Source organism: Tiliqua scincoides, chromosome 3 (genome assembly GCF_035046505.1).
Source record: "Tiliqua scincoides isolate rTilSci1 chromosome 3, rTilSci1.hap2, whole genome shotgun sequence".
Classification (NCBI taxonomy): Eukaryota; Metazoa; Chordata; class Lepidosauria; order Squamata; family Scincidae; genus Tiliqua; species Tiliqua scincoides.
In genome coordinates, this window is record NC_089823.1 from 195,760,005 (window position 1) to 195,832,093 (window position 72,089).

At 44.3% G+C, this 72,089-nt stretch overlaps 1 protein-coding gene across 3 annotated transcripts; it reads right to left on the minus strand.

Annotated features, from left to right (window-relative positions):
* Positions 1-12,495: 12,495 nt before the first annotated feature.
* Positions 12,496-55,327, minus strand: ETV5 (ETS variant transcription factor 5). Of its 3 annotated transcripts, none has more exons than XM_066621139.1 (13): positions 55,253-55,327; positions 52,180-52,323; positions 51,953-52,040; positions 51,782-51,829; positions 51,646-51,696; positions 38,234-38,363; positions 36,443-36,733; positions 32,286-32,542; positions 28,794-28,856; positions 25,516-25,584; positions 24,417-24,586; positions 16,178-16,279; positions 12,496-14,505 (listed from the first exon to the last, which is right to left on the minus strand). In XM_066621139.1, the coding sequence occupies exons 2-13, from the start codon at positions 52,222-52,224 to the stop codon at positions 14,284-14,286; spliced, it is 1,536 nt and encodes a 511-aa protein (XP_066477236.1). In that variant the 5' UTR covers positions 52,225-52,323; positions 55,253-55,327; the 3' UTR covers positions 12,496-14,283. The 3 variants fall into 3 exon arrangements, with proteins under 3 accessions (XP_066477236.1, XP_066477237.1, XP_066477238.1); XM_066621140.1 differs by lacking the exon at positions 55,253-55,327 and adding an exon at positions 54,130-54,211; XM_066621141.1 differs by lacking the exons at positions 51,646-51,696; positions 51,782-51,829; positions 51,953-52,040; positions 52,180-52,323; positions 55,253-55,327 and adding an exon at positions 42,973-43,064.
* Between the last annotated feature and the right edge of the window lie 16,762 nt (positions 55,328-72,089).

Genomic DNA, 72,089 nt, shown 5'->3' on the forward strand with positions numbered 1-72,089 from the left:
ACCTTGAAATGAGGAAACAGATCAGGGAGGTGACAAGGAGGGACAGGGTTGTAATCATGGGGGACTTCAATTATCCTCATATTGACTGGGTCAATTTGTGTTCTGGTCACGATAAAGAAACCGAATTTCTTGACGTGCTAAATGACTGTGGCTTAGATCAGCTAGTCACGGAGCCCACCAGAGGACAGGTGACTCTGGATTTAATTTTGTGCGGTACGCAGGACCTGGTTAGAGATGTAAACGTTACTGAGCCATTGGGGGACAGTGATCATGCTGCGATCCGTTTTGACGTGCACGTTGGGGGAAGAATACCAGGCAAATCTCTAACAAAAACCCTTGACTTCCGACGGGCGCACTTCCCTCAAATGAGGAGGCTGGTTAGAAGGAGGTTGAAAGGGAGGGTAAAAAGAGTCCAATCTCTCCAGAGTGCATGGAGGCTGCTTAAAACAACAGTAATAGAGGCCCAGCAGAGGTGTATACTGCAAAGAAAGAAGGGTTCCACTAAATCCAGGAGGGTGCCCGCATGGCTAACCAGCCAAGTTAGAGAGGCTGTGAAGGGCAAGGAAGCTTCCTTCCGTAAATGGAAGTCTTGCCCTAATGAGGAGAATAAAAAGGAACATAAACTGTGGCAAAAGAAATGTAAGAAGGTGATATGGGAGGCCAAGAGAGACTATGAGGAACGCATGGCCAGCAACATTAAGGGGAATAATAAAAGCTTCTTCAAATATGTTAGAAGCAGGAAACCCACCAGAGAAGCGGTTGGCCCTCTGGATGGTGAGGGAGGGAAAGGGGAGATAAAAGGAGACTTAGAGATGGCAGAGAAATTAAATGAGTTCTTTGCATCTGTCTTCACGGCAGAAGACCTCGGGCAGATACCGCTGCCCGAACGGCCCCTCCTGACTGAGGAGTTAAGTCAGATAGAGGTTAAAAGAGAAGATGTTTCAGACCTCATTGATAAATTAAAGATCAGTAAGTCACCGGGCCCTGATGGCATCCACCCAAGGGTTATTAAGGAATTGAAGAATGAAGTTGCAGATCTCTTGACTAAGGTATGCAACTTGTCCCTCAAAACGGCCACGGTGCCAGAAGATTGGAGGATAGCAAATGTCACACCTATTTTTAAAAAGGGAAAGAGGGGGGACCCGGGAAACTATAGGCCGGTCAGCCTAACATCCATACCGGGTAAGATGGTGGAATGCCTCATCAAAGATAGGATCTCAAAACACATAGACGAACAGGCCTTGCTGAGGTTGAGTCAGCATGGCTTCTGTAAGGGTAAGTCTTGCCTCATGAACCTTATAGAATTCTTTGAAAAGGTCAACAGGCATGTGGATGCGGGAGAACCCGTGGACATTATATATCTGGACTTTCAGAAGGCGTTTGACATGGTCCCTCACCAAAGGCTACTGAAAAAACTCCACAATCAGGGAATTAGAGGACAGGTCCTCTCGTGGATTGAGAACTGGTTGGAGGCCAGGAAGCAGAGAGTGGGTGTCAATGGGCAATTTTCACAATGGAGAGAGGTGAAAAGCGGTGTGCCCCAAGGATCTGTCCTGGGACCGGTGCTTTTCAACCTCTTCATAAATGACCTGGAGACAGGGTTGAGCAGTGAAGTGGCTAAGTTTGCAGACGACACCAAACTTTTCCGAGTGGTAAAGACCAGAAGTGATTGTGAGGAGCTCCAGAAGGATCTCTCCAGACTGGCAGAATGGGCAGCAAAATGGCAGATGCGCTTCAATGTCAGTAAGTGTAAAGTCATGCACATTGGGGCAAAAAATCAAAACTTTAGATATAGGCTGATGGGTTCTGAGCTGTCTGTGACAGATCAGGAGAGAGATCTTGGGGTGGCGGTGGACAGGTGGATGAAAGTGTCGACCCAATGTGCGGCGGCAGTGAAGAAGGCCAATTCTATGCTTGGGATCATTAGGAAGGGTATTGAGAACAAAACGGCTAGTATTATAATGCCGTTGTACAAATCTATGGTAAGGCCACACCTGGAGTATTGTGTCCAGTTCTGGTCGCCGCATCTCAAAAAAGACATAGTGGCAATGGAAAAGGTGCAAAAGAGAGCGACTAAGATGATTACAGGGCTGGGGCACCTTCCTTATGAGGAAAGGCTACGGCGTTTGGGCCTCTTCAGCCTAGAAAAGAGACGCTTGAGGGGGGACATGATTGAGACATACAAAATTATGCAGGGAATGGACAGAGTGGATAGGGAGATGCTCTTTACATTCTCACATAATACCAGAACCAGGGGACATCCACTAAAATTGAGTGTTGGGCGGGTTAGGACAGACAAAAGAAAATATTTCTTTACTCAGTGTGTGGTCGTTCTGTGGAACTCCTTGCCACAGGATGTGGTGCTGGCGTCTAGCCTAGACGCCTTTAAAAGGGGATTGGACAAGTTTCTGGAGGAAAAATCCATTATGGGGTACAAGCCATGATGTGTATGCGCAACCTCCTGATTTTAGGAATGGGTTAAGTCAGAATGCCAGATGTAGGGGAGGGCACCAGGATGAGGTCTCTTGTTATCTGGTGTGCTCCCTGGGGCATTTGGTGGGCCGCTGTGAGATACAGGAAGCTGGACTAGATGGGCCTATGGCCTGATCCAGTGGGGCTGTTCTTATGTTCTCTTGGCTTGCCTGTTCCAACACAGGGTAGGATTGTGTCCATTGTGTGCTACATTCTTGTTAATGATGACAAGTATTTATTATAGTAATATTAAATGATCAGGCTAAGAGCCAGCAGTTGTAGAAAATCTGTGGGCACACACCATCTCTGCATGCTTACTTCCTTGCATTGGACCAGGGCAACTATGTGGAAAGGCACTCATAAATACTTCTCAGGCAAAAGCTATGCTTCCTGCCACAACTGAAAGCAAGAGAAGTCTGTCTGTCTATGTTTGCTTTGGGATTAGAAGCAAAAGCATTTGTTGGAATGCTGTTGTCTCTGCTTGAGCGATGGATTGTATTCCCCTCCTATATGCATTCAAAAAAAATTCTCTTGAACTGTTCCTAGCATTTGTTTATATCCAGCTGAGTATCATTAGGAATAAAATTAATGAGCAGGTAAGACAAAGTTTTAACAACATGCACAGGATATAATGACTCATGAGAGCAGAAGAAAATTAGCCTCAAAAAGAAACATTGTGCTTCCAGTTATTCCAGTAGATTAAATATCCAAGGCTGTCTCACACTCGTGAGACAGCCTCATCAAGGTGCTTGCTGGCTTGTCAAAAAATGGCACGCAGCGGTACAATTACAGTGTGCTCTGACTTTTGACTTTTTGGACATGTGAATGCTTTCCTGTGCACTGCTATGTTATTTACTCCCTCCTTCACTGAGTAGACTAGAGGAATGCACTAGGTGAAAGTTATTGCTTGATCCTCCTTTTTGGTCATCAGGTTCACTACAGGTCCACAGGCTCAGCTACTTCACAGCTAGCAGCCACCACAATGATCCACTTACTTAGTAAGGGATTACCTCAGAAGTCCATCTCCCACATATTTTTTTTAATGTATGTTTTAATGAGAACACTGGCTCATTTCAGGATTTTTGGAATCCCAAATTGCAAGTCTACATAAGCCCAACCATGACATTCTGTTCTGCCACTGATGAACCAACTTAAGCCATTTCTGCCCAATGTTGCATATTTGCAACAGGGTCAAATGTGGGCCAGGCAAAAATGGGTTTTAAACTTAGCCCAGACTGAAGTAAATGTTGATAAGCCAGAGATAACTGGAATGTGCTCCTGTTCTCCATCATGAGAGAGATGGGGTTTATTACAGGTTGAACTTTTGTGCCCCTGTATTTCATTATTCATTCATTCATTAAATTTTGACCTTTCACATTCATAACATCCATGAGAACCAGGGTGGTGTAGTGACTAGAGTGTCAGATTAGACCTGGAAAGACCTGAGATCAACCTCTCTCACTCAGCCATGTATCTCACTAGGTGACCCTTGGACCTTCATGATTTATCAGTCTACACTACCCCTTAGGGTCTGTAGCAAGGAAAAAAGGGGGAACTGAAAAACTATGTATTGTTGGAAACCTTCAGTCTTGGAAGACTATGGTATCGTGCTCTGAATGGTTGTTCTGGAACAGCGTCTAGTGTGGCTGAAGCGGCCGATTCGGGAGTGACAATCCCTTCCACACTGGGAGCAAGTGCAGTCTGTCCCTGGTCTGTCTCCCTGGCTATGGGCCTTCCTTCTTTGCCTCCTTGCCTCGGTCTGTTGGCCAAGTGCCTCTTCAAACTGGGAGAGGCCATGCTGCACAGCCTGCCTCCAAGCAGAACACTCAGAAGCCAAGGTTTCCCATCTGTTGAGGTCCAATCCTAAGGCCTTCAGATCCCTCTTGCAGATGTCCTTGTATCGCAGCTGTGATCTACCTGTAGGGCGCTTTCCCTGCACGAGTTCTCCATAGAGGAGATCTTTTAGCATCTGGCCATCGTCCATTCTCACGACATGACCAAGCCAACACAGGCTTCTCTGTTTCAGTAGTGTATACATGCTAGGGATTCCAGCTTGTTCCAGGGCTTTGGAACTTTCTCCTGCCAGGTGATACCAAGGATGTGTTATGTGTCATCACACCAATTAAGTGGAATACAATACAATTCCATGACGTGCAATACATATTCTCTCAGCAGATGCAAATCATTTATTTGGATGATACTGGTGCACACTGCATGAGGAGGAGCATGTGCTTGCTTGTCTTCCCTAATCTAGCAGGTTGCTCCATCTCTGCACAGTTATGTGGGGGAGGGTTAAATGTGCATCCAAACTGCACATTTAAGTTGAAATAAATAAGACGGACATTTCCAGTGCAGTAGTATACTAGAACAGAATGATGCACTGGGTATGGGAGGAACATATATGCATATGTGGTATACACTCCTAATCATGCAGTAGATGGGCATTGATATAATCTGAACTGGTCCAATGACTTGAATCTCCCTAAGAATATATGTGGAAACCTTAAGCATTTTGGGGAAAGTAACGCTTATAATCAAAATAATTTGGATGAATGGGATTATGTTTTGCACTGGCTAAATGAATTCTCTAGTGCCTCACTGTATTCTTGCAAGTCCACAAAGCTTTCAAAAACAGTATTTATTTCATAATTGATATTTAGAGCCAGATGTATAAAGCCACCAGATGATTTCTTTCATCACCTATTCACAGGTACAAACTTGCCTGCTAGATGTTTTTAAAGTTTCAGACTAAACATCCAGGAATCTTGGCTTGTACAAAAATAACTCATTTAGTAATCCAATCTAAGAGGCACCTTAGATGCCTGGTGTCCGTATATCTGCCCCTTAATTGTGAATTTCCTGCTTTAATTCATTAACACTTTCAGCTTCAGCATAAGACTAGTCTTAACCTTTTGGTCTGTGTCTTAGCTGGGAACAGTGTTAAGTTTAACTTAAGCTATTTTGATTTCAAAATAAGAGAGTCCAGCCAAGCATGATATGGGTTAAGTGACCTGTATTAACCCAAACAGACTGATTAACTCAGACAAGCCTTCTCTTTACATTTGAAAGATTTCTTTGCTTCCAGAAAGGCTAGGAATGTATTTTTAACAGGAAAGCCCTCAATATGGAAAGTCCAAATAATAGTACACATAGTGGGTGCATTGGAAGCTTGTCCTGTCTCTAAGTAGTGTTGCATAAGAATCTTTCCTATTTCTCTTACCTTCTTAAGTGATATACTTGACTGCATCTATAGGTTGCACCATAGAGGTGTGTCAAGCACCCTTCAGACAAGTTACTCCTTCCCACAGCCTTGGTTACTTGGAGGAAATGCACTCTGCACATGCTCAGAATGCTTTGAAAAATGGTATTCAATCAATATAATAAGAGCAGCTCTTTGTGGGCTCATTTGCAGGGTTCAAATGTGCATTACATTACATTCAGAAAATCACTATAGTAAACATTTAGTATAACCAGACATTGAGACTTTGGAACTGATTCAACTATATTTTATAGAGAAAGTGACCCTTTTCCAATCTAAGGTTTTTTTGGTGTGTTTTGACTTGGAATTGATGTCTTTTACAAAGTCATTAGGACTAAGTTTGTGCATTAGAATGAATGGCAAGAGATGTTTCATGCCTTCCCCTCTCCTCTTGGCCATCTGTATTAATTGGGAAATCCACGGAGTGTCAAAAATAGTTTCATACATTGGCTGGAGTATTGGGTGAAGTAGGGAGACCTGAGTTCAAATGTCTTCCGAGTGGGAAGACCAGAAGTGATTGTGAGGAGCTCCAGAAGGATCTCTCCAGACTGGCAGAATGGGCAGCAAAATGGCAGATGCACTTCAATGTCAGTAAGTGTAAAGTCATGCACATTGGGGCAAAAAATCAAAACTTTAGATATAGGCTGATGGGTTCTGAGCTGTCTGTGACAGATCAGGAGAGAGATCTTGGGGTGGTGGTGGACAGGTCGAGGAAAGTGTCGACCCAATGTTAAGAAGGCCAATTCTATGCTTGGGATCATTAGGAAAGGTATTGAGAACAAAATGGCTAATATTATAATGCCGTTGTACAAATCTATGGTAAGGCCACACCTGGAGTATTGTGTCCTGTTCTGGTCACCACATCTCAAAAAATACATAGTGGAAATGGAAAAGGTGCAAAAGAGAGAGACTAAGATGATTACTGGGCTGGGGCACCTTCCTTACGAGGAAAGGCTATGGCATTTGGGCCTCTTCAGCCTAGAAAAGAGGCGCCTGAGGGGGGACATGATTGAGACATACAAAATTATGCAGGGGATGGACAGAGTGGATAGGGAGATGCTCTTTACACTCTCATATAACACCAGAACCAGGGGACATCCACTAAAATTGAGTGTTGGGAGAGTTAGAACAGACAAGAGAAAATATTTCTTTACTCAGTGTGTGGTTGGTCTGTGGAACTCCTTGCCACAGGATGTGGTGACGGCATCTGGCCTGGATGCCTTTAAAAGGGGATTGGACAAGTTTCTGGAGGAAAAATCCATTATGGGGTACAAGCCATGATGTGTATGTGCGACCTCCTGATTTTAGAAATGGGCTATGTCAGAATGCCAGATGTAGGGGAGGGCACCAGGATGAGGTCTCTTGTTATCTGGTGTGCTCCCTGGGGCATTTGGTGGGCCGCTGTGAGATACAGGAAGCTGGACTAGATGGGCCTATGGCCTGATCCAGTGGGGCTGTTCTTATGTTCTTATGTTCATGGAATTTACTCTGTCACCTTGAGCAAATTGTTGTGAGTCAATTTAACCTATCCATCTTTTACAGTTGTTAGCGAATGAATTGTGATAAACTCGTGGATCTTAAGGGCTACCTTCTCGTATAACTTATCTCCATGTTCCCTTGCCATCTAATGTGTAGTAGTTAGTTATGCAAGGCAGGCCCTCCTCTCTGGTGGCACCTAGACCATGAAACTTCCTTCTGGGCAGGTCTTGCTTGGCTTCTTCGCAAAGTGGTTTAGGACAGCAAGAAAACTTCACTGTTTTGGTTTATAGATGACAGTTAACTACTGTATTACCTCTCTGTGTCAACTCTGTTGTATTTTATTGTGGCAATAAAAGTCTTAAAAATACGGACATCCCCAGTTTTCTTATGGTTTTTAAAATGATATACTAAGAAATTGCCAAACTTTTTAATATTTATTTGCAACCCCACCCAAAGTGTTTGAGGCAGAAAACAATGTGCATTAAAGACTGTTGTTCAGTAGGTTTTCCTCATAAGTCCTGGGTGGGTGGTAGATCATTGTACTTCGTGCATGGAGATGGATCAGTTAATGAAAAATGTGGTTATTTTACAAAATGTACATTTATATCATTCATATAATAACTTTATATAACAATTTCCAGTGACTCATTTGGCCTGGAACATTCACAGAAGACATGTTTTGTAATGTAGGCAAAAAGTCCTGGAGTAGATCAAGGTTGGTGAACAAAAAAGAATATCCAGCTGTTTCCATGGCAATGACGAATATACCTTTTAGTTGCCTTTGCAAAAATCCAGAGCCCTGGTGTGCATTTCAGTTTCATTGGATGACCTCCTCAAGTCATTCTTGATGTTGACACTCCAGGTGACTTTTAAACAATGGACATTTTCATACTAAGAAGAAAAAGCCCACCGCCTCCTTAGTGCATGAGACAAGAGCCTGGTTTCTGGTGGGGGGGCATAGTGAAGGGGGCCCATTGTGGTAGAGCCCAGAGGTGTTGCCTTCTTCTATAGCATATGCATCTTTTGCGTAACCACCATGCAGTGTCTTTCATCACTGCATCTTTCCTGCTCTTCCTCAGTTGCCTGTTTAGTTGTGATGAAGTTAAAAATGATACTGAAATGGTCACCATTACTCTCTAATATCATCTGCTTCTGTATCAACTATGATTCTGGCTCTTATTTCCAAAGGAGTTATTAGCTTAACTATTCAAGGAAGGTTATCAAATATATTAATCTATTTTCTTCCACAGTGCGTGTATGTGTTTTTTTAAAAAAAGCATCTTTACTTCATACTTTGTCTCTGGATTTCCTTTTTCACAAGCTTATATTTCTAAAACCAAAGGCATAATTGACTGGATGTATAACCTGTGACCAGCGGGATCCTTAGCTTTGTGTTGGGCCAAAAATAGCTGGTGCAGACTTGAGAAACCCCATTTCGGGGCTTGGAGCTTTCGCCAGGGGAAGGGGACAAAAGTCCCCCCTGAGGAGATCTCTAGTAGCTACCATGGGGCTGCAGGATGCAGCAATAACCACTTTGGCGCCACTGCATCTGGTGTCAGCGCTGCCTTTAGGATTGGGCTATTAGTCGTGTCTGCACACAGGTGGGCGCTCTCCTCTCATATGGTCAAATCAGGATGCAAAAGCAAGCATAGGCTGCATTCTTTTTTTAGCTATGGAAGTTGGCAGAAGTGATGTTTGCAGCATGCTACTAGCATGCTTCCAGCGCAGTTAATTTAATTTAAAAATGAAAAAAATGGCATCCCTTCATTGAAATCAATTTTATGGAGGTTGCCATGTTTCCACACACACCGTATACTGTGGAGACTGTCATGTTTTTGACAGGTTCCTCTGTTCTTTAGGTAGGAAAATAGGAGGAAGTGATGTAACATGGTGGTGGCCATCTTTTCTAGCTCCAAGCTCACTTGGAGAAATTCTAGCATACCTAGCATGCTGGAATATAAAAAACACACACAACCTGAGTGTGTTGGAATCTTTGAAAAACAGCAGCTCTCTAGTGCTTCTTGCTCTAGAAGGTAAAAAAAGAACACAGCCATAGTCTGCCTTCTTATTGTTTGGTGGACCCTGTGCAAGTACATTTTTGGTTCTCCCATGTTGGTTGTTAGGCAAAAAATCTGGACCTAGCTGCCCATCACAAGTTTCAAACTGACAGGGAAAAGAGAGGCCTTCTCCTTGCCTGTACCTGCACTAATGCAAATTGTTGGCTCTGTTGCACATTGAACACAATGCGGATGCACTACAAGATTGAGACAGATGATGAAAGGACCAGGCCTGAAGTGCAATGTGTATGACAGTTGGCCAAATGTCAATACACTACCAGTTTACACAATCTTTGCTGCGCAACAATACTGTCACTGAGCCATGAAAAGTGTGATGTTAAAGGGCAGGATCATCCCATCTCAGTATATTTCTGCTTGAACAAGTAACCACAAGAGTTGCTCAGAGACCAATGCAAAACTGCTACAGCGTCATGGTTAAGAGACTGAACTATGAATCAGGTAGCCCCAAATTCGTGTCTTGGCTTGTGCCATGAATGCAAAGGTGGCCTCAGGCAAGCAACTCTCTCTCAGCCTCAGCCCTTCATCTAAAATATGGGAATAAGAACACTTGCTTAGAAGGTTCCTAATGACATCACAAATGTAAGCACTGCAAATTTTAATGTTTTCCTTTACAAGGCAACAAGAAGCTTGGATCAATGATAGGAGTTGGGGGAACACATTAAAAAAGTGCAAGGGGAAACCAGCCCCAACACTATCATTTGAGCCTGCTACACAAATATGCAGCTGCTGTTAACTTTGTTTAAGAACTGGTAGGAGATCTTGCTCACAGATCTCCTGCACCTTATGTAGTTTGTACCCAAGATTGCAGAGAGGGGGTGGTGGTGGCAGCATTTACAGGTCAAGCTTGGAGGGTAGGAGAATGCTTAACCCTTCCCATGCCTGCCACTTTTCCTCAGTTGGTTGTTGGTTCAGCCAGGCTCACTGTTGGTTTGGGGAGGGGGTCTGCTTGGGGAAAAATACATTTTAAACTTGCAAGGGGAGGCTTGCACAGGGGAAATTAATGGTTGAAGCATTCCTTAATGCCCATCAGTTAACCCCTGAATATGCCTCCCTCTTGCATTAACATTGTGAAAGAAACTGCGGGTTGGGCAGTTCATATTTCCTTTGTAACATCTAGTTCTACCCGCTGAAGAGCCTTCTAGGAAAAGCTACTTCCTGGAAGTGCACTCATGCATTTGAGAGCAAAGCTGCTGTCACCATCTCCCAAATCAAAGCATAATTATTGCCATGGAAGCCCAACTCAACAATTGCAGCTTTGAACAAACAAAACATCGTTTTCATGTCTCAGAATAGAGGGTGTGCACCTCCAGTGTGAAGAGATGCAGCAAGAAGGCCAAGACAGATGCCAAAAAAGAATCGTCTTGAAGTTTGACTCTTGGACTCCAGTCCCCAAAAGAAACCAGTAATTTCTACGAGCAGTTAGTGCTGGAATGACAGCACTTGTTTTATACCAGTCCTGAAACTCTTGGGTTAAAATAGATTGTCACAGCAGAAGCCGCAGTCCACGATTGGCTGAGAAATTCTAATAATTGTGAGCCTCTGCTGCATTCCTGGAATCCTTCAGCTGTGCTGCATTACTGATCCCCCCATCTGTTCCAATAAACATGTCAGATTAGTATCTTGAAATCACAAGCAAATTACATTTGACTCATTCCCAAACTGTCACTGAAGTATACAGCAGTATATTTAGAAATGCCTTGTCCATATTTGCACTTCAACAACATAGACAAATCACATTCCTGGATTGTTCTGAGCCCTAGAGAGACGGATGGGTTTGCAAGTACAGTATGATTAGCAGGGCTGCTTTTTTCTCAACGCTTTCAGTTCACATGACTCTTCACACCCTGAAAAATAAATCTTCCAAAAGGGGTTTTAAGCTGCAATTTAGACACAAGATCCACAAGAAGGGCAGGATTATTAAATCTTTTTAATAAAAGGGAATTAAAGTTAAAATATACTTAAGGTTGGTTCAATGGCTCAACATTCACTGAAGAAATGCCTACTTGCTTGAAGCAGCACACTTAAAAAATGGTTACTCATTGGTAATGAGAACTGGTATATGCAATTCATGCAGGTACCTGTTATTAACCTTGCCACCAGTGCAGAATCCAAACCTCCCTTGAAGTCTTAGGGTCACACTAAACATTAGAAGCTGCCTTATACCGAGTCCGACCTTTGGTCCATGTAGCTCAGCATTGTTGACACAAACAGACTCATCAGGGTCTGAAGGTTTCAGATAGGTATTTTTCTCTGTCCTTCCTGGAGATCACCCTTTGGCATGTCTAGACAGTTACGTTAGGTTTTATTATTTTCGTATTGCTCCTAAATTCAGGTGCCTTTCCCCATTCCCCTTTTTGTTTTTCCTCTTTTTAAGATAAATTCTTCTAATGTTTTATTATAATATGCTGTACAGTCTTAAGTTTCTTGGAGAAAGGGTGGGATACTAAATAGATTCTGCAGTAGATGATCCTCATAGTAAAATGGATTTCCGGAACTGACAAATGAGAATTAATTGAAATTGATTGGCACTGGCTTCAGAATAAAAAGCATTTCACAGAACACATTATTCCATTATGAAATTCACTGCCACTAGATACAGTGGTGTCCATGAAGTTTTAAAAGGGGATTTGATGAATCAACTACTATTACTGGTTATACGCCATTGAGGGGAAAACAGTAAGATGGCCACTGCTTTTAAGTCCTGTTGAAAGGCTTCCCAGGACTACTTTAGAAGGAGGTTCTAGACTTGATGGACCAAAGTTCCACCAGCAGCACACTTATTAATGTAGTGTTAAGATAGTGAAAATCAATTCCAAAATAATTCAAAATGTTTGGGCCAGCATTGTAGGGGAAACTGTAGAAACATTAGCAAGATAGGAGAGAGGGGTGTCAGGAAAGGTAATAGAGTTCTGAACAAGGCACTCTGATCAGGTATTCTGCAAGAAGGGCCAACAGCCATGGCTGTGGTATGTCTCCACTATCCTCAGAAATTACTTGAGTCAACATAGTTTCCGTAGGAAGACGACTTACTGGCTCAAGAGATTGCAGTCCACTGCAGGAGAGACTGGGCAGGAGATACAAATACAGAAATGGAAAAACCCAGAGCTCAATGATCAGAAAGCCAACCTCAGAACGCACTGCTGTGTGGCAGCATTGAAAGCACAGCTGAATCAGGGGAGGGAAATAAGAGGCCGTGCTAACAGTGCCTGAACAGAAAGCAAAAATCCTTTATTGTACACAGTACAGAATGTAATGCAGCTTTGCAGGAGATTACATAGCCCTGCTCAGGCAATAGTCATTTCACATCAATCCTCAGATTAACCCTTTCTGCACTAAAGATGTCCCATACCCAATTAAAAAAAAAAAACTAACCCCACTGGTTTGGTTAAGCCCTGGGGCATGGTAGGGGCTGCAGCTATTTTGCACTGCTGCCCTGTGCTTTGTAACTGGCCACCCTTAGGCCACTCAATACATTCTGGGGAGAGTAGCTGAGTCGTCTACAAAGAGTTAATCTTCATACTTAAAAAAATGAAGTTAGTCAAAAACCCAAACAAAAGTTATCAAAGGGGAAAAAGAAGTCCTATACAGCATTTACAACAAAACATGGAGCCCACAGAGAAAGATATGCATATTTGGGTCAAGCATGTTACAGGTACGTGCTAATGAGGCCCCCAGGAAGGAGAAGAGGGAGACTTTCCAAAGGATTCAGAGACATGTTTATATATATATTATATATACTGAGCACTCTGACTTTCTCCCCCTCCCCACATTTTTACAAATCCAAGCTGTAGTACTTTTAAAAACCCCTCTTAAAATATGCAGCTTGCATGAAGCATCCGAGAGAACGTAATGCAACTTACAAATGAAGCTAAAAATGTGTCTGTAAACACATTTTGTGTCTCTCTCTTGTCTGCAAGCTAAAGGAGGCCTGGAAAAAGAGACAGTTCAGCAGTAACATGGCAATGCTGCCATAGGATCAGAACTGTCCATACCTTTGCAGAAGGCCCAATGGCTGGGCTGTCATGTATTATATACATACAGTTCCCAGGCATGGAAAAAGCCAAGCCATTTGCGATTGCTGCTGTACAGGAGCACGTTCCACAATGCACAGTACACTGTGCAAAGTGACCAGGGCAAGATCCAGTGCAGAAAGCAAATATGCACATGGTGAACCAAACAGGCCCCCCCAAACCAAGCTGCAGTACCCTTAGCGCTGGCATTGCCAGAAGCAAGAAAGTAGCACCTCTGCCCAAAGGTGGCTTTGCCTTAGATACAAAAATCTACAAAAATCAGATTACAAATGTTGCCCCACAACATAAAAAGAGTTTCTGCCAAGCTCCCTTTCCCCCTAAAAGCAAGTCATCCACGTGCAGCTTTGTAACAGAGAAGGTGGCCAAGTGCCGGCTAGGCTCATAGGCATCTGGTACTTAAGTGCTGTCATTTAGGTTGGGTTGCTTATTTCAGACCAAAAAAAAAAAAGGCTTCCTCAGATTTAAGAGCTGTGCACTGAGAACCCAAAGGGCTGAGCTAGTTCAGCCATGCCAAAAGCACCACACTGAGCCTTGGCCCATTCCAAAGTGCTTGATGCTGCATTGGTTTCCCTCTGCATATCAAAGCCCTTTCCATTGTACAAGGTAGATAAAAGGATTGTGATTGTTACATAGCATATTTTTTTCCTTGACAATTTGCTAGTCACACACTGTCTATTCAAGTCCCATGAACATGTACATCACACATGTCCCTAGCAACAGGGCCCAGAAGACATCCCCACTGGCACTCCCTCCCCAGTCTCTCTTCATGATTGCAGCCAAGGCAATCAGAATGGGATCACTAAGCCATGCTATTGTCGGTCTTCAGGTGGAGGGGCACAAAGTATTTTAGGCTCTTCTGATAATATTTGCACAGAGCAGTTTTAGGAACAGCAGAAAATCTTTACAGAAACCATTTGCCCTTTTTTGTTGGAACCGGAGTCTCTTGATGTCAGTGTTCAGCAAGTCAGTAAGCAAAGCCCTCTGCATAGGGGAGGTTGCTGCAGTGATCCAGGTCTAGGAGGTATGCAGAGTTATCTTCAAAGTGTGTCAGAGGTAAGGTATCATCTTCATTCACATGGCAGTCTTGTTCAGCTTTCAAGAATGGGCGCTGATTGTCAGGGAAGGCCATGGAGAAGAGGGCATCAGGGTCGCAAACAAACTTGTAGACATACCGTTCTCCAGCCACCTGAAAAAGTGCAGAAGTTTCTGTTAGCGTAACCTTTCCAAATGTGTGGGTCACAATTAACTTGGGGTGGGAAGTGAGCCTCCCAGGCTCACAAAGGTAGGCTTCAAAGTCTGCAGGCAAAATGTCTTTGTGAAATTTCATAATCTGGATGGTGGGGTTTCCAGGGTTCAGCATAAGTAGAGTCCAGCCCTGCCACTATCCTTCCAAAAGCAACCAACTAGAGGAGCTGGCACTCAGGAAGTAGATAGCCTTTATGTAGGGTTGGGGACTAGATTGTCCTTTGTTCTGTTTTGATGATGTATGCTCCACTGTAGGAGGAGAGATCTAATTTTTCAGAGGGGACATCCATGGAAAAAAATAAAAACTCTGTCAGCCTCAGCTCCCAGTTTGCACCTTCACAAAGTTCAAAGTCCAGACAAATGCCTTGTCAACCTGCTGTTTAACTCAAAGTTTCTATGGACTAAAGCCCAGTTCAGTTGACTTTGCTTTAAGATGGTGTCAGTTTCACCTTATGGCTGCGGTTTTCAAACTCTCCGGGAGCTTGAAACCCGCAATAAGTCTTTGCGGGAGCAGGGGGAGGCAGCAGGGGCAGGCGGAAGGCAGCGATATGATCCCCAGGATCGCATTGCTGGGGGGGGGGCTGCAGGGACTGGGATGCCATCCCTGTGTGCGGGGCGCCCTGTGCGAGCGCCTGCAGGGCTCCCCAGGTCAGGGAAAGGGAGAGTGGAGCAATCTGCTCTGCCTCCACAAAAGTGGAAATGGAGCGCAATCGCCCCACTCTCCCTTTCCCTGACCTGGGGAGCCCTGCAGGCGCTCGCGCAGGGCTTCCCGCACTCAGGGATGGCTGCTGCAGGGACTGGAGAGTGCGCCCTAGTCCCTGCAAGCCCATCAGAAGGGAAAGCGGAGCGATCGCACTCTGCTTTCACATTTCCTGACCTGGGAAGCCCTGCCGAAGGTTGTGCAGGGCTCCCCGCACCCCTGGGAGGCTGCAGGAGGCTTGAGCAAGTGCACCCAAGCCCCTGCAGTCCCCCTGAGCGGCGCGATCCTTCGGATCACGCAACTGCCTTTCCCCGTCTCCTGGCTGCCCCCGCCCCTTAAGGGGGCAGAGGCCAGGACCCACAGGCTGGGGCGTCGCGATGCCCTAGTTTAAATATCACTGCCTTATGGTGTTGTTCCACAACCACCAAGTTATTTGAATATGAAGATGACATATTATGAAAAGGACCAGAAAGAATATTATGAAACTGGCTGGGGGCGGGGGGAAGGTATCAATACCAACTTTATAATAAATAAAATGCAGGGGCACCTATGCTAACGCAATAATTGTACATTCATTTTTATCTGCAGGGATGACTTTTATTCCTCCCTTAGACTTGTTATGACTTACTGCGTTTTCCATGCGCTCAAACCACAGTATCTCTACCCTCATGGGATGTTACACAAATTTTGCAGAACAAGTGAAGAAAAGTTTTTTTTTGGGTGCTATAAAATGATTGCCTGGAAAGGTGCCATGAAACGGTGTGTCAGCTGTCTTCTTTCCAAGTGCATAGATGCAGCAAAAGGAAGGCTAATTCTTAAAAGCCATTCATCCTTGCGCCAAAGAACATGTTCTTCTACAGTCACACTGTTCCCACGTAGCAGGGATGTTCAGAGTAAGGAGCATACCACTTGCCTTTTGCATGATGCCTTTCTCGTAGTAGTAGCGAAGAGAGCGACTGAGCTTGTCATAGTTCATAGCGGGTCGGTTTTTCTGGATTCCCCACCGGCGAGCTACCTGAGGAGGAGAAAAGTATAACCATTAAGTTTTGGAAAAACTTGTCCATTTTTGGTCAGCCTGAAATAGTGTCACTGGAAAATCTCTAGGAAAAAGCCTCTCAGGGGGGAAGAGCAAGACAGAAAAAAGGGCCATGGCTCAGTGATTGAGCATTACTTTGCATGCAGAAGGTCCTAGATTCAATCCTGGACACCTTCAGGCAGGGTTGAGAAAGACCCTTGTCTGAAATCCTGGTGAGCCACTGCCAGGCAATGTCAACAATGAGCTAGATGGACCAATGGAGCAGATTCAATTTAAGGCAGCTTCCTGTGGCTCATGACACAGGATCACTTATGCAACAGGTTCTGATCTACTTTTATGCAGGGTTCCATTTTTTGCAGATATCTGGCAACTATATTGTAGTATATCATAGAATATCACAGAGTCCTAAAAATTATAGGCTGGGAAGATTATAGAGCACACTGGGATTCCACAGGAGCCTAGGTCAGGCAGATACTCTCTTGAATTTACTGGCAGTAGCAACTCCTTGTGACTGTCTTCCCTCTTCATTTGTCAATACTCAGTTCCTCCTCCAGTACACCTAACTGCAGGGTGCATCTGATTGTATCTGAACACTGTTCTTGTGTTCTCCCTCATCCCCATTTGTCAAGCTTCAAATTCCTTGAAGATGTAGTACAGAATTGCACATAGGAGCTCAATTTCTTTACTTGAACCATTTTTTCCTCAAAGCAACAAAGTTGCAGAATCTAGATTTCTTTGAGACTTCTCCAACAGAACATGTAGCATTCACGTTATGACATTTTGAAGACATCACTGAACACACACGTATATGGAAGAACCATATTGGAACTGGGAATCCCGTATTCTACATGTAGCACTTAAAAAAGTTATTTCATATCCTGTCCATGTAATTATTCCCATTAAAGAATTACCTAGGGAACTAAATCAGTCATAACTTTACCACATGAATATATTGCTAGAATCATATATGTTACAATATTGACTGGCAGATCCTTATTGAAATGATATTAACTAAAATTTTAATTGAATTAAAAACAAATCTTGTTGCCCCTGCTAACTGGGTAAGAGGCACTTTTTCAAGTGGGTGCTTCTCTTTTATTTAGCAGAGGGAGTGTAACTGGCCCTCCCCACTCCAGCAGCGTCTTTTCCAGTGGTTGTCTGCTAGTGTTTTCGCATCTCTTTAGATTGTGAGCCTTTTTGGGACAGGGAGCCATTAGTTATTTGATTTTTCTCTGTAAACCGCTTTATGAACTTTTGGTTGAAAAGTGGCATATAAATACTATTATTAATAATATTTTTATAATATATATTATTATTAATTATTATTATATTAATAATCATACTTGACTTGTCCAAGAAACCTTTAAAAAATTGCCCTTTGCCAGACTTCTCTGAGGGTCAAGTTTGTTTTGTCAACAATCATCTATAGGAACTTGAGAGCTGCATCACTAAATCAAGTGTGCCCAACAGAATCAGACAGCAGAAACCTTCAGACATTAACAATCTGAACTAAGAAGAGAGAGAGAGAGAAAGAATTAGGGAACCATGTCCATCCCCTTGGAATTCACAAGGGCTACTTGATGCTCTGCAAAGTCAGTGAGGACTGGCCAAATTTTGTTGGCCAAGGCACAGAGTATCGACCACAAGGCCATTAGCATGTCATAAGAACAGCCCCACTGGATCAGGCCATAGGTCCATCTAGTCCAGCTTCCTGTATCTCACAGCAGCCCACCAAATGCCCCAAGGAGCACACCAGATAACAAGAAACCTGCATCCTGGTGCCCTCCCTTGCATCTGGCATTCTGACATAGCCCATTTCTAAAATCAGGAGGTTGCACATACACATCATGGCTTGTAACCCATAATGGATTTTTCCTCCAGAAACTTGTCCAATCCACTTATTAACTGCAGTGGAAACCAAGAGCCAACAAGACATGATTGGGAAACCTAACAGAGGTATGAATGTGCTCCTAATGGGTTGCAAGAGCATTGAGTCAATTCTAATACAATTCTGGAGCAGTCGTGAAGAGGGGATTACTCATTTCAGCTCTCTTTGGGAGCAGGATCTGATGACATAAGCATGTTGCTAACCAACCCACTGTTTCCCAGGAGATTTCTGGAATGGACAATCAGCCTGGCATTCAGAGAAGATTAATGGGATTTCCTAGCACTAAGTGCACCAACACAGTCTGCAACCACCTAAGGCACTGCAAAGGCCCAGAACAGCAGCCAGAGCCAGATGCACAGGGTGTTTCCAAAAGCCCCAGCAGCTAAACAGATAGCTACATTCATGCAGTGCACCAGCCAGACCAATTTTTGCTTTTTTAAATGAAAGCAAAGAATGGGAAGAGAACATGACATGAAGAGAGGAGTTAAACAGGCACAGCATAGGAGAATACAGAACGCACACAACACCATACATCGTTGCAGCTCCTGCCCACAGACATGTTTCTGGGTCCTGTTACGCGTTTCCTGTTAATTCTTTGCCAATTGCAAGGCTTCAGTCAAAACAGGAAAAGTTGCAAGGCAACTGCCTGGTAGCTCCTGTTTACCTTCTGACCCCCACACCCCAAGTTATGCTTGTTCTCTCATATACCTGGAAAAGGAATGCAACCATAAACTGCCCTGCACCCTACAATGCTTAGCAAGTTCTGTAGTACACCAGTAACCAGGATGCCGAAGAAAGAAAAAGAGGAAGAAACCAATGTGCGACTGCTTTCAAGCCAACGTGGCAGTGTGCTTCTCCATGGTGTATGGAATGGAGCCTCTCGCATGTTCAGTTACATTGTGCATGTTCAGACACCCGTTTGTTGCATATGTATGCAATGGCAGGAAAGGAGCTGAGAAAGCATTGTCTATGTACAGCTTCTAAACAGCCCTATAGTTATCATTACATATTCACTTCCCAGACTCTGATTACAAGTCACACATAGCAAGAACAGTGCAGCACAGAGACTCAAACGCCTTCAAAGTCCCTTTCAGCCTTTCACTGGGCAATAGATTCAGAAAGGAAGGTCGGTGATCAGCCTTTTGATATTTACTTCTGTTGGGTTGGGACAGGCGTGTAGTGTACAGAGATTTCAAATAAAAGGCTTTTCACCTTGTACAACAGAAGCCAAGACCACACAGTGGAGTTGTGTATCTCATGCTCCTTTGGCCTTCTCACCAAAGGAAACCCTAGTCAGCAGAGATTCAGAGTTAAAACATTTCTAGATCAAAGTGGTGCCTTTTCATAATGGAGATGGAGTGAAACAGCAGACTATCAAAGACCTCTGACTAGAGGGGGCTGCCAAATTGATGTTTGAAAAACCACAATTTCCATGCAGAGTGTACTGCAGATTATGGGTAATTACCCACTATGCACTGCTTGGCTGTGCAGCTGGTTTCAATTATCAGTCAAACAACTTCCTCCTCTGCATCACTCAGCACAACCCAGCGCATCACAAGACTCCTCAGTAATGTTAAGGGGTTATTTACAAAACCTGCATCTCCACAGGGTGGCAACAGAGCCAGGCCTACAGCAACGGGTGGAATGAACAGAGAGCCCTTTTCCGAGCCACAACTAAATGTCTGAAGCTTAATGAGAAGAGAAACAAAACATGGAGAGAGAAGAGGGTGAATCAATAAGAACAAAGCTGGAGGCACAAGAAAATTACCACTAAAACTATATGCTAGGAATGGCATAGCAGTCATATGTGCAGAGACACACACACACACACGGAAGACAAAATTAGTAAAATATCCCAAATACACGTAGCACTCAACTAGAAATATCTAACCAAGATCTACAGACCAAGATAGCTATAAAGTTGCTCCATCAATCCAGATGAGATACTTCTTAGTGTTGAATTGTAACCAAAATTACTAGTGAGAGGAATTGCACGGCTAGTACAGTTCTGCCAGAAATGTTAGGACAAGTGATGGCTGCCTCAGTGCTTACACACACAGTCACATGCTTTTTGCCACTGCTTTGTGGCTTGTTTTTTCCTCTCTCCTGTGAGCGTCTTGCACGAGACTCAGTATGCAAAAGGGCACCTTTGGATCCAAAGCATTATGAACAAATGCTTATGGTCAGCCCATTCATCTTTTTGTACTAACCTTATTCATGGGAAATGTATTAGCAGGAAAACATTATGCTGGTCTGATACCATTAAATAAACTACTACTACTATTACTATTGCAGGAAAACCCAAACACCCATTTGCCAATGAGTAACAATGGTCCACATATACAGGACCATTATTTTAAAAAATGAAAAGTTGAGGTTCCCCATTACACAGGCCTACAAAATTGAGGGTCAGAAAAGTTTTTCCCAAACTTTATGGTGGTTTGATATGGGTTTGGGGTGGCAATTCAAAAAATGGCATCCGTTTTGCACTATCATATCAAGTGTTGGGGAGAAAGCATAGCCTCTTTAGTGAATAGTTCAAGCAGCTTCATTATGAGGAAGCCATGGTGTACGCTTCCTCACGAGGAAGCTGCTTGAACCATTCACTAAAGAGGCTATGCTTTCTCCCCAATGCTTGACGTGATAGTGCAAAACGGATGCCATTTTTTGAATCAGCACGCCAAATATACCCAGGAATTGGTGTAACGTTTAAGGAAGCAAAATGTGTGTTGGCCTGTGTTATCAAACATGACTAGCAAAAACTATTGATGGCAAAGGTCTTAATGGTCTAGGATTAATGAAAGGCTGCAACATTCTGTAGATTGCACTCTAATCGCTGACAGCAATTATTTTGGCTGGTCAATTTCCACAATAAGGAATCTGACAGTGCAATCGTAACTCCCAGTTGAGCGGGTGCAACCATCTCTGTGTGGGCAGGGTTTTTTCCCTGCTGATATGTTCTTTGTTAAAATGGATGAATGGAGCATCTTTTGGTTGGAATTTATTCAGAACACTAAGAAAATATCTCATTTGAACTGACAGACTTGGAGGCAATTTGTGAGACTGCAGCTTTGGTATTTCAAATTATGCACTAAATGCATTTGCAGTGTTCTGTACTGTTCACTGCATATTGTTGCAATACAATTTAAAAAACTACTAAGATGACAATACAACATGCCTATTATTCTCACTGCAGTTAATAACTCCCTAGCATATTTTAAGGAGTAGAGTTCTTGTGCTTGCAATCATGAATATGCTTTGTCCCGGTTACATGGGAAGTTATTATGGAAAGCCAGTGAGCTGTGCAAAGAAATCAATGGAACAACAAAAAGTAAGGAACAGATTCCCACTGGACGCTTTGCATGTGTTGCCATATTTAATTGCTTTCTGTATGGTCACATTTGCAAGAGTCACCACACCCCATCTCACATACAACTTTCTCCAAGAATCAAAGGAAAAACAAGCAGCAATGCAAGGAAGAAAGGAAAAAACAGTATGAAGAAGGGAAATGGCTAAATGGTAGGCCAACCCAGGACTCAAGATAATACACAAGTTTCAGTGCTAAAATAAAAGCTTCTGCTAAATAAAAGCACGTGTTTCAAGAGCTTCTCTTACTAGAAGACATTTTTTCTTACAGGCCAAGCTACATCTACCTACTGTTCAATGACAGTTCATTGACACCAATGAAGCTTGCTGAACCCATCAAGTAACATATTTTGAAAGCACCCACAAGGATGAAATATAATCCAGAATCAAAGACTGAAGAAAAAGTGTACAGATATAAAAAAGCAAGGCTAATGCAATGCTTCACTTCAGTTCAAAAGCCAATAGATCAAGAAGGGCAGTTCAAGTACTTATGCATGAAGCCTGTTTGTGAGATGCCACATCTTCAATACTTGCCCTCCCAATCAATGACCACAACTGAGAAAGTCAGTAAGAGCCCAGTGTGACCAGAGAGTACCTTTTGTTGAATGGGGCAAAGTCTGAGGCCCAACGATACTGTCTTCACCAAGGAAAAAAAACAAAACTGCACCCACTGCAGAGATTCCAGTTATACTTCAGAAACAGTGCCCCAAGCAAGATGGTTTGGGTCTGCACTTTAATTCCTAATGAGGTTGTATTACACAATTACTACATAGGACTGAAAAGACAGGGTGTCATTGTCTGCTAATAATCAGGCACAGCAACAGCCAGATCAAGCAATTCTATGTTCAACAGGTTCAACAAGAAATGTGGAAGCAGAAACTTGAATACCATCTGCTTGGCTTTCTCCCCCATTTGACCTTAGCATGGATTGGAGAAGATTCAATAAGTAGATTTACACAGGGCCAGAAATGGCTTTATTTGCAGCTGCTCTGCCTGCTGTGGCAGCCCTGTGCACCATTTGTAAAAGTGAATTGCCCTTTGCAACCTGGAAATAAGTTAATAACCAGGATCTGCCGAAAAGACACATACACTTGACCAGGGGTTGCCCTTGACAAGACGTAATATGAAATACTCATGAATATAGTGTCAACAGCTCAACAGTGAACGAGGCAGCTTTCAATGTAACATGAAGCACCAGGAACAGGTGCTTTGTGGTCCATGAGGGTGAAGTTAGTCATCTTTCCCTCAGGGAGAGGCAGAAACTGACAGTGGTGCTGATCTGCACATGAGGGAGAGGCACAAACTACCCTTTGCATGCCACTTGTATTTCCTTGTCTCAGCACTTATTGTAACATCTGAAGCTGCTTTTGGTAACTACTTATGTAACAGAGTTCCATCTTTCTTACCTGAAGACTGCTATTTGAGTTTTTCAGTTCAGGAAGCCACTGGAAGCCCTACATTGCTGTTTGTAAGGAGGAACTCAATTCAATAACTCCAAATATATCTTTGCATTGTGGGTGATACTGGGGGTCTCCAGTGATTAATTGGGAATATCTTTGTTCTGGACCTGCCCCTTTAAGAAACAGCCTGATCTAGCTTTAATTCAAGATTCCAAGTTTGCAGCTGTGACCCAGAGTGCTTATCAGATAGAGCTGAAATGCCAACAATACCCACTGCTAGAGGACAGAGGTCTTTCCATTATCATTCATATTTTGGTGAACCTAAATTGAACCACAGTAATGTGTTCTCTATATGGCTGCCTCCGAAGATGATTCCGAAACTTCCATTTGCACAGACTGCAGTGGCTCAGCTATTAACACATTTGGACTGATGTTGGCATGTATCTCCTAATGTGCACTGGTTGCCAATTTGGTTCTCAACTCAAAATATTAGTTCTTATTGTTAAAGCCCTATATGGCTTGGGTCCCAAGTATCTTAAGGAGCATGCCCCCCCCCCACAAGCACTTAAGATAATTTGATAGGTCTTGCTCCAAATTCCATTTTATGTAGAGGCTATATTAGCCTCCAGGAGGAGCAAGACCTCTTTGGTAGCAGCCCTGATGTTCAGGAACTCTCTTTTGAGAAGAGATTCGCACAGCCTCCTTACAGCAAGAGCTTAAAAACTTTTTTGTTGTTTGGTAGCCTTTTCTAACTGTTGATTCAGGTCTGTTAGCCAGGTATCACTAGAACTAACTGTAGTATAGCTATTCTAGTAACTTGTATTGCTGTTGATCTTATTACTTTTGATCAGGGATGGGAACTCGAGTCAGGTGACTCGAGTCTGAGTTCCAAAAACACGTTTTTGCTGAGTTGTGCAGACTCAAGTCACCTGCATAGATGATTCAGGCATTGACTTGAATCTGAGGTCACTAACTTGGAACACGGTTCCCACACATGCAGACTTAAGACTGTCTGAAACACCGCGCTTGACACATGCATCAACAAGACTTGTGACTAGATTCTTTTTGAGTTGCAGAACTGCTCTGAGCATCTCAGAAAGCCCGCCCATTAGGACTAGTTTTCAAGTCGGTTTGTGAGGCAGAAACTCGTGACTCAACTTGAGCTATTGCCATCCTTTGGCAAGCAGCCTGGAACAGAGGTGTAAATAAGAAAAAAAAAGCAGCAGCATTTCATACCAGCAAACCTGAACCAAAATCCTACTTCTTTTCTCTGGAAAAAGATGGATGATAAAAAGCTACAGAATTTATATCATTCATTGGAACTACACACACTTCATTCCTTTGCTGCATTCTAGCAGATTTTCAAACCACTTTGTCACCTGAAATTCAAAATCTTTTGATTGACAAATGGGAAGTGCTACAATCATCATGGTGATTTGGGAGGTTTTCCCCAAGTGCTGACCTCTTCTGGCTCAATCAACTTGAACTCCATGCCTCTGCCAGTCCAAGCAATGAAGTGGGCATTGGCCGGGTCATCCAGAAGCGTCACCAGGAACTGCCACAGCTGGAGTGACCCTCGTCTCTGATAGGGAGGTCCTTCGCGATATACTGTGGGCTCTTGCTTCACTTTACCTGTTTGCAAGGAAAAATGGCAAGTTAGAATCAACATTTGAAGTGTCTTCTCTTTGTTGTAGATCCCTTTGATTTCCTAGAACAGCATCAGATATTTTAAAGAAGTTAAGTGAACTCAGAGGTCTCTGAATACTCCGGTTGGTGGCACTTCTTTTTCACAAATTCCCTCATGAAAAGATGTGCCACACAGCCAGCTGAATGTGAATGTCACCATGCATCTCGCTAGCACCAATTCTTGTGCTCAGCAGTATCTTTGGACTGTCCTGTTGCCCAATATCAGACTGATAGGAACTTGGCTCTACCGCTCATAGCCTGTAGCCTCATTTGCATGCTATTAAGTTCAACACACATACATTCTGTGCACTATATCCACATGTTACAGCTCCCTTGCTGAAGCCAAGCAGGTCTGGCCAGTGCCTGGATGGGACACCAATTGGGAACCCTGTATACACCACCCACTATGGAAGAAAACTAGGATAAAAATGTAATAAAAATAAATATATTCAATGTGCATTCTACATTTGTGAGGATGTGAAGGGTGGAGTTCCTGTACTAAGTTTTGAAATGAATGCATGTATAGTCATTCGTCCAAAAACACAAACTTCCTCACAGATACCTGCAGGTACATATAATGAGCAAGTAGCCCTTGTATCTTGCAACACAAGGTCAGATTTTCCCATAATCGATAGCACCAATGAGGCAGAACTTTGTTGAAGAACAAGGAAAGATTGCTTAATGATCTAGATTTTAACTCTTTTTTTAAATCATTCTATGCTGTGTTTTATGTATTAAGTTTTCAAAGTCATTTTGAGCTTTTGGAAAAGTGGGGAATGTATGTATGCATAAATAAATAAAACTGGCAAATCCACATTCTGACCACACTATGACTCATAAAGGATTGGCCTCCCCCAATACAGTCAGTTCCTTACCTTCCATCCTTTCTGGTACGACACAGGTATCATCAAAGTACAATCGGGCATCTTTCTCATAGGAGAACCCTAGGAAGGGAAAAAGCACACCTATGAGCTTGTTACTAGCTCCCTTTTCTTGTTTGTAATGCAGCACACATGCAGATGAGGCTGTAATTTTCTAAGCCACTGCTTGTTGGCTGTCATGCTGGCTGTTTGGTAATTCATTAAAATCCACAGGTAAGACCTTGGAATGAGTACTTGTGAATTTTCCAGCTGCTGCCTTTGCCAGCTTCAAAGGCTTGTCCAGGCAGCAGGTTCCCACACGGCTGGTTTCACACCGAAGTGTTAAACCACAAGGGAAGAAAAGATCACTGAAAACAAAGAACCAAACTGAACAGGTTTCTTGGGCTGCAGTCACTCATGTGGATTGTGCCACCTGAACTGCAAGCTCCCCAATCTTCCACTCACATGGGTAGGAATAGGTGCGGGGATCAGCACGACTTGCCACTGTTGTTTACAGGAGTATTAGCACATTTGATGTGCAAATACTCCCCCCTCCAAGGGGGAGGGAGTTTATACAATCAATTGGATCAAACTGAAATTAAAATATGGTAGGTCAAGCAATTAAATGGTAAGGAGAGTTGGATTCCATCAAGGATGACAGCATAAGCAGGGAAAAAATGAGCAAAGAGTGAGGAATCAACAGCTACACAACCAACTGCAGAAAAAGCACTATTTTCAAATTAATCGGGTTGAGCCACGGGGATAGAAAATTTCATGAACATTTTCATGAGATGCAAAAGTGTACCCCTTTTGGACAACTTTTCAGTGGGATTCACTGCAAAAAAGAGATGAAAATATTTGCAGCATGCTTACTTCTCCTCTCTAGTCTATTTGCAGGCACTTGCAAGAAGAAGGTGACATTCAACACAATCCCTCTCTGCGCCCTTGCCAAAGAGGATTGCCTTCTCTAAACAGGGAAAGTGACCGTTACAAGAGCCCATCAAAAAGATTGGATTAGCTAGGAAAAGTTATTTGCCTTATCTGAAAACTGATACAACAAGATCTTCATTTGAAATCTAACCTCCTGTAGTAAGACAAACAGTATCGGCCTACTGCAGAATTTCCTCCCCCCTCCTTTTACTAAGCAGGATTTAGATCTGCAGTGAGTGTGCATGCCATTTTACGTGTGGGGCTGGTTCATGTGGAAAAATATATCATCTGAACTGGCCCTAAGATGAGGATTGTGATAATTCCACAGTTTTTGGAGACTCATATTTCACGTGGATGTAACGCCAATGTAGGAAATGGCATGAACCTAATTCAATGACAGAGATGGTGCATATTTTGTGACATTGACCAGAAGTAAATTGGATGACTTTGCAAGGCGCAGACATGTATCCTCATTACAAAGATTGAGTAAAGGAAGATTTTTTACATGGAAATAGTACCAATCTTGGAAGTTTGTCATGTGTAAGCAGATCCCAACTTGTTGTGATATTCTCAGCAACTGATTCTCAGGAAGCTGTTCCCAGTTGGTCAATGCAGCATTTAGTTCTTAATTTAGTCAAACAATGCCAAGTGGGCTTGCTTCAAGGTGTAGCTATGAGTTTGCAGGGCTCTCCAGACTCCTGCACCCTGCCTTTTCCCTCCTGCATGAACGGCACTTAACGTTGCATGGGGGTGCTTTCCTTCCCTGCTGCTTATCTCCCCCAAACTGTGTTCCAGCCTGCCGCTTCCGGGTTCTGTCGCCCCAGCAGCCATTGCGCCCAGATTTCCAGACAGATGTGGCTGTCCAGGGCACAGTTTGGGGGAGATTGGCAGTGGGGAAGGAAAACTCCCTGGTGGAATGGTAAATGCTTGTTGCACCCCATATTTCCTGAATAGCAGTGGTCTCCACTTTGAAGACCGCTGGTTTATAGACATAGCTCTTGCCTTCTGTGTGCACGTACACATCTCAAAAAGATAAGATTTTGCTCAGATAAGGTTCCATTGAAGCCAAACTTCTATAGCAACTTTAATCACTGTGGCAGCTGCAACTGCCACCAAAAGCAATGAAGGTGCCAGCAGAAAGGATGGAAGGAGTCTTATCCATGTCCAAAAAAAACAAAACCAAAAACTGTCAACAGGCATACTGAATTTCTGACAGGCCCAAAACAGCATTGTTGATCTGCCTGCAATGGACAACTTACAATAGCGGTTTTCAAACTCTCTGGGAGAGTTTCAGCCACTCTAAGTCCTTGTGGGGGCAGGGGCAAGGCTGCGACACGATACCCAGGATTGCGTCACTCAGGGGGCTGCAGGGGCTTGGCTGGACTTACCAGAGCCTCATGCTGCCTCCAGGGGTGCGGGGAGCCCTGTGCGACCATCTGCAGGGCTCCCTGAAGCTTAGAAGGTGAAAGTGGAGCAATCACGCCCCACCGCTGCAAAACCGGAAGTGGAGCGTGATCACTGCACTTTCACTTTTTAAGCTTCAAGGAGCCCTGCAAAGGGTCACATAGGGTTCCCCACACCCCCGGGAAGGCTGCAGGAGGCTCTGGTAAGTCCAGTCAAGCCCCTGCAGCCCCCTGAGCAACACGATCCCCAGGATTGCATCGCTGCCTCCTCCCTGCCTCTGCCCCTTAAGGGGCCAGAGGCTAGGACCCTCAGGCTGGGGCATCACCCAATTTGACTGACACCCCAGTTTGAAAAGCCCTGACTTACAACAAGATGAAGATTTCACCAGTCAAGATATCATCGTTGTCATCATCATCATCATCATCATCATCTGAATAAAACTGGCTTGCTTATGAGAACAGCCTGACATCAAGAAGGAAAGAGCCAGAAACCGAGCTCAGAGACAACAGGAGCAATATCTAGGGAAGCACTGCAGCTAGGAGACTGAGCTATGAACAAGAAGTTCCCAATTCAGATCTTGCCTCTGCCATGAACTTCATACATGGTCAGAGGCAAGTCTCTCTCTCTCTCTCTCTACCTTACAGCAGTGTTGAAAGGATCACTAAGAATGCGCGTTAAGAACTTTGAGCCCTTTAAAGCACTACATAAATGTTTGAAATATATTATTAGCTGTCTTGCATCAGTTCCTCATATATCATCATGTTTGAATGCAAAACAACCCCTAGGAAGAGACATGAAAATAAATCCTGTACTGGTTGCATGGGGAGAGAGTGTTTCCTAAACCCTCTAAATGTTAAGAAAGTTGCACACAGTTCCAGATCCACATTTCTCTCAATTTTATTTCACGTGTTCATTGATGCACACAAGCTTATTTAAGTGCATGCTGTTCACCCACTTACCATCATGGCTACTGGGGAAGTAACCTCCTCCTCTCACATATGTTGACTGGCAGTTAGGCACTTCTGAAATAAAGATGGAGATGGAGTTAATACTGCCCTGAATTCCACACACTTTGGATGGTTCAAATTAAACAGATTTACAAAACAAACCTCATATGCACAAAAGTATAGACCTGTGTGGGGCCATCTGGTAATAAATACAGTGATTTACAGGGCAGTTCTATGACTGTTGACTCAGAAGTAAGCCCCATGGGATTTAATGGGGCTTCCAGTTAAGTTTGTATAGGATTGCAGTCTGAGAGAAACATTACTCGAAACTCCAGGGCAGGGGTGGGCAAACATTTTGGCAGAAGGGCCACATCATCTCTCTGATACTCTGTTGGGGGCCGGAAAAAAAAGAATTTACATTTCAAATTTGAATAAGTTTATATAAATTTACATAAATTAATACATTAGAGATGGAACTTATATGAACAAATGAATTTTACTGAGTTTTTAATAAACATGAGAACTTTAATACAGTCATATAGAACCACATGAGAACTAAGAACTATTTTCCACACAACCTCTTGCACAGTAAAAATTTACAGACCAAGCCAGAAACACATGGAGAAATAAGCTGTTCAGAGACAATGGGGAGGGGTGTTAAAATAATGCCCAGGGAAAAGCAGAAAACACATGGAGACTATAAAAGGCCTTGCCCTAACTCAGGCTGGGGCGGCCAGCAGTCGAGGGTCAGCACAGGATCCAACAATCTGCAGTAGGCCACAGGCTCATTGGAGATGGGGGGCTCCCTGCAGGCCAGACTGGGGGTCTGGATTGGGTTTGCCCACACTTGCTCCAGGGCACAGCTTTCAGCCAGGACCACTTTAAGACTGCCTTCTGGCACCTGAACCTACCCAAATACTACAGCCATCATCAGTGGTCCTTCCCCAGGTCACTTTCACTTTATGAGGCAGGTGGTGACCTGTGAGGAAGCCTTTTCAGTTAACACCTCGCATGCTGAATGACCTCCCCAGGAAGACTCATTTGATACCAAATTTGATGTTCTTTCAGCAGCAGCAGCAGATCTTTTTAATTCACCCAGGTTTTTAAAAATTTACTCTGGTCATCCAAGTTGGTTTTAATCTGATAATATTTACTGGTGCTGCTGTTTTTATCTTTCTGCCAGAGTTCTACTGTTTGACTGCATTTCTGTTTGTCCCCAGACAAGTACAAATGGCATTCCCATTCACCTGAGCTGCCGATTATCTAGATTCCCAGAAACGACTGCAGACTTTTCAGATAAGTAAGACTATAAAGCATCAATACTGATGTAAATCAATACATATGTGAATCAATTTTGTAATCATGTTTGAAGGCTCCAGATGTTAACTATTTCTTCCCTGTGCTAGATTTACCTCTTGGAATTAGATGTTAAGAGACAAGATGAACTCATGACTAAATAGGACATGTTCTGAATTTAGGGGCATTAGTATGATCCCTTGAAATCAGGTACATCATATTGTTCCTGGAAGTGGTAATAAAATCCACTTCACTGCTGCAGCTGTCTCTCCCTAGAAGGCCAACAGTCCTATATCCCTATCCAACAGCACGTGGAAGAAATACTTCTAAACCTGCAAGATGGGTTGGAAAAAGGGATTTAAACCATACACTGAAGCATGAGCTCAAAGTGAAGTTTCAGACTTTGCATTCCCTTTGACAACACATGAGAAGCAGGGAAAAAGAAAAAAAAATCATTCAACTTTAGATCATTTTCCATCTGTTCCACCCTGCCTCAGAGAGGTCACGGTATTTTTAGGTCTAAGGCGATTTGCAGATATGTAGCAGGCCCCGCACCAACAGCAGCTGCCCAATCTAACAAATGATCCCGCAGGCCCCCTTCACTCCATCAGCATGGTCCAAGGTAAACGAATGTTCGGCAGAAACCTCCAAGTCCACTGCAGGTTCTGGCAGTTGCTGAAGGCAGCCAGTCACTGACACTAAAGTCACCAAGCAGAAGATGGGAAGGGGGAGAGTTTTTACACATGGGTGTGCAAAGCTGCCTCCCCCACACAACCTCCTACCAGTAATGTTTTTCAGATTATGGAGAGCTTAGATTCTGCTACAGCTGTTGAATGCCTGATTTTTAAATTTATTTTCTTTTTAAGCCAGAAAGAGATAATCTACCATTCTAAGTAGGTTAAACACTGCGACAAAAGGCAGCTGTTCCCCCTCTCCCTTCACTAGAATGTGCAGAAACAGCACAAACTGCAGATTTAAGGGAACAGTATGAAAAAGGTTCAGAAAAATCCAGCAGTTAGAGGACTGGAAGAGCAGGCAGACTGGCTACAGTAAATAGCATAGGGTGGCAACCATTTCCTCCATCTTGCTTCCTGCCGGAATGACAGAGCACTGCATTGATACTTCCTCACAGCACTGCAGAGCCCTATGCATTCCTACTCAGAAGCAAGTCCCATTGAGTTGATGTGACTTATTCCCAGGTGAATGAGTATAGGATTGTTACTTTAGACAATTACAAAGGCTGACACACATTTTGTTTCCTTAAACGTTACACCAATTCCTGGGTATATTTGGGGCGCCAATTCAAAAAATGGCATTATCACATCCAGTTTTGGAGACACGGCATAGCCTCTTTAGTGAATGGTTCAAGCAGCTTCCTCATGAGGAAGCCTACACCATGGCTTCCTCACGAGGAAGCTGCTTGAATCATTCACTAATGAGGCTATACTATATCTCCAAAACTAGACGTGATAGGACAAAACGGATGCCATTTTTGGAATCGGCACCCCAAATTCATATCAAACCACCATAAAGTTTGGGAAAAACGTTTCTGACCCTCAATTTTGTAGACCTGTGTTATTATAGAACACAATGACCTAAAATTGTCTTAGAACTGCACAGGCACATCCCTCCAGGCCATAAGCTATCCTTGAGATCACAGTGGTCCCCAGGAGATCACCATGATATATGTGCTTCCACTGAGGGAGGCGAGGGAGATGGCGGCAAAGAACAGGGCCTTCTCGGTGGTGGCACCCCAACTGTGGAACTCTCTCCCTCTAGAATTAAGAATGGCTCCCTCCATGGAGTCCTTTCAGCAAGGTCTTAAAACCTTTTTATTTAGGATGGTGTTTGAGACCTGACATGATGAGCTGGTTTTTAAATCAACGTAATTTTTAATTGCTTTATGTAATTCTTGGGATTTGTATTTTACTGTTTTTTTAATTGTTTCAAAGTTTTATTATTGGTTTTTAATGTTGAAGGCTGCCTTGGTTTCCCTTGCCAGGAGAAAGGCAGGGAAATGATGTGTGCGCAAACTGCTTGAAAGTGGAAGATTCTTCAAGAGCAGCACTTTTGACTTGGTTTCCTGAAGGCTGCATGAGAAGTTGAACCATTTGCTATGTGGGGAATGCTAATGGCACTGACGCTGCTTTACATACTGGACAATGGGCATCAAGAATGAAACAGCAAGGACACCAATCTTATACTCACCTGAGTCAATACAGTAGTCCCTGGGTTCTTGTTTGATTCCCAATGGAGACTGGAATCCATGTCTTGGGGGGCCTGGAATGCCTGGGACCCCATGATCATATAGGGGGTCATGGTACTCCTGCTTGAATCCCTGAGGAGGATGGGCAGTAACAGGGGCAATAGGCTCCGACATCTGCCTGTGGTAGACAGGGCGATTGTCCCCAGAAAGCCCTGGTTGAGGATAAGGGTGGCAAGGTTCAGACATCTGTCTTTGAAACCTTGGTGAAAAGAGAAAGATGAGACAGTTAGCAACACGGTTAACAGAACCCAGGCTTCCCATGTTTCTTCCCCAGGCTGAAATGCTATGCACATGGAACCACCTCAGGATGTTCAATCTTGCTTCAGAATCATATCTACAATAGCTAGTCCACCTTGGGTATCTGAAAGAAATCTACTTTCATACTGCATTCAATGTTAATTTGGGTTTTGGGGGGTGGGGTGGGAGAACAAATTTGAGAATTTGTGATACCATAACCAACCCTGAGAACTACAGTCCTGCCTGCACAGAGTGCCAACTTCTGAATCATTTTGTGAGGAAGCATCTGGCCAGTCAAGCAAAGAAATTTTACATTACAGCAGACAGAGCTGCAGGTGCCAAAAGATTACAGGACAACCGCTATGATGCTACATCAAACGGGATGGCATCAGGCAGTGGCCTGAAAAGAAAGGAAGACACCCACCCCCTGAGCCCACTTGGTTATGGCCGACATCTCCACAGCACTTAAAGTGCAATCTTATGCATGTTTACTCAGAAGTAAGCCCCATCAAATTCAATGGGACTTACTTCCAGGTAAGTGTACATAGGATTGGAGCCACAGTCAAATTTTGGAATAAGAATCAGGATGGGTGAAAAACCTGGAAATAAACACAATTCTCACTCTAACTGAATACTTATCAGCTCCCACGCATCTTTCTTACACCTCTCCCCCATCGATCCTCAGAAGAAATACCAAGTATAGAAAACAACTGAATGTGTTCATATTCAGAAGGAGTAAGCTTGAAACATGCTGGTCTTTGCAGAGAGGGGGTGCAAGATGCACCTCAACTTTCATTAATGATGAAATATCTTTTAGTGGGAAACACAATGAATCCCAACATTGTGTGAACAAGGGGCCTTGGGTACTGTCTTCTCATCTCTCGCCAATGAACATAACCAAGGGCAGCTGGGAAAAATTCAGAAATGACAAACAGGAAGGAGGAGGGCCTTCACTCCTAAACCCTCTTAAACACTTATATGTTTGGGTGCTCCGTTATTGGATCACCTGATAATTTAAAAGTCAAATTGAGTCAGGGAAGCAACACTGAGAAGGGGAATGACAACCAAAATACAGATACCATGATGAAATGGCAAAGACAAAATCCACAGATTAGGAAGAGCATGGATGGTCCTCTCACTCAAATGAGAATTTCAAACTGGGCAAGAATTTCCCAATTGAAATAAAAGAACCAGCTCACCCTTCACTGAAGAACAGGAATGCAACTACTTGCTATGGCCATATTTTGGTCAAAGGGAGCCAACAAGCAGTTACATAATTCTGAATCCACTCGGCAATCTCTGGATGGCAAGTGGCTGCTAATCTGCCTATAAGACTAGGGATTAAGCCTTTAATTCTGTGTGTAGAGGGAAATGTGCGTGCTTTCCAAAACCCTATCTTGCTGTATGGTACACACAGAGGTTCAACACAGCATGTCCCTGGCACGAGAGCAGCACAGTTGAAATCTTAGCAGAAAACCCTCTGAGAGACCTTTGGACATTTGGTATCTTGAGGGGAGTTTGGGGGCAGAAGGCAAAGGGGCAATTAGAAAGAAGGGCACCAGTTTAAGGGCACATCAAGATGTTAGTTTAAACTTCCTGAGATCAGTGTGAGATAGTACATTGGACCCTAGGTATGTGAGAAGTGGCTTAAGTGGAGCAGGAATGTTTTCCCCAGATGCTCCTATTTCATTATAGGAACCAGCTGTGGGTCTTATATAGCCCCACAAGCCACTGTCAGCTGTTTAAGTCCTGATGGGTATCAGTATAGGCTAATGCATCTTGCATGCTTGGAAGGTGAAAGTTCCTCCGATTCCCCAAATCAGTTGTGTCTAGATGAGCCCTAAAGAGGACTTAAGAAGGGACAGAGGTTCTCTACCCTCTCCACTTCTGAAGTTTCAGAGGCTGATAGACAGAGCACACCCTTTCTTCTTCCCCAGCATCTTAGCACCTTGAAAGGTGATTGCTATCAACTACTGTAGTTCTTTTCCCAAGCATCAAGGGGCACACAGGCTCCATTTGGCTTTGTAACATGATCTTCCACAGCTGACAGGCCCAGATTACTCTACTTCCGATTCTTGTCCTTCTAACCTTCCAGAATGTAATTCTAGAGCTATGCTGGTATGGCCTGTGCAGAAAGAGGCACTTCCAGATGGGACTGTGCTGAATATCTCTAGCACAGCTTTAAGGTCACTGGGAATGCAGGGTCTGGGGATCTGAAAAGCAATTTCTGGTGCTGGTGGTATATGGGAGCTACTTTTTTTAGGCAATGGAGTGGAGTCAGGGTCACAGAGAAAGTTGACATCTCTTTAGAGATGAACTTGTCTTTTGAAGCTCTCATGTTGATTTCTGTCCCCATGGTTCCCCGCGTGTGCAGATTAACATAGCATTTCTCATCACATTCTACACAAAACAGATTTGCCTAGCTTTGCATACCAGCCTTCAAATCTCCCTCTGGCTGCTTTCAGAGCTCTTACACATTTGTTGTTTATTCAGCACAGGCTTGAGTATCCCCTTGTTTATGGGAAAGACACACACACAGAGGATCCCCAGATATACAGAGACCAATTGCAATTTAAACATTTCCTTCTTGACAAGTGTTGGGTATTTCAAGCAATAGAATCCTTCTATGGTAATTTGCATCCATGCAAATAATCTAGGAAAATTGATAAGATCATACTGCACGGAATTGGAAAACCTACAGATTTTCTCAACAGCAAACATCAAATCAATGAAAGTTATACACAGCTCTGGTACTAAAATTCCACTACTTCTGGTGCCTCCAGATCCTAGTTACCAGCTTGACAGTCCAAAAACGAAAGCCTCAGAAATCCCTGAATGGGTACTACAATGAGCAATTGGAAGAAATGGTGGGCACACAGAATATTGAGAAGGGATGCATGTGAGCACCACACCTGAACTATCAAGAAGGGTTTCTAAAATGATGACCATTGTACAAAGTAGACCTAGTTAAAAAGGCAAGATGGACGGGACTACGAGAGGAGCAACAGCTGCAGAAGGAGGGTAAATGTCCAGTAATACTTTTCTCAGTATCTTGAGGATCAATTGATCTCTTGGACAGGGAAATGGGCTTTCGTAAATTTCATGATAAAAACATTTTGGTTTCAACTCTGGCAAAAGCCATTGTTGATATTAACTTATGATAAATGAAAACAAACAATTAAGGTAGAAGACTTAAAACCATCTATGTTCCAAGTCAGAAGACAGGTCTAAGTGTTGACTGATCAGCATCCTGTAAAGCCAAGAGAACTGTTTCCTAGGCAAGAGATTACTCTTAAAAAGGAACAAGGCAAGTCACATTCTCCCATGACACCGAGAAATGGAGTGGAACAGTCTGGTCTTTTATATTTCAGGATGCATACAAACTGTATATTGCCTGGTGCCCAATATTAAAAGAGCAGGATTCAAAGCACCAGCAGTCTATTAAAAGATCAGCATTTATCACAATATATAGTTTCCCTGTGCTGGCACAGCCAGAAACCAGTTCTTTCATGTATGTCATCCAGCAGAAAGTCAAATTCCTCAGATGCCAGACAAGGGAAGTCAACTATGAACCAAGTCAGGTGCTCCGAAGAAGGCAACTTTTGTTTAGATTAAGAATCTGATATACTTCCCAAATTCAAATAAGGCATTTTGAGAGTTACTAGCAGTAACAGTGAACTAATTAATGTTATAAGAGCAAGATTGCATCACTCAATTCCCTGCTAGTACTCAGGTTTTGTGAATGACGAGTTCTACCAAATTCTGAAGTTGGGGCATGTTTGAAAGAACATCAGCTCTGTTCTGAAAAAGCATGGCCTCTGGGTGCACGTTTGGCTCTCAGAAGAACTGTTTCTCTCGTTACCTGTGTTCTGTTGGATACTGGTTTTCAGGCATCATCTTTGGCATCTGGATGGGCTGATGAGGTGGCCGAGGTACAGCAAAGGTCTGCTGCCTTGGTTCCTGAAGAGCATGAGGGGTAGGTGGAGGGGGAGCTCCCTGCAAAGAGCCTGCAGTGGCAACATGGGTAGTAGCCTGAACAGGTGCTGTTGGCAGAGGCGGAGGTGGAAGGGAGGTGCTCTGGAGTGCAGGTGATGCTGGGGTGGTAGGCGGAGTTAATGGCTTGAACCCAGTAGGGGGCTTCCTATTGTAGGCACTGCATGAACACAAAATGGAGAGGAGCACAATATAGTCAACAAGGGCCACGCACACTGCTTCAACTTGCTGCTCTTGACAGTTCTGGGTTGTTTGCATTTTATGGCTGTCAGGAAGTAACAGTTAAGGTTCTTCACAGCCCCAAGGGAATCTTTGAATTTCAGGCAAGCGACAAACAGGCTGATTCATACAGTTCATTTTAAAACACTTCTCTCACAATTTTCTCAGCGATAATTGTAGCTTCCCATTCTCTCCCCCCCCTTTCAGGAAAAGAAACCCTCATTGTCCCAAAAAATACAATACCTCCCCCATAACTCAAATAATCAACAAGACTTTGTCGAGAATTGAGCAACCCTTTTCACCAATCCACACCTGCAGCATGTTTCACATGCAATTACTGCTGTACATGGGGGCAAGGGGAAAAATGTAAACCTGTAGAGATTCATGTGTGAAAGTAAGAAGTGCCTGTTTTATGGAGTCATATATATATGAATGACTGTTTACGGAGACATATATGAGCCTTGGATGAAGTAGTCATGATCTTAGTAAATGCTGGGACTGTTCTTTATTTTACATGGCTCCGAAGGCAGCTTATACTTCACAGGAATACAGATCTTAGGTCATCATAGATACCATGTGCACCAGAACCGACTAGGCTCTTTGGGTACTTTGCTCATCATTAAAGCATGGTGTTAGCTACATGAAGGATGAGTAGGGCACAGTGTTTCTGTGAACTTTGCTGCTACTCTCTCCACCATGCCCACTAGTCAAATTAATTGAGCGTAGCCAATTATGAGAGCTGGGTACACAGGATCCTATTTGGTTTCCTCGAATTTGTATATATTAATAAAAACCCAGATTGTTTTCTCACTAGTCTTTCAAAACCAGTACTCAACTGGACAGCTTAGATGCCTCCCACATGGGCTTGAATATTGACTTTCCAGCAGCCTCTGGAGCTTAATATAAGGGAAGCCTCTAAGCAGCAATTCCCTTTGGGAAATATCTTGGCTTGGGGGAACTTAACATAGAGCTGTGACAGCTTAGCTGACAAAAAGGTCTGTGATTACAATCCTATCCACGCTTGCCTGGGAGTAAGCCCCACTGATTATAATGGGACTTACTTCTGAATAGAAATGCATAAGATTGGGCTCTGTACCATTCAATGGTTTGCACATTCTTATCCATTAGGGGGGAAAAGTCTTAATAATTCAGGTTACTATCCCCCTTTCTCTTTCTGTATAGACAGGGTCTACCATTACCACTATTTATGGTTGCTATACAGCCAAAGCAATAGAACATTACATTCTTAATGTCCTCTCTTTCCCTTCCCCCAATACTTATGGTAGGCAACCTGTGTCAGTTTGTGTCAGCACAAATCAGATAAATCACAACTGCAATAGATGCAGTTTCTTTAGCCACTCCAATGCATCTATTGGGTTTCCACATTACCCCAGCCACCCAGGGGCATCTCAGTGATGCAGTAGAAATCCCTCTTACCTACCAATAGTTGTAGAGGCACTTTTCTCCATAGTTAGCACAGAGCACCTGTTCATGACTACAGGTGGACAGCTCAGACGAAGGGCTGTGGAGTTCCCTCTTAATCTTTGCCGGGGGTGGTGCATGAAGGACCACTGGAAGGGAAAAAGCCAAACAGAAATCAACCATACAATTTAGCATTGATTCTTCAGTTTAAGTTAACAGCCACATGAAAGTGACTAGGTGCTACCCACTGCCCAAGAGCTAGTATTGTGCATGGCTAGCACTACACAGCTCTTATTCTCTCTTCTTGCCTTAAGAGCTGTGTGCATTTATGCTGCTAATATATGTCATTGCTATGGAGGTCGTAAGCACAGTGTTACTTTGATGACTAGTCTTTGATATAATAGGTACCTGGAATAGCCCCAAAGCAGCAGCAGGGGAAGAGTAACTGGTGGCAGCCGCTGCATGAGAGAAGGAGGAGGCGGCAGCAGCTACAAATGGGATAGTTGGCCAGTGACTTCTCATTCTCAAGGCCCACATACCAATATTTTGGTACATTCCCCATTAGTGTAATGGGAAAAGGAAAATGAGAGACCCCAGACTAGAGAATTTAGACTATGATGGCATATGCTTGCAGATTACAATCATGGCTTCTGTGGCACTCTGCTTCTTGGATGGGATTGGACTAGAACAGGGGTCTGCACACTTTTCAACTAGAAATCAAATATAGGAAAAAATAAATTTTAAATATCAAATTTAAATAAATACGTTAGAGACAGAACTTAGACGAATGAGCCAATGCATTCATTTATTCAAAGTTTCAGGGGCTCTCCAAGCACCAACACACACCACAGAAATAAAGCACACACTCAAATGGACTCCCACAAGCAGCTTACTCACACATATAGGAGTAAATAACTCAGAACCAGCACATTAACAGGAAACATCCAGAGAGTGTTCTGATGGCCATGGAGACCTCCCCAATCCTCAGAAAGCCTAAGGCCTTCAGAGGGTCCCCAAAACATCACCTCCTTTTTCAGGCTTTCAGAACACCCTCTGGATACGATGAGCACAGCTCCAATTACATTTGGTTGAGCGGGCCAGAGGTTTCCTGCAGGCCAGACAGAGGCTGGCTGTGGGCTGCATCTGGCCCCAGGCTGAGGTTTGAAGACCCCTGGACTAGAACAATGGAGTTCAAACACCCTAGACTTCCAACATCAGTCAATCTGCCATGGAACCCCTGCGTGTTGCAGAACTTTCTGGGGGTACCCTTTTATGGGTGCCATGCAAACTGGGTGCCTGTAAAACAAACTCAGCACTTGGCTGCAGCTATGTACCAAGGGGAAAGATCAGCAGGCAAGTTGTTTTTCATGGAACCTCACTCAACCTCTTTCTATACAGTTAGAAAAAACCTGCAGTAGAAATAGCAAGCTACAACCTATGCTTAAAGAAAAGAAAGAGGCATGTCAATTAATTCCTGCACCCATGAAGCACATCAACTATCCCACAGATCTCCATGACCACTCTGAGCGCAACATAAGTCCTCTGTGCCTTGCAACTTGCTTTATGCCCACATAATGAATAGAAATGCCATCAGACCTGTCAAGGGACTTGACTGATTTGGAAAAGTGCCTGTCGAGCTGTCACTGAGAGAAATGAGAGGACCTAGGCTTGTAACTGGATAATTCAATCCTGCTACCCTGGCACTCCAGTACCCGTTTGAGAGTGATGTGTTCTCCACAGCACTGTCACATCCAGCAAGACTTGGCAATAGAAGATTAGGAAGAAATGTAGGTCCAGTTTGTCCTCATCTGGGAATACAATTACTATAAGCAATGCCAATGCTGGGTGATAAATTACAAAGTAGGGAATGACCTTGTTAGAAAAAAACCTTGTCTCAAACAAGGGTTATGGCAACATTGAGCTTAGCTGTTTCTAAAAATACACCATGCTGAATCCAACAAATGCCTGCATTTGGTCAGCGGCTAAGTTGGTCCTCTCATCATACTGATTCTGTTTAAGTAGCAATACATTCTTGTCCCTTTAGCATACAGATAGCTATGCAAACAGCATTATCTGCATTCAGCGTTATTGCGCAATGCAGTAAAAGCTCATGTCAAAGTTGCACGAATGTTGTTTCTGCACAGGAAGCTTTTAATCAACAGGCCCCAAGCACACAGGGAGACCTCTAGCAATGCAGCTCTGTTGATAAGTCTGGCCCCGTGTTGTATGGAATGTCCCTGATTTCAGTGTAAGCAACATCACTACTGCCATCCTCCAGTTCATTTGGAGGATGACAGGAATGTGACCATACAGTAGGAAAACTCAGCCGAAGTTACAAAATCCTAAAATATTGCTGCAGGACCTGTCTCAAAAGAAGAGGTATTCACACTCATACTGGCTTGGAACTCTGACCTTATTTGAAGTTTATGAAAATAATGCACTGTCACCTAAACAAAACATATTCCTTATTTTGATCGCACCTTGTTTGTTTTTGCTCATTATGGCAGGCATGCTCCAATCTATGTAGCACAGGGTCATCCATCAGGGTTATTAAGGGCATAATGGATCATATTTCAGTTCAGAGATTTGGATTAGATGGATCACCCTTATACCTCTTTCAAGAATGGAAGTGGGGGGGGGGAATAGCCTCTGTGTACAGCAACAGAAGAAGCATTTTGCTCCAGAGTTCTGAGATATAGCTATTGCTTGCATAAATACAGTGCTACAAAGAGAAGGAATGAAACTTAGGATCAGGAATTGGGCAGGGTTTGGCACCAGCTGTAAGGAATAAACAAACCACCTTGTGCAATTTCCTCAGTACATACATCACCAAAGTGCCCTATTACCCCCCAAATACAAGAATGGCTGCTAGCTGCCAGCATCCACTTAAGAGGCTGTCTCAGTAGCTTAGCTCCTTTCCATCAATCTTCTGTTTTTTGACAGATTTGGAACCATTATACACAAAAAGCTGCAAACTGTTTACACCTGATGATTTAGTTTAGTCTCACCCCTTTCAGGAGATCTATGACATTTCAACTGCAGTATCACATTCCATCATACCAACTCCTAGGCGCAAGCTTCACTACAACCCTGATACTACAACTACACCACAACCCTGATCATCAGCCCAAGTGGCTACCCACCCCTTTATTCCAAAGTTAATTTTCCTATCAGAAGAACTTGCTTACTATATGCCTCCACAGCTCCAGAGGAAGAATTGTGGGGGCTTACACTAAGTCAAGAACTGGAAGTTATTAGTTCCAGCAACTGAATGATTGTATTCTAATGGCACCAACGCTGAGTTTACTTTCAAAAGTGAATCACACCACAAAGACCCATGATTCAGAGGAGACTTTTGGGTGGGATTGCAGCAAAGAAGTAAAACGGGTTGGTTTTTAGGTAGAACAGAAACGGAGTGGATTCTTATGTCTCCACCAGTCAATAGTCCTCTGGAGATGAATGAGAAGAACATGGGTGTAGGCAAGCAGCAGGCCCTTACACCAGTGCTTCCCAAACTTACCTTGGTTGCAAAGCCCTGGCACCCAGAAGGAAGTGTCAATGATATGCAATGCGATTTGCACATCCACGTAATCATCACCTACAGCTGGGTTTGGGGGCAAATGCGACCCTACAAACAGCAGGTAGAGGCTCAAGGCAAGCAGGAGGAGCTTTTCATGCATACAGAAACTACACACAGGAGCTCTGCCTGCCGAGCTGAGCCTCCTGCCACTGTTTGCAGGGTTGCATCTCAGTCCCTTTGCCAGGTGATAGGCCTCTTGCAACACGCCAGTGAGCACCTGATTATTCCCCAGGGCATAATGACGCACACTTTGGGAACCTCTGCCTTATACCTTTGTCTTCAGCCACCATAAACAGCATATTGCATTGTTTGTTTGGAAACAGATTTCATACTAGAGTTGGAAAGAGCAAGGAATATACACAATATATGCAGAGAGGCAATGGGGGCTGTTATGGCTATAGGCAACCTCATGTGCTGAACCAGAGAGGGAGCAACAGTTGCCACAACAGAGTTCTTCTACTATATATACACTTTTAAACCAACTAATATGTGCTTAACCTCATTAATTTCTAAAAGAAGGCACTCTAGGAAAAGGCAGTGCGTCAGAGTTCTGTACCTAAATAGTGACTGAAAAGAACAGCTTGGCTTATTCGGAAGTGAAGTATTATCTCCACGAGGACTCAGCGCACTGCCATTACACCATGAGAGGACAGCCTGGGTCTGACAGCTTCCAGCCAGCCCTGCCAATTAGCAGTTTCCTGCATTCTCTGTGCATGCAAGGAGATGGAGGAACATCAGCTCCCTCTGTGCGGTTGGATGCATTCCAAGAGGGAACATTGAGGGGCAAGTGAAGGTTCATTCAAATGCTTCTTTGTCTGGGAGGGCAGAAAGCTTCGTTCCATACTCCTTGAGCAGGAGATCCATGAGTGCCTGGCACATAAACTAGCCCTTCAGGGGCGAGGTAACGATCAGGCTTTGCCTTTGGGGAGAGAGGCTGCAGCTGCTCTTTATCAGCTCCAAAAAAAGTCAGCACACAAGAGACTTCACTCACCTCTGTGGTTTTAGAGGACAGCAGCTGCATTTCTGTATACATTTCCAGTTGGGCTGTCACCCAGCATTTCAAGTGTTAAGGTCTCCCCCTCCTCCAAGGAACTGCCCTCTGTCTCTCCCACCCCACATCCCCTCCCTGCCTCCTATTAGGCATGGCCTTGCTGAACAGCAAACAGCAGGAAACTCACTTTGGAGGTGATCCAGCTGTCAGTCACAGGCATATTTCTTTCCAACAGTCTCTGTGTTGTTTGAACAGTTGTTTTTCTGCCAGCAGCACAATGAGGCTTAGTTATTCATTGAAGAAGGAGGGGGAGGGAAAAAAAAGGCTGCAAGCAGGCACCGCCCGCCATTCACAACCAATTTGGAATACTCCATCCATTCACAAAAAAACCCTCTCTCCCTGCAGCTGAGCACTACCAATCAGGAGAAGGGAAGTGATACTTAAGATCATAACAGAGACCAGCTGTACTGCACAGAGAAGTTTGTGCTGTGGGCTACGTTTATGTAAGGAATTCAAACACTGCAGGAATGGCCTGCATAACTCAGAGGGAGTCAGCCTCTCCGCAGAGTTCACTGCAAACCCAAACGATTGTGCAACCCTGTTTGTGGTGAGGTCCGGAAATGCCCTTCAGCAGGAAAAAAAAAAAAAGAGGCAAAAATAATTTTTAAATATTAATTTTTTTCCCTTCAACACAACGGCTACTTGCCAGCGGACAACAGATTTCCTCTTAACACTCACAATGCCCTTGTCTCTAGGTTCCATTTACAATGGCTCCTGCAGCTTATTTATGGAAAAAATTAAGAGGATCTCATTATCCCCAGCACTTTGCTGTGAGGAGCAGGAGGCTGGGGACAAAGGGGCAGATGATTGCTCAAAAAAGGGGAGTGAAGAGAGGTTCTGCAAGACACAATTCAAACCAAAAGCATACAGAAAGAAACTGCAAAAAGATCAGGTGTTCAGTGAGGATGGGACCATACTCTGTTGTGCATGCTTTATCTTCAGAAAATTCTAGATTCAACCCCTAGCATCTTTGTAGAGCTGGAAAAGACCCCTGTCTGGGACCCTGGAGAGCCCCCACCAGTCACCATAGAAGTACTGGGGTAGTGACTAATGGTAACTCGGTTTAAGGCAAATACCCAGCCTCAAGCCCTCCCTATCAACTTCAAGGAGGGGCTGTCTTTGGAGAACATCTGGAAGCTATAACAGATTTCCAGGCAGCCCAATCCTATGCACATCTACTCAGAATTACGCCTAGGTAAGTGTGGACAGGACTGCAGCCAGAGTTCTAAAATACAAATCCTATGCAAATCACACTGGTTGCCAATTACCTTCTGGCCACAATCCAGGTTTTTGATTTTATTCTCGAAAGCCTTTATCAACGTGGCTCCAGTCCACCATAAAGAGTGACTGTTTCTCTACAAGTCCTTCCTCCCCTTACAGCAAGATGCTGGGTACCTGCACCACACCCCACTCTGGGGAGTTATAGGCCTTGGGGCTAAAGTTCATCCCTCTGCCAATGCCCACCCTGAAGCGGCTCAGGTGTGTTTGTCCCTATGAACTTCTGGGGGGGTGTGGTCAGTCAAGAGTTGCGTCTACAGACTGGCTTCGGCTGATAGTCCACCCACATTAATATCATGGTTTGGGAAATGTGGATGGCTTAGATATAAAGTGCTGGATGCAGGGATAGAGAAAGGGACAAGGGGTTGGGGGCTGCACAGATGGGTAGATAAGACCCTGCTTTGGTTTTCTTTAAATAGCCCCTCCCCTCCACTTATACCACAGTCGCAAACATGAGCCACCTGATGCTGGGGAAGCTTCTTGTGGCCTAAGGCAGGAACTGGGGGTGGACTGGACTTAGAGAACAGGTGCCCTCAGGATCTTTTAAGCCACAAGGGTAGTTCAAAGGACTGCCGGATAAATCAGATGTACACCATAGCACAGATGCAGTTCATTGGCCCCGAACTGCTTTCAATGGAACACACCTCCCCAGAAATTCAAGTGCACATTTTATACAATGCAATGCAGTTCCAATGAACTACATTTCTGCTAGAGGGTATGTACAATTTAGGCCTGTGGCTCCTGGTTTAACAGACCCTATGCAAATTTCTTCCTCTTTGCCTTACTGTACTTCTCCCCCCAATGCCCTGCTTACAAGAAATAGCAGGAGGCGTTCATTTCTTGAAGTGCCTTCATTTGTTTTAATTGCTCTGTTTATTCTACACTTAAGTGGATTCTACCCCAACTATATGTTTTGAACTTTTTAGGTATCAGATTTTTCTGTTTATGAACCAATCTGAATTTGCCAAACACCATAAAAATACCTGAAGAACAGCAGAGTACAAATAAAGTGATATTCAAGGGCTCCTCTTAAGGAAATCAGGGGCTAGGCAAGAAAGTACATGATCAAGCTTCAGGTCTGGAGATTTGAAAGTCCCCCTCCCCAAGACAAAGCCAACGTGGAACTAGAATTTCAAGCTCAGTCACAGCCAGTCTGTACTTCACCCTCTCTCCAAAGAGAATGACAAGAGCCTAGCAATGGCATGTTCCCAGATATGGAAATCAGCCCTAAGGTAACTACTGTGCTGCAGTCTATTACTGGCAACCACCATCTCTGGAGTCCTGCCAGCAACAAGAGGTCCTTTGGACCCTGAATAAGAAACACACACCTATGCCTGCATGCAGAGGAAGAGCTTAATGCCTCCAAGGCATATATTTGTGCATGCAGGTACGCATGCGTCTCAGAGAAAGTGTATGTTCTCATTTCCCTGTTCCAATATCCTCACTATAATTAGAAGCTAAAAAGGCAAGCAAGCGGTACAACTACAGGATATGTCTCAACATGCCAAGGCAGGGAAAAAGCCAGGAATGCAGCACCACTTGGACGGACAGGCTGGGCCTTGCTTACCTATGCACTGGCAATAAAGGACCACCATAATGCTGAAACAGCACCAAGATATTGGCCAAGTCCTTGCATGCACAGAACCGTGTGCCAGTGTCACTGTGCCCTACCTTCAAATGCTATAGCAGTTACCATAGTACAGTCCATAGTAGGGGTTATCCTGGTACAGCTTGCACCCCAAAAATATATAGCAGTGTTAGGCGTAAGAGGGTAAAGGACAATTAGAAGCAAGCCTAACTATGCCACCAATGGTGGCTTGCTGCAGTAACTTACCCTACTGGGCTCAGGTGGCATAACTATCCCTGTATACCTAGAATGAACTGAGATAAGCAAAACAGCTGACTCATACAGTCCAGTCCAGTTGTTTTGACAGATACACTAATCTGAGGAAAAGTGTGGCATTTATATGTTGGAAAAACTGGAATTGGAGACGAAGAGTTGCTTGTTGCCCAAATGAAACAAATTACAAAAAGTGCAGCTCTTTTAAAAATAAAACTTTGCAGAAAGTGCTGACACAGTGCTGTAGGGGTCTAGCTCAGGCTCTAAGCTGTTTGCCATTATGTGCTCCCTTTAGTCACACTAGATGGCCCCATTTAGACACTAAGATTAGATGGCCCATGTCTATTTAAGACTCTATGCCAGGCCCCCCTGTGCATGCTTGCATGGTACCAACCTCCTAGAGAAATGTGGCCTTATTTCACAACCATTATTTCCCCGACTGGTACAGTTCCCTCCCTGAAGCAATTTGCCACTAACTCCAAATCAATCTGTACACCCAAGCCAGTTGCCTGGCAACACAGTACCTTCACAGGCCCTGGAAGGCCAATTGATTTGGATCACTGTACACATGCTTAACTCCTCCTACTCCAGAAGGGGATCTATTGCTCCATAAGGCAACATCTTCAGTGAGGAACCTGCACACCCGAACCACAGAGACCATCTCCTTGTCTCTTATCTTTGTAGCATTCAAGTCAGAGACAGAGATTGAAGGACAAAGTTTGTCTGCCTCAAGCTTCTCACAGTGTCTTTAGCCAATTCCACACCGACCCTGAACGTTGCTTTCCCCAGGAACGCTGTGTTTTCTGACCCTCCAAAGGGTCACTACAAACAGATGCCATCCAAGGCAGAAATCATTGACTGATTTCTTCAGCTTCATTGCTCTCCCTTGCAAGAATTCACATGAACCATCGTACTGAAGGAATGGTAAAGTGCAGACAACACAGTCCTGATTTGTGCTGACTCTGATTTGGTCCCCAAATTATGGGGCTGAAGAAAAACTTTAAGTCTCACAATGCCTTTTTTAAAAAATCCAGTAGAAGTCTCTCTTTAAAAAGGAAACACTAGTTAATGTTCTCTAGCCAGGCTTGCCACTATTTTATTATCCTTCCATTGGGACAGGCTCTAACTGATGTTGTTAGTTGTTAAACTGTTGATGCTGAAAGAGATGCAGCTGACCGGCAGAATTATGGGCAAGTGTGCTAAACTGTTCTAATCAATTTCTAACACCCCTAGAAGAGTTCCAAGATGAAGAGACATTCATTTCATGCAGTGGCGTCACTAGGGTTCGCGTCACCCCCATGCAGTGGGCGGGGCAACACCCCAGGTGGTGGGCGTGGTGATGTAACATCACTCCACCCCAAATGGTTTTATGGCTGTACCTTTTGATAGAACAAAGATAGAACACCTTCTGCATGAAATTATGCATTGAGTGATATATAACATGATAGTATTATTCCTCCAAACTGTGATTTTAGTGATTTTGCTCACTAGTGGTGTCACCCCCCCCCCGGGTGTCAACTTACTAACACCTTATTGCAGCAGTTCAGTTCTCAAACTTTTAGCACTGGGACCCACTTTTTAGAATGACAATCTGTCCAAGACCCACCAGAAGTGATGTCATGGTGGAAGTGACATCATCAGGCAAATTAAAATAAGTATAAATAATTAAAGTAAAACAAATAATTAAATAAGCAGAAGGCAGTCCTGGTCCACCAAGTGAATTTCCTCTGTAGCCTGCCTGCAATAACACCCCCCCACCAAAGTTAGGTTTTCAGCCCTACCCAGTGCCCAGTTCAATTTAAGAACAATTTAAACCAGATCACTGTCAGAATCCACCTGGCTTTGCAAGTCTCAAAAAAGTTCACCTTATCAGCTGAAGCCTTCATTTTGTTCCTTTTTAGTGTGTGTGGGGGTGGGGGGAGGCTGCCTTCTGGAGCATTTGTTGAGCTCCAGTTCCATCAGATCAGGACCTGTCCTGACCACCAGCCAAGGCATGTTTGCTTACTCGCGAGTAAATGCAAACATGAGGTTTAGTTTCGTTTTCCATAGGACTCAATACATTCTTCTGCTTGGAGGGACGGACTTCCTTCTCAGGTGTTTTTGGGGGCTGCATTCATTGGATCAGGACCATTCTGGTGTTGTTGGATTCCTCTCAGCCTGCCCTTTCCGACAGACTAAGGTAAGTTCGCTTACTCACGTGTAATCGCGTGACATGGCTCACTTTCCATTGGGCACCATGCATTTTTTGTTCTCCTGTTTTTTGGTCATAACTTTTGATAGAAAGGAGATATTTCACGCTGGTTTTTTGCATTCTGCTGGAAATTCTGCATCCAACGGTATATAACATGATGGTATTACTCCTAACGTCACCCCCGTGTGAGTCACCCGGTGTGGCCCGCACCACCTGCACCCCCCTAGTGACACCACTGGTTTCAAGTGGTCTTCCCATTTCTTCATCTATGTTACAACAATGCAGAATTTACACCTTTTGGAGACAGGCAGTCAGTCTGAAGAAAGCTGAGAGCAGTTTGAGAGAGACAGTGCTTCCCATGGCATATACTGCTATCATCACCTGTGATCAAATAGGGTTGGCAGGGTTTTTTAATAATCTAAAAAGCTTGCTTTCTAGAGGCGAAAGTGGGATGAGTGTACACATCAAGAGCAGCAATCCCTCTTTCATTCTGCTTTCAACCCCCCCTTTATCTTATCTGCAAGCCCATCCTTAAAGGAAATAGTTGCCTGTTTAATAATTCAAGGCCTTATCAGCAGTATACAGGGGGGGAAAAGGTTATAGCCATATGTCCTTTTAACCCTCACAGATTTACTAGTCCAGTTCTACCAGTCACCACAAGGAGGCTTCCTGAAACTGTGGGGTGGCTACTCCACAGGGAGAGAAAGTTATCCATAAAAATAGCCAGGAAGGGAACCAGTAACTTTGCTCACAGTCTCATTTGGGGGGCTAGCTATGCTCAGCTTCTAAGAATTTTCAAATGGTCACAAAGCAATACCAACATGGGGGCAGGAGGCAAAAGGTATGCCACAGCACAACTATAGATGCTACAAGCACTAGCCAATTGGTGCCTGCGACACACATGTGCTCACATTCTGCAAAGTGCTAACTTAGGAAATTATGATAGCTGGAGAAATAATATTTGCCCAAGAAAATGTAACCACTGAGGAAAACCATCCAGAGGCTCAGTGACAAATCCTAATAATTGCCTGTTTGTTGCATAAAGCAATAAAATAAATAAATGCAGCATCTGGAAAAATCCCACTGTAAGGTTGAAATGAAAAGAAAATCAGGACAAAAAGAAAATTCAGTCACTTAAACCTACAAAATTTTCAGACCATCATTTTTAACCCATTTTTTCCCAGCCCGTAGGTGTACACATGTGATCTGTTGCATATGTGCAACGTTAACTAGTTTCAGAGGTGTGTAGCTATGTATAGGTTTTGTTCTTGCAGAGCTCACAAACTCTGAGCTCTGCTTGCAGGAATATTCAATAAAATAAAACTTGTGATTACATAACCATAAATGTCAAATGAAAGAAAAACCCATAATGTAAAATGCATAGAACCACACTTCCCTTAACACAGACAGCAGGCAACTTTCACAATATAAAACAGAACCAACTGCATCTTTAATAGCGCCAATCCTAGACACATTTACTTGGTACTAAGTACCACCAATTTAAATGTAACTTATTTTCAAGTAAATATGTTTAGGATTAGAGTATTAGTCATACAACAGTTGATATCAATGCCAGAAGCCACAGTAATAATCCAAACCATGAGTCATCATACATCAATCTGAGCCATAGTAATAAAAGCTCCAAAAACTCTTTCATGTACATAAGATGCCCCTTTATTCCTCTTTGTTTAGATATTTCATAAAGCTATTCTGGAACCATCTCTTTAGATTTTATATTACTGCATTTCACAGAGGCTGCAGCGAGAAGATCCCGTGAAGATCCCATGCCTCAGATTATCTCCCCCCCCCCCCCACAGAAGCAGTAGTGGAAACCGACTTTTTCTGGAAATTTTTCTGGAAACCTACTGGAAATTTTAAGGGTGCTCCAACAACTGGAAGTAGATTTTAGTGACATATCTCCCCTTAGAAGGTAGCCCTCCTACTGCTAAGGAAGCACAGGCATTTCACCAGCCTCAGTTGCATGAAATACTAGAAGGCAACCCAGCTTCATCCATAGAGGATGTGTTCCGGTAAGATAATTTTGTATTACTAGATCTATTCCAAGTAAGAAGCTGCGCATTCCTGTATGAACCGCTTCCAATGGGATCTTGTTCTGCCCTCACCTTACTTTTCACAAAGGCAGAATGCAATGAATGTGCTTGAACCACCGAGCAACCTCTTTGACCCAAAAGAACTCAACGCCTGAAGTTTGCTGCAGAGAGGCCCAGCACTTGGGAGATGACATTTTGTTTCTCCCACAATCCTTCAGGTTACAGAGCTGTGTAAAAGCCTGCCAAGAGGCATCTGAGAATACCTCTGCCAGCAACACCTCCTCCCACGCAGCCTGACTGCAGTTTATACTGCTCCAAGCAAGAACTGGAAGGGCTGGGCTAGAATGTCAACACAGAAAAGAAATTTCTGACTCCAGGCTGCCTTTCATCTCAGGGAGGAGGAGGAAGGAAGGCAAAAAACAGTGTGCATGCATACACACGGAGCAAGCAGTGCCGTCTGTCTGAAGATGCTTTCATGGCAAGCTTCCCACTCACTTAAAAGTAATCAAAGGGCAATAATTAACATGCATCTACTGTAGAACAAGATACTCCACTGCATGCTGTGACAGAGAGCTTATGCAAAGAATCTGTTCCACTGCAGGCTATGTTTTCTTTCCTGCAAATTTTGTGGCAATCAGAACAGCTTAGCAATAAATTAATAAAAAAATTAGAAAGCCTCCCAGGTGGACACTGAGCAATGTTTGCAGTTAACAAATCTAATAACATCTTGCTTTTGTTTATCCTCTATTGCCCCACAATCCAAAAATATGTACAGAACATGCATGGCTAAGTAGTTGGCTGCATCCAAAGGGGCCAAAATAGGCCCAGGTGTTGGAGATCAGACACTGCAGGGAAGAAAGAGGTTGGCCTCTCTCTCTCTCTCTCTCTCTCTCTCTCTCTGATGCAGTGGGAGGGAGCACTTCTCTAGCTGCCTTCTCGGAGTTGCTAGCTTGCCAATGACTAATGCTCCCTGAAGCTGCTCAAGTTTCACCAGCAAAGCTTTGTCCTTCACAGCTTTGCTAGCTACAGCTATAATAGCCAGAAAAGTCATTGAGGGAATTGGAGGCACAGGGCTGGCGAGAGCCGGGAGTGCTCTGGCGCTTGTTGTCAGATGGATTTTAATATCTTTTACATTATGAAGTATTCATGGGGGTTTGAAAGGGTTCTGCAGAGATCAAGGTTAACAGCCAGCACCGAGAGCCTTCAAGAAAATATCCTCAGTTCTTCAATGAAAGCAGGACTTTCATTAACCGAGCCTCAAGTCTCACACCATCCTATCAGTTCCCTTTTCTTCCACTCTGCACACTTCTATCTAAAATACCATAGCTACATTTTGCTATGGTAAAAGCATGCAAGCCACAGACCAATTAAAACTGGTAACAGTTGCAATATATCTGCAGATTCCAGAGCAAGGGAGTAATGAACAAGAGAGCGACTTACAATTATCAGACTGGAAATCAGGGACAAACTGTTCATCATCAGGAACTTGGGCTACAGAGAAACAAAAAAAAGTGGGATTTTAATTTCTGTAGATACTAAAACACATATTCAAATAGCGGTATCAAAAGGGATTTACCTTCAGCTAACCAAGCCTCTTGCAGCTGGCTAAGATCCTGAAACAATTCTGGAAGAAAGTAAGAACAAAATGCCACAGTGCTCTCTCTGCATTCATGAGCAGAAAAGTCCATTTTCAGCACAGCTTTTCTATACAAGGGGAGGGGGAGGCACAGCACAGGTGCTTTGCTACCTTCAGAATCATGGGCCAAGTCTGTGTCCTGAAACTTCCTTTTTCTGTCATTCACTGGCCTCCCTCGACATTCTTCTGCACAAGGTTTCTGGAAGAAGCCAAGAAAAATGTTGCTATGAAGGACAAGCCTTCCAAAACTGGAGCCAAGAGTTTTATGAAAAAGGAGGAAAACAAGCATTATGCTAAGAAAACCAAACCACAATAAGGTAGAACCATACAAAACCTACCCCAGGAACCATGAAAGGGACCTGCTGGTCATAAAAACCATCCATTGCACTTGCAGATTCTTGAATATTCCCTTGGATGTTTTTAGCATTGAGCAATTCCAGAATGGGAAGAGTTTTCAGAACTGAGCTCTAGCAGACTCAAGACTGGAGTTGGGAGAGAAAAGAGAGAGAAAAATCAAAACACATTCTGTCTTTAAGCCACCTTAATAGACTTCCTCTCTAATAGTACTTGAACTGTCTGCAAGCTTTGAGGATTATCCTTTGCTGTGCTTCATTAACATACACCAAACATGCCATGCCTAAAAAAATGTTACTCCACTCTAGTATCTTTTTTCTTCTCTCCATTCATCAATTTCCTACAATTGCTCATATTCATTAAATCCCAACAGAATCACCGTTTCTTTGGCAATCCACCAAGGCCCCAACCTTTAATCCATGATGTCACAGAGTTACTATGGAAATAGCCGTGACATCACTAAGACCAAATTACAACCGCTTAAGAACAAACATAGGGAGAACAGCATGGATTACAAGGCAGAGATCACATTGCTTGGAGTACATTTTCTCCCTACATGGTCAAAAGATAAAGTATAAATAGCAACAAGTGCATGAAAAGTCAATTCTAGTTTGCAAAAGAGCTCAGCTACCAGGACAAAATAAATACTGTAAATATCAACTGTTTGGGGTTACAAAGGAAGGAAAGGAGAAAGCAAAATGCTCCTTCATCTTGCTCATATCCATGAGTACCACAAAGTAAGTTCCCCTGATCTCAGTGGGCCTTACTTCCAAGGAAATATGGTTTGGACTGCAGTTGTTCAAGCATTATTTGAAGTGGCATCGTTTTAGCAAACCTTTGCCTCTGACTAGCAAAGAATCTCAGATCATTTACTTGAAAGCTTGAACACTCTACAACAGAATCTCCATGGTGGGTCAACATGAGATCCAACACAAAAAGGAAAAACAGCTCAGCTGATGCAACTCTTGCCGCTCCAAGCAGCCTGAACGCTGCAAGTAAGAGATGTGGAGCCCAATCCTAGCCATGTCTATTCAGAAGTAAATCCCATTGTAATCAATGGGGCTTACTCCCAGGAAAGTGTGGATAGGGTTATTGCCCTACTAAGCAAAGGATCATTTTCAAGCGTTCCTCAGAACCGGATCCTATGCATGTCTACACAGAAGTAAGTCCCATTATAGTCAGTGGGTCTTACTCCCAGCTAAGTGTGGATAGGATTGCAGCCTCAATAAGGGCCCGATCCTATCCAACTTTCCAGCTCTGGCGTAAGCACAATGCAGCCCTGTGGTAAGGCAACACACATCCCCATACCTTAAGAAGGTCCCAGTGACTGCCCCTCCATCACAGGATGCAGTGCACACTCCACTGGGACAACTGCACCAGCACTGGAAAATTGGAAAGGATTGGGCCCCAAGTCATTTTTTTGCACAGCAAGTTTTGCATGCTGTTTAAAAGCTGCCGCAATTTCCCAAGCAACACAACTTGGCAGGCACATGCATTCCATTTTCTACTTCACTCTAGACAAAAACATAGAATCAGTGATTTTTTTTCTTTTTCAAATGTGCAGTTTCATAACATTTTTTTTTTAAAGGGGGACAGTCTTATATAAACATCTACACCCCAGCAAACCAACTGTTGCGGACTGCTCCTGAATGTCACAGGGAGCATCCACGTTGACACGCTGCAGGGGCCCAAATGCCATTCCCACCTTCTCTGAACAAAAGATCCGAGACCACACGGGCAACAACAACCACCACCAGAAGAACGCACCAACGCGCCTGCGAAAAAAATCCGCCTTGGAGGCTGAACCACAGCACTTCGCCTCCTCCCTCTCCTCAGCCCCTATGCAGAGCCTCGAACGCCGCCGAACAATACCAACCCCATCCCCTCCCCCGCCCCAATCCGCTCTAAGTTTTATGAATGGCCGAGGGAGCTACCAGAGCAGGTAGAGAGAGTGTAACCAGATCCCCGGCGCGGGGCCCCATTCACAAAAACAAGACACGCACTTCCCAGCTCGCTCGATTCATGAAACGCCTTCTTCAGAAGCGCCCCCACCCTCCAGCCCAGCGCCGCGCAGAACGCCGCGGAGAGGCTCAGCCCCCGCCCCCGCGCGCTCAGGGCTTCATTCACACAAAACCAGCTCCATTCATAAAATCGCCCACATTCAAAAAAAAAAAAAAAATCCCGGCAGAGCCAGTGCCTGCTGCAGCCTGTGGCGGCGTGGCTGTGCAGGCTTCCCTTGCAGTGCTACGGCACAGTCGGATTCAGGCGACAATCCTATCCACACTTTCCTGGGAGTAAGCCCCATTGACTACAATGGGACTTACTTCCGAGTAGACATGCACAGGCTTGCGCTCTGAGGCTACAATCCTAGCCGCACTTTCCTGGGAGTAAGTCCCACTGACTACAATGGGACTTGCTCCTGAGTAGGCAGGCATAGGATTGGGCTCTAAGCATGCCTAAGGCTGCGATCCTAATCACACTTTCCTGGAAGTAAGCCTCATTGACTAGAATGGGTCTTACTTCTGAGTAGACAGGCAGAGGGTTGGGCTCTGAGGCTACAGATTAAGACCATTGACTACAATGGAACTTACTTCCAAGTAGACATGCATAGGCTTGGGCTTTAAGCTACAACCCTATCCACACTTTCCTGGGACTAAGCCCCACTGGTTACAATGGGACTTACTTCTGAGTAGACAGGCAGCGGATTGGGCTCTGAGGCTGCAATCCTATCACTTTCCTTGGAGTAAGCCCCACTGACTACAATGGGATTTACTTCCGAGTAGACAAGCATAGGCTTGCGCTCTGCGTGCCACCCTGGAGCCCCACAGCTCGCTCTCTGCCTCTATTATTTCCCCACAGGACCCCGGGCTGCTGAACGTCTCCAGCGCGACAGGCAGCACTATTCCAAGCCCGTCCGAGCCCCACCGCCTTGCAGCACCTCAAGCACCTGCACACCGCCAGCCGCCGCCTCCCCCTGGCCCCAGTGCTCAGCACCCCCAGCTCCAGGGAGGAGACTCAGCCCCAAGCCCCAGAGGCTGCTGTGAAGCCCATCCTGACCTGCCCATAGAACCAGCGCGCTGCCGCTGTTGCAGTCGCGAGAAGCCCAGTCTCTTTTTTTCGGGTTGCTGCCGGAGCCCCCAAGCGGCCTCCAGCGCCCGCCCCGCCCGTCCCCATTGGCCCACGGCCCTGCCACAGGCTGTCGATCACGACTTGTTTACCCTACCAGGCACCCAATGGCGCTCGGATGTTACACCGCCTCCCTGTCTGGATTGGCGGCAGCTGCCCAGCAGTGCATTCTAAGCCCGCCTCCCCGCCAACGATAAAGTGCTTAATTTTTTTCTTCTCCGGGGAAATGTAGCCAATCAAGACGGCCTGATTTGCATACTGTTTCGAGGAGCGTTTTCATTCATAAAAAAGGGAGGGAGGAAAGAGGCTCGCGCTCTGAGGGCGAGGCAGGAGAGGTTTAAAGGGAACCTGCCTGTTTATGCCCGCCTGTGAACGGGGAATGGCTGCAGTCCTGTCCTCGCTTACCTGGGAGTAAGCCCCACTGACTATAAGGGGGCTTACTTCTGAGTAGACATGCCTAGCCTTGGACTCTTAGGCTGTCCTATCTTAGATAGTCCTGTCTTAGGACTCTTAGACAGTCCTGTCCACACTTACCTGGGAGTAAGCCCCACTGACTATAAGTGGGCTTACTTCTGAGTAAACATACGTAGGCTTGGGCTCTATATCTGACTGCCCCATAGCCTGTGCCCCCAGTCCCTTTTTATGCCCCCACTCAGGTCCTGCCTAAGCTGGTGGCCACAAGCGGGAATGCAACACCCATGAGCCACAGCTTCATGTCTGAAGTCTGAAATCTCCATCGAAAGGGTGCCCTCAATCTTGCTATCTGAAGTGTGCACTACTGCTATTATCCCTGAACATTTTGGCTACTGCTTGGGATGGAAAGACAGTGCTAATGCTCAGCTCAGGCCATCTTTTGGCTGCAGTAGGAGAACGGCAGAAGGAAAAAATAAATAGTTGGGGCTCTCCCATCTGGTCTTTAGATTTGGCATTCATTGATGCAGAGAAGCCCTGACACCTGGGGCAGTGATGGCACAATGTCATTACACTGTGATGTTACTTCTGGGTTCTCCCTGGAGGAGGAGGTGCTGGCGTCTTTGCACCCCCATTCCTTCTCCTGTGGCGGCTCCCCCTCAAGTGCCACAGGAGAAGGAACAGATAGCACGAAGCCAGCAGCACCTCCTTCACCAGGGAGAACCTGGAAGTGACTGCCTTGCACGTTGCGCTCCTCCTGGCGTAGCACCCAGGGTAGGTGCCCCTCAGGCTCCACCCTAGTTACACCTCTGCACAAATGAACAGTTTCAGTTGCGTCAAGAGTATGTATTCTGCTGCACCTTGCACCAACCTGTGTGCCTGTGAGAAAGTGAGTGTGGGAGACATCAGTTGGCTTAGCAGCATGCCCAGGTCTAGGATCAGCCTGCAGAAGTGGCTGTGGGTCTACATACAGGGTGACCAGATACAGTGGAGGGCAGAGTGCCTATACCTTTGTATAGAAGAGGGAATTTTGGCAAGTGCAGCTCAGCATGGAAAGGTTTAAAAAGCTGCACCTGCCAAAATTCCCCCTTCTCGACAATGGTTAAAGATATGCACTCTGTCCTCCATTGCATCTGGTCACCCTGTCTACATAGCTGGCATCCACAGTGGTGATGCAGCCATGCCAATGGGTTGTGTACTGCATCCTACAATGGGAGGGCAATCACAGAGGCCTCCTCAAGGGAAGGGAATGTTTGTCACCTTACCTTGGGGCTGTATTGCAGCTGGAAAGTTAGGTAGGATTGGGCTCTAAAACAAATATTCTCAGGCTTGTGACACTGTGACTTTAGAGACTTCATGTTGGAAATGGATGCCACTGTTATCAAAATGTACAATTTTTAAATTTTTACTAAATTGCCAACATATTGTTACTTTTCCTCAGAATCTGGGACAGAGTGGGATATGTGCTGAAATAAATATTTGTGTGTGGGCTGCTAATGCCCATAGGCTAAACCCAGGGCCTAGGAGAGAGGGGTAAAGGGGGTAATTTGTACCCAGGCCCAGGATCCAAAAGAGGAAGCCCAGAAATTTCCTGGGATCTTACATTTTCCTATCTACTCAGACTTGTTGCCCTCACAGGATGCTGGGGACACTACTACGAGTGTAAGGCTGCAGTTACTGGCAGGCCATATATGTTGTGCCGAGGAATACATGAAACTCCTTAACAGAGTGTCAAACGTGGGAGGAAACTGGCCTGCTACAGTAGCTCTTTGGTTTGTGGCTCTGCTTACCATGAAGGAGTGTATAAGAGCTCAGGGGCACAGTTGCAAGACTACAGCTGCTACAGAAGCAAGTTTTGGTATGCACATGACACTTTCCATTCTAGTGTGAGCCTAAATATGATAATTTTCTGCAATGATTTTCTATATTTAAAAGATTTTAGAGAGACTTAGGAGTGTGTTTGGTTTTGCATTTACTGACTCTAGCTGCTGATGACACATGGTGGGTAGACCTGGGATCCAAAGACTTTTCCTGCTGTCTCCACCCTCCCCCATCCAATTTTGCCCTTCCCTGCCTCCATTCTGCTCTGCTGTCACCACCCTCCCCTGCTCTATTTCCCCCTTTGCAAAGGGCCCAAAATAAACTTTGTGCCCCCTGATAAAATTCCTGTCCGAGGCCCTGGCTAAACCCTTCAGACAGTGCTTAATTTTAGAAGAAGAGAAGCCAGTATTAGGGCTGAAGTCTGCCTTATGACACCACTTTCTGAACCAGAAGGTACCTGCTCTGCACATCCCTAATGTGTGGGGACTCTGTAGTTACAGACACAGTGAGAAAAGAAATGCACTTTGCACTTACTTGGGGGCACTTTAATCTAATCTTACTTCACAGGGAGCAGGGTTAAATCCTGGAAACTGAAACCAAGAGCCAGGACTCAACCCTGGTGCACTTTTACAGTGTAATCCAGTAATTTTCAATCTTTTTCATCTCATGGTACACTGGCAAGGCACTAAAATGGTTAAGGCACACCATCAACTTTTTGACAATTGACAAGGCACACTTTTCTGTCAGTCGGGGCTCACATCCCCGAATGGTCCTATTGATAAATGACCCTCTCCCAAATTCCTGTGGCACACCTGTGGACCATTCGTGGCACACCAGTGTGCCTGGCACAGTGGTTGCAAATGGCTGGTGTAATCTATGACCAAATAGTGCCAGCATCCAGGGATATGCAGTAACTTTCAAAGGCACCCGAAGGTACCCTGAGCTATATCAGGATAGCATTTCTCAAATTCAGTATTGGATTGGGCTGTAAGTGTTGTCTGCAGGGCAGAGAGACAAGCAGGGAAAGCTGCTGATTGCCTCAGCTGAGGAATGTTTCTTCCTGGTGTTCAATGCTATCTGGCATTTGTGTCTGACAAGCATGTCACTCTGCTGGCAGTTGAGCAATAGGTAGGGGCAGGGCCTTCTTTGTTGTGGCACTGATGTTTTATACTGACATAAACAAATGATTATAAAATTTGTTCTTCCAAGAAGCATAGGGTTCATTCTCCTGCCCCAATTTATCCTCAGAATGAGCCTGTGAGGGAGGTTTAACCAAGAGAATGTGACCTAAGGATACCCAACAGGTTTCAGGTCTGTATGGGGGATCTGAACATGGATCATTCCAATCCTAGTCTAACAGGCTAACCACTTCACCATGCTGGCTCAAGACTGTGAACTCCCCAGGCCCATCAAGAGCTGGTTTGGCTCCTGGTGAAAATGATTGTCAGGAACAATCAACAAATAATACTAATGAGAAAGACAAAAAACATATGCAGTATAGTCGCGCCCCAGGCCCCCTTCTGGACAACCAGTCCCCAGGAATTTGTACTAGCTTCCCCTTCCTCTCATCAGCCCTGGAATACTCTCCTAATGGAAGTTGCTGTGGTTCCATCCCTGCTCTCCATCCAGCAGGAAGTAAAAAGACATCACTTTGGGAGAGTATTTTAAGAATGGTATGTTGGCATTGTCTGTTTTAAATTTTGCTTGCTTACTGATGCTTCTAAATTGCTTGCTTAATTGACAATTTGATAATTGGTTGAAATGTACTAGTGTGATGTTCTCCTTCACACAGTGCAGACTTAATTAATGCTTGATACACCTTAGGTCTGATTCAACAGAAAGCAGAGAAGGAGGCTAAAGACTGTAGTGCAGGAGTAGGCAGAAGGGAGATTACAGCACAACTGATTACAGATTACAGCTGTACAGATTACAGCTACTGCCACTACTGTGTGCCATGACAGCTCTCTGACAATGCACCACTTTTGCTTTGCTTTGGCTAAGAGGTGGGGCACCTGGCTGGCAGAGGCAGAGTTAAACAAATGACTCCTGCCTCCAAGCCTGCTTCCACTTTAAAGGTAAGAAGCAGAGAAGACCTTTGGTGAATGAGTCTATGATGGTTTCAAGAAAGAGCTGGATAATTTTGAGGAGGAAAAACCTATCAATGGCTATTAGCTCTAAATGCTGAAAATAGAACTTACATGTCCACATATCTTTGGCTATGAGATGCTGAGGACAAAAAAAAGAAGTGCATATCTTCATCATGCACTGCTTGAGGGCTTCCTAAGGACATCTGGCTAATGGCCACACAGACAGAAAGTATGCTGAACTAGCTGAATGAGACCATTCCAGCAAGACAATTTTTATGTGATTACACAAGAGAAATAATACAGATTAGGTGTGCTTAGTATGAGAGGATTGCTGTTTTTTTAGACTGTCAGCTCAATGGGGCAAGGGCCTGTACATCTTATAGTACACAATGCATAATAATAATAATAATAATAATAGTAATATGCACTCTGGTTTTTACATTTAAAAGAGGTCAGTGTGCCCACAGATCTTAGTTAAACAAATCAAAGAGAAAGTATTCTCTGTAAGCCAGGATCAGCCCACACTTCTTGCTCGAGTGCCATCCCAGGGCCACATCCTTTCCAGTAAGTTCTGTCTGCCCATAGTCATTTCAAGATTAGTGACGATAGTCTGAAGGCAACATCACAAGATCAAATGGGTGTGTGCCCATTGTGGATTGTGCAAATATGGGCTGCGCTTGTGGTGTAGTGATGGTTTGATGGGTTCATCATGAATGCAATTCGCAACTCAGCCCACATTTGGCACCCACAGTTCAGCTGCCACACAGTCCAATGAGCAGCAAAGTTGTACTTCTGGTGAAGCAATCATAGAGCCACTTCTACCTGAGCACAACCTGCTCATTTTCACCACACCTCACATTTGGTCAAGTTAGTTGATCTTCATTGTGCAAGTGTTGGCTTGGGGATAGTGGAGACCTCCCACTGCCAGCACACCTTCTTTGGGGCTACCAAAGGCACCTTGATTCAGTGTAGGGAGATAGTTCTATGGGTTGCCATAAGACCTCCTTGACAAGGTCTTTCTTCAACTACACACAATTGCTAATCAGCACTTCCAGCATAGTTGGTGTTCTGGCATATGCACTCCAAAACAACTTGAAGTCACACAGGATTGTGGAGGGTACTCTCAATTTGCATGGCAGCAGTAATGCAGGAGTGCAGATTCATATAGGACAGTGTTTCTCAGTGTTTATCCCCCTGTTTATCCTACCACTTTGCGGAATCCATCTGTTGGAGGTACCACTGGAAGTAACTGGTGATGATGTCATGTTCAGGATTGAGAGGGAAGATGCGACATGACAAACACAAGTAAGAGGCTCAAGATGTACAGGGGGGCTTTCTACAGTGTGTGAAAAGTATGCTTTGGAACTCTGCCCACCAAGCCAAGCCTCCTACCAGTGTGTTTGCTGTGTCTCATCACTTATCTCACTGCCGGGCAGCTGATGTCTGGGGGTCCCACATGTACCATCAGACTAAAGAGGAAAGCAGGGAACAAGGGAGAGAAGAATGGAGATAGCAGAGGCTGGAAGAAAAGAGGCAGATGAAGCAGCATAGAGGCAAGGAGGAAGTCTAGAGCTGAAGAGGGGGGGCTCTGATGAGACAGGGGTCAGAGAAAAGACACATAGGGTAAAGTCAATTAGGACACAGGGAAGTGAAGCTGGACATGGCACTGGCCACCCACCTGCTCTTCTCTCTTCCACACACATTCCCATCAGACAGTAATGTTCATTAGTTGTTTATAGAACCCTACACATTCTAATTCAGTCTACATTTTTCATGGTTCTCCTACCAATACATGGATGCAAATTGTCTGGCTGATCTCAGCATAGCTAAACTGAAGCAAAACTTGGGTTTGGGCCAGTTCTAACTCATGTTTTGGTGTCAGCTGCTTCAAGAGGAAGCAGAACAGTTTGTTGCCAGGTTTCGCCTTCCTCTGAAGGGAACTCCTTTTTTTTTTTTGTCTTTTTCTCATTTTCTGCCGATGCTTATCTTTGATAACTCTTTCAGTCTTTTGAAGAGCACTGAAATGTTGCTGGTATTAGAACTACGTGGACTCCATTTGGAGTTACATCAAGCATCCTAGAGAGGCAGGGTACTTCTCTTTTGCACCAACAATAAAATGAGTAGGCTCCCATTGAAGTGAAATGATCACAAAGCTTCAGACTTAACATCCCACACAACTGAGTGGGATCCTCCATTTATCTTGCCAAGGTTTCCATTTACTCAGGCAGTGGAGGCTTCTTGGCAACATTATTTTATTTTATTTATTTAAAATATTTGTAGCCCACCTTTCCTTCCAAAATGTGGGATGCCCAAGGTGGCTAACAACTAGAATTAAAATACAAGAACTGCAATAAGAGAATTTAAAATGCAGCATTATGGAATCAGATGAGTTATGTTTTCTTTTAATGATTTAATTTGGGAGTATTCCATATGTAGTTTTGTTGTGTACGTAGATAATCAGAAAGAATAATTGTGACACAGCAGGACAAATAGCCATTGTTTGTTTGTTTACTGTATTTTTATCCTGTCTTTCTCCCCTGGAGTGGACGCAAAGCAGCTGTAGCAACATATTATGGCCTGCTAGGTACATGAAAATGAGCCCTAGGTGCAGTGAAGACTCCCATCTTTTTTTGAAGGGGGGGCAGAAACTCCCAGTTGTGTGCTCTCCATGGTTTGGAAAGTGTGTATGCATGTCATCAAGCTTGGTCTGAGCCCATATACTGTTTGAAGTGGGTGCAAATTATGCCAGTGCTCACTTCCGCCTGAAAAAACTGTGTGGAAGGTGGTAATCTGACCGCCAACCCCCTTACCATGCTTTTTCCTCATAAATATAACAGGAATTTCAAGACATGCCAGAAGTGCTGCCAGAGTGTTCCACACTTCTTGGTTTGTTTAAAGGAACTGTGCAAGGAAGGAGAGAGGAGAGTGGATAGGGAAGCAGATCACCACCTACTGCATAGTTCTTTTTGGGGGGTGCATATCGTGGTGCATGTCTGTACCTCTCTACCTCATTCCTGCCTTGCACGGTTCCTTATAATAATGCAGCACATGCTGGCAGCACTCCCAGCATGCCCTGCACTTCCTGTTTAGTTTAAAAGGACCATGTGAGGAAAGAGTGAGGCAAGTAGGTAGGGAAGCAGGTTGCCACCTTCCAATCCACTTCCTGCTTGTGTTTAGCAAGTGAGAAGTGAATTTAGAGGGCTCTGACCACAGCAGATTGGAGTCTGTGACAGACTTTGGGTGAAAGGCATCCCAAGTCTGCTGTTCCTTGCAACCCATTACTTGATGCGAGCTGCATCACTCACTTCATGAGCAGGCTGGCTGTGCCTGTCATCCCCTCTGCATGGTGCCTGGGAAACAGATGGATGAGAGGCAACAGCTGCTACTTTACTGCGCTGTAATAAAGGGTGGTGGGGTAAGGGAAGTCTCACACTCACTGCTGCCACCTGCTTCTCACCATCTCCTGGTAAGCCCTGGGTCCCTGGCTGGCTTACCAAGTGATGGTGGGCAGCAGCAGCAGCAAGATTTGTAAAATGGCCCTGGATGAGGGTAAGGATGATTAGCTGCTCCACTGCCTCCCTTTATGCCAGCCAGAGGCCCAGAACCTGAGAGGGGTGACTCCTCAGGAGACCTTGAGGAGCAGATGGTAGCACTGAAGTATCCTCTCTCTTTCCCTGGAGCGATGTGACAATTCCCAGACCGACCAGACCCAGCACTGGGGGAAGAAGAACACAGTACGCTGCTGCCAGTGCCCTCCCACAATTGCCCAGGATGTGCCCCCGTGTGTCTACCAGTTGTGAAAATTGGCCAACAGTTCTAGCTGGCCTCTCAGTTTCTGGTCAGTTGGTGGAATTCTCTGGTTATCAAATGCTTTAGAGTCTTAGAGTCCACACTTGTGTGGTTGACCCATAAGATGCATACATAGCACAGTCCTGTGTCAGCTTGGCTTATTAGCCGGACGAAACTGTTTGAAGTAATCCTTTCCCCTTCATGTTGTACTTTTCTGCAGTCCCAGTCGGTTGGAGAGAGGGAGAGAAAATTTGACTAAATATAGCTCCTTCTCAAAAAATCAGAGGCTCTAAATTTAACACAATACCTTTCACATGGAGCTTTTTCTTTGAATTTGGTGACACGTGAGCTTGCCTGCTGCTGCCTTTTATTTTTGCTCTCCGAAGGGGGAAGGCACTGATTATTTTTAAATCAGAAGCTTTGATTTGTGCAGCTTACAATGACTTAAATCCGCCTTTGACAATGAGGCACATTCTGACACCTTGTAAGGTAGCCTTTGTACAAGTTGCCTGTATTCTTATTAATTACATTCATATCCCATCCTTCTCCCTTTCTTTTATAGCCTGACAACAACTCTATCAGTAGGTTATGCTGAGAGTGACTGACCCAAAGTCACCCTACTTCAACACTCAAACTACTACAGCACATTGGAAATGGCTTCTTGTAACTGGAAAGGATGAGGGTTAATTAGACAGTAATTTGTTCAAGAACAACTTCTGGTTACAAAGCATCTTGCCATTCATCTCCAGAGTCTTCCACATGTCCGTGGTCCTTTTCCAGAGATGACAAAGACATGAAGCAATTGCTGCAATGTTGTAGCAGGGAGGGCTTCAAACCAGATCTGGATTGTCAGAACCACAAACTCTGGGCAACTGAAAAGCATGTGATAGTCTACGTTTTGAGGGAAAATAAGGTTGTTCAATATACTCTTGAGAATAATAATATAGTAATAAAGAAAAACATTAACCTATGGCTAGGGCTAGATTGCATTTGTGGAAGGGCCAAAGCTGTTTTTTTTTTATGGGGGGGGGGTGAAGGAGAGACTTCAGACAGTGCCCAAACACAATATCTCAGTGCCCAGGCCAAACTTGCAACAATGGCCTCCTTCACTCCATATGGGATCTCCAAATGAAAGGTCTTACTGAAAAAAGGAAGGAAATATTTGATTCTTTGTGAGGGTGTACATTGCCAATTACCTGCTAGCTGAATAACTTGTGCTGCTGATTCCAATCTACATTGTGGGCTAAAATCTGCCAACAGGTTGTGCCTTTTGCCAACAAAGGTAATGCCACAATGGGCTGGAGACAATAAATTTGCTAGTTGTTGGAGACAATCTCAAAATGATTCTATTATAGGGGCACACACACAATACAAACCTTTAGAAGGACAGAGAAACTTGGCTTACTCTGACTATAATCATGGGCTACCTACAGTAAACGTAGATGAACGCATCAAAAGTACGGTAACTTTTTCATTTTCCTTTTGCAAAGCATTTTGATCAGTGAGAAGGCAATGTAAAAACAACTGATCATAGTCTCTAGGACTGAAATGTTGGGCTCACTGCCTCCCCAGTAGTCTAGGGAAACTAAGAGGAGAAAATAGGTGTGACGTATTGAGTTGGGGTAGATTTGGCAGCTCTCTTTCTGTGAACAATCTAGACAAAAACTCTGGTTTTGAACAAAAATGACTTTACAAGTTTGCAGATGATTCAGTGATCCACTGCTCTGATTGGCTGGCCCCTCCAAGAAACGTACCCCAATCTGTGGGGCACTTTTGTGTATAAAAAAGTTTCTTTTTAAAGCAATCAGTAAAGCTACAAATGAACAGATAAGCACATGAACTTAAAAAGTGCTTAAAAATGTATTGCATGTCTGAAGCAGGGCAGAAGAGGGCAGAAAACATTTGATTAGCTGGCATACATGTCTGTCATTTCCATTGTGAAGTTGGGAGGAAGCTGGGCTCCTCATATAACAGAAAATTTTCCTGTAAGTTTTATATTACATTTTACCAGTTACCTGCTTGGTGGAATCCAAAGAATTGTTAAATCTTGAAACAGGTGAACTTGAGAGCAGGGCCTCTGAGAGGAATTTTATTAGGGGGGGTATAAAGTTTCTTTTGGGCCCCTTCCCAAAGGGGGAGGGGGGCAATGGGGGTAGGTAGAAGGGGAGGGCAAAATAGGGCAAGGTGAGGGTGCTGACAGCCAGAATAGTCTTTGGAGCCCAGGTCTACCAGGCTTCTTGATGCGGAGCCCAGGTCTGCCTGACCATGCTGCACCAGCAGCTAGATAAAAGTAATATGGAAAACTAAACACACTCCTAAGTCTCTTTAACATCTTTGAAATATAGAAAAGCCACAGCAGAAAATTAGCATCTTCATATTTGAGTTCACACTAGAATGGACAGAGTGCTGTGTGCACCAAAATGAACTTCTGCAGCAGCTGTAGCTGCACAGCTGGGTCCCTGAGCTCCTATACATTCCTTCATGGTTATCGGATCCACAAGCCAAAGAGTTACAGTAGCAGACCTGTTCCTTCCCAGATTTGACTCTGGGACTGAAGGTCACAGATGCATTACTGGGTCTGGTGCGTATGGTTTGCAGCTGCAGTTGCATCATGCACAGTCAGCAAATTCAGGTGAGATAGGAAAATGTACAATTCCAGGAACTTTCTGGGCCCCTTCCTTAGACTCCTGGGCTCCCTTTCTGACCCTGAGCATGGGTACAAATTACCCCTTTTACCCCCCTCTCCTAGGCCCTGCTTGAGAGAGCCTTGATGATAGGAAAGAGCCCTCATCAGTCTTCCACTCCATCCCTAACACATTAAATGGAGATAAATGAGGTTTACTTGATATTTGTTGTGTCTAGGATCATGGTCCCTGTTTTTCATTACCCTTTGTGTTGATGTTATAGTAGCTGTTTACAAGTATGCTAGCTAGGAAGGAACATCACTAAGATCATGACATAAGATATTCATATTTAAGTACATGAGGACAGTCACCGCAATTTTGGACCCCCAAAAGTACCATAGAAATGGCTGCTATTTCTACAATCAATCCAAAGGCATTCCAGACTCAGCCACTACTTCATTATCATTTTATTTGATGTAAAACCAAAACAATTAGGATTTACATATAAACATGGGCTACAGTATGAATTCACACAATTCCATGCAAGGAACCACAACAAGAGCCATAGGAAAGGAGGAAGAGCAGTCCACGCTCAACAGGATATACAGTACATGTCATGGTGGGGAACAGGGTTACTCTGCTGCCTGTATTCACAAAATACACTAGGAAGGAAGTGTACAGCCTGATGGAGAGATGCTCATTTGGCCTGTTTACATATCTGATTCACTCTCTGGTTGCATTGAGAGTCCCTTAAGACTCAGAGAGATGTTAGTGAAGTGCAGTCCAGTCCAGTAGCTTCTGCAATAGAGGCTGGTTACGTGGATGCCCAGTTTGCCACCTGAATTTTGCTTGTGTTTTGGCTTATTCATAGGCTAGACGTTTGTTGTAGTTGGTTTGTTTCTTCAGAAGTTGGTTTGTTTCTTCAGAAGTTCTGAGCATGAACTCAACTGGAATAATGAAACCCCCTCCATTAGACAGAGAGTACAATAGAAGTACAAGCTGAGGAAGGCTCCTGACTGAGTCCACATAGGGTCCACAGCAAGGATGTGATTCTTGAATATAAGCATTGTAAGTGTTGGGTTATTCAGCACTACGATGGGCTCTTGGGAATCCAGCATTCCTACAAGTGACACTAATTGCTAGTTCGCTCAACCATGCATCCCAAAGCATCAGAAGGCTGCCTGAATACTTTATACATGTTGGACTGGTTCACACATGCATGCATGATTCCTTAGCACTGGCTTACCCAACACTTGATGACTCTCAGCTGAATGTGTGAAATATCGCCATTGAAAAATATTGTGTGTGAGCCAGTATCAAATTATACAAAAGTTTTGCCCATGGTGCAAATTAATTCACACATGCAACTATCTATGGAAGCTGCAGTCTGATGAACATGGATGCGTGAACCAACCCCAGTGCACCACAGTGCTAGCATATAAAAGAACTGCATTTCCCGAGAATGGAACTGTTTGACTAGTGATTCCCTAGAAGCCAAGGGGATGTACTGAGCTGTTTCATGCAGGAGCAGGGCTTAAAGGCTTAGCATTGCTATGCAGCAGCTCTAAGGGATGCACTGCTGGCATTGTACAACATGATGACAAGGCCTAAGGGAGCTGCTCGCTAAACTGACAAGAGACTGAAAGTCCTGGTGCATTTCCACATTACATGAGGTGGGGAGCGTGGCAAATAAAGGAAGAATTAAGCAGAAGTCTCCATTCTGGGTGGCCCCTTGTCAAACTAAATTCCTTAGAATGTATCTAGGCAATATCACAACATGCACAGAGGATTGAGGAACAAGTAGTTGGCAGATGAGAGAAGATGGGGAGAAAAACCATACTAGAAGCTTGGAGATGTGTAGAAGGAGATGGTAGGGAGAGAGAAGGATAACAGGCCAGGAAGGAGAATGAGAAAGGAGCAAGAAACCTAAGAGCAAGATTTCCACTAGTTCATGTAACTATGATCACAAAGTTATTCCTTGAAATTTTCTTTACTTGCCACATTTGATAAAACATCCCATTGTAGCCCTGCATTCTGTGGCCAAATTCTGCACTGAACATGCAGAAGAGCTGATGACGCTGTGCTCATTCACATCAATCAGCAGAGAGCATGGCCTGCTTTCTTGAAAGCACTGAGTCCACAAAGTGCCAGTGACATGAAATAAAGCATGCTGGAGATCTCAGGGGAGGAAGCCATTGCAGCTTCCCCTTCTGAATGGCCCTAAGCACTCCAGATGAAGTGGGCACCAATTGTACGCAGAAGGCATTTACAACCTTCACACATAAATGGTGCTTTCTCTGGCTGCCAGCCTGTATGCTCTGCCTGGACTGGAGATCAGGCTGTGTAAATGAGTCATCACCTAGAAGAAAAATCCCACAGCTGGAATTCAGATCAGTCGCTCTCTTGACAACGCTAAAGTCAAATCAGCCTCTTGCTGTTTCTCCCTGAACCACCACAGCCCTGCAATAGTGAGCAGGAAGGGTTGTTGCCTTTTGGGGGAGCAGCACTTCGGTATCTTTAACAAGTGTGTGAGAGGCAGGAATTCAACAGGTTTAGTCTTTGCTGCAGGCATGGGCAGACAGCAGACATACAGAAAGTGTTGTAGGCATGCAGAACTTTTACACTAACCTTGAGGTCCACCAGCTGGAGCCAGGGGCAAAATGGAGCACACCATGACATTTACACTGGAATGCCTTGCATATAAAAGTACAAATCTACATTTGAGTTATTACTGCTCAGGGATTCTAACAACTTAATTTGAAAAAAAAACAACCCCTTTTTTGTTGCTTAATTGGAGATCAGATCCTTGCTCATCTACTGCAAGTCATTCCATAATCTTTCAGGAGGGTGTGATCTACTGGCTCCTTTTGCAGCATATAGATGTACTGATTGAAACAGCTTTATCTGATGAATTTCTCTTTTCCATGTAACTTTAAAAATGCACAGGAGTCCTCCCAGGGGAAAAAGTTGGCAACTTGGGATAAGCCACGGCAAAGGTACAGCTGATTGATAAAAGGAGTGGGGTCATTATATCAAGAGCTGCTGTCTTTAAAGCAGGTGCTTTTCTGTTTGTCACAGTTTCAAATTCCCAGTTCTAGAAAAAATGGGGAAATAGAAAGAAAAACTATGAAACTAGAAAGAAACAATGGTTTCTTATCTAGGGCCATTGTGGATGACTGGGTGCTAGACTATGTCTTGCTCTCTGAAATTATTCTCTCCCTTGAAAATCTGATGCAACTCTCTAACTGCCTACCAAAGCCTCATTGCTGTTAACTCTATTGCATGGTCTTGCTCTTTCATATTGTACTGTGCATATGTGTGGCCCTTGCTCTTTGCTATCTTTTGAGATGGCTCCAGCATTGTGCACTAGTAAAAGAGCATGTTACAGGATAGAGCCTTCAATTGGCCAAGTTATACAGTATTTGGCAGCAGGTGGTACAGTAAAGATTCATTTTAACTATAAAAGTATGAGTGGGGCCAGATCATCCTTTTTTTAAAAGAGCTGCTCTGGTGCTCTTGGAGTCATTTATGCTGTCCAAGACTCCCATTCATTGAATCTCTGCCTCTGGCTATTTTCTCTCCCCATGTATAGAGTGAATCTTTGCAGGACAAACTATGCATTGTTTCTTCACCCCATTTCTTCTACATTTCAGTAACCTTGCCCTAGCCTTTGTAGGTATTTTACAATGTTCTTTTATTTAGCCATCTAAATATTTTTCTTGGTCTACTTCCTACTCCAGTGCAGCCTGACCCTAAAGCCCATTGTATCTGAGTAAACACACATATGATCAGCCTTTTGTATGCAATCTGGCACACACTTTTTGGGGGGAATAAGTTCCATTAACTTCAGTGGGACTGATTTCTATGGAAACATGCATAGAATCAGGATGACAGTGTACTTCGCTCTTTTGTGATGCTCTGTAGGAAGTTTCCAGTCACACTTGTAACACTTAATATAGTCTTTAAATCAATTCTTTTCATGGTTCTATTGAAATTATGTCTAGCCTAGTTAGTATATTGTACACGGTAGTGGGGAATTCTTTAAATTCTGTTATTAACTGTCTTGTTCCTGAATGTTATAACACTTGGGGTCCAATCCTATCTAACTTTCCAACACTGATGCAGCCACAATGCAGCCCTGAGAAGGCCTCCATGACTGCCTTCCCACCACAGGATGCAGCATATGCCCCATTGGCACAGCTGTATCAATGCTAGAAAGTTGGATAGGATTGGGTACTTACCTGGGAGTAATCCCTACTGAGCACAGTGGGACAACCTCTGACTGACAACACATAAGACTGAGCCAACTGAAAGGAGTATCATAGAAACACAGAAATCAGCCATAAATTGAGAAACAGCCCAATCCTAATCTGGATCAGGCTGTTGGAGAGTTGCATGTTTCCATTCTTGTTGTCATTCTGTTAGTGATCATTAGTCCCCTCCTACAGAACTACAGTTCCCAGAGTTCTCGGAGGAGATGGATTAATTCATAAACCTGTTTTTTAGTTAGTGAGATAGATATGCTACCAGAATAGATAGATAGATATGCCACCAGACAGAAGTAGGTTTTTCATCATACTGAATCCTGGACTGTCAGTCCTAGTTTTCTCCCTTAGTATCTTTCCAGTTGTAAAAACCAACATCCAGTTGCATAGCTAATGATCATGTCGCCTGGTGCCATGCTTAAAATGATGCCCTGGAAGTGATGTCACAACTGGAAATGATGTCACACCCATGTTTTTAAAAAGTGAAAATTGGGAGGAAACTTGCCTCCCACTCCCAGCAGTTTGCCACCCACTTGCTCTGCCACCTCCCCCCAGCCAGTGGCATAGCTAAGGCATCTATCTGCTACCTGGGGTCAAAGAAGATTTGTAGCCCCCGCCAAGCCAAAATCAAATAAATAAAAAGTGTGCCCCTGATTGGTTTGAGACACTGTGCTGGGGTGAAAAGGTTATTCTTCCCCCGATAAATAGAAGAAGAGCACCACTTCAAGGTTTGCATCCTTACCAAGTTAGCTGGGTTAGCTGTATTATGATATATGGACATGAGAGCTGACTCATATTAACACCTTATCGGTTCCATGCTTTATCATAATAATGTGTCATTGTAACATGTCAATAACATAATAACATGTCATTGGCTCTCAGAACAATCAGTCTCATAGGTCAGTTTTAAGTTAAATAAATCCACTTTTTGTTCCATAAGGCAGTTGTGTTTTCATTTTCTGGTTAATTGGCCATAACTTTTGATAGAATACAGATATTCTAATACAATTTGATTCATCGCATTCAGCATTAAATTACCTTTCCAATGATATATAACATCATTGTATTATTCATACATACCAAGATTTTCACAATTTTGGTCACTGGTGTCAAGCTCAGCTTGTTGCCCCCCTAAAGCTTGATGCCCCGGTACAACTGCTACCCCCGACCCCCTTAGCTATGCCACTGCCAACATCCGTACAGATCTACTTTAAGGGCCCAATCCAAACCTGCGCTGGAGCAGGCGAGCCAGGAGGCTTGCGCTGCATCCAATGTGAGTTTGCAGCGAGCAGCAGCTCAGTTAGGGGCAAGGGGAAGCTCTTCTGGAGCTCCAGAGGTGGTGCAGGTCCGAGGAGAGCGGAGTGACTTGAAGCCGCTCTGCTCGCCCTGGGGACAGGGGTTGAGATCCGGCATAACCAACAGGTCCCAGCCCCGCTCCAGCTCCCCGCGTGCCCGGCCCTGGGCCTGCCCTCCCCCGCCCAGTAACGCCCCTCCCCACACCCCCCATGCCTACCTTTGCCACTTGTATCAGCACGCTCGCACCGACACAAGTGGCAGCGTGGGAGCCGCGGCGGAGGCTTTTGCCTCCGTCCGCGCATTGGTGCATCTGAATGCGCCAACGTGGCTCCTGCTCATGGAGACGCAAACGTGCTTTACGGCACATTTGTGACCCTTCAGGGCCACCTATGCTGGCATAACTGCTGGTTAGGATTGCGCCCTAAAATTCTGAATACCTAAAACTTGCCTCTTCTCAGCTTTCTTACTGTATTGA

Bases quoted from the DNA above. Each gene is read 5' to 3' on its own strand.
- ETV5 (XM_066621139.1), bottom strand. From the start codon at position 52,224: ATGGATGGTTTTTATGACCAGCAGGTCCCTTTCATGGTTCCTGGG. The intron at 52,041-52,179 runs GTAGGTTTTGTA...GGCTTCTTCCAG, and splicing joins TCCCTTTCATGGTTCCTGGG to AAACCTTGTGCAGAAGAATG. The intron at 38,364-51,645 runs GTAAGTCGCTCT...TTTCCCTTCCAG, and splicing joins TGATTTCCAGTCTGATAATT to TGGTCCTTCATGCACCACCC.